The sequence below is a fragment of the Pinus tabuliformis genome, chromosome Q (genome assembly GCF_031772625.1).
Source record: "Pinus tabuliformis cultivar Carrire ecotype Pingquan chromosome Q, CPIR1, whole genome shotgun sequence".
Taxonomy (NCBI): domain Eukaryota; kingdom Viridiplantae; phylum Streptophyta; class Pinopsida; order Pinales; family Pinaceae; genus Pinus; species Pinus tabuliformis.
Window position 1 is genome coordinate 1,183,081,833 of NC_142296.1, and position 72,089 is coordinate 1,183,153,921.

Genomic DNA, 72,089 nt, shown 5'->3' on the forward strand with positions numbered 1-72,089 from the left:
ATATTGTATTTTCATCTCTTCATCTTTAGAAATGGCACATATTCCAATAGTGTAATTAACTTATTAGCATAGTTGTCCAAGGTGAGATATCCCATTCATAGTCCATGGAGTTCATTGATCTTTTCATTATGATACCCCTCTTTATCTCTAGTAGTTGGTCCATGTTGCCACAACCCTTGCATGTATGATGAGTTTTATAGCAATATCGTGTTTAGCTTTCTCTGCTCTAATTTTTTTCTATTGACTCTTTCATTATCTACTTTTCAACTCCAAAGGTATTCGTGTTTATCTTTCTATATTAAACTCAAGTCAGTCTTCAAGTAACAATTGTGTATTCATATATACAACAAAATAATTCACATAATTACACATGCATGCATACATATTAATTTAAGTAATTTAAAACTTAAATTAATTCCTATATTTGAGCCCATCCAACTTCAATGTTGAACCTTAGCTTTGATATCACTTATAACATAGCATTATAGATCCCATTTCATTTGTTCTTGAGCCCATCTAGGTACATTGTTGAACCATGGTCTGATACCACTTTGTAACATATTTGACGCCTTAATGCTCAATTAAGGATATGGGGTATCTAATTGTTTTATTTTTCGCGAGCTTAACAATAATCTCTGATACCACTTTGTAACATAACCAACCCCTCTAATCCTTCATTAGGGCCATGGGGCATCACATTTTGTCTAAATAATTTTATCAAATAGTTCCACACTATTAATCCTCAAACCACATTTTGTTGGGGCATTTCATCAAATAGTTTTTGTGCACCATTTATTTCTCTCAAACCCTAATATTCCACAAAGAATATATCAAAAATTATAGAGGACCAAAATATGAGATTTATACTATAGTTACCTTTAGATATTTTATCCATCTCCTCCAACTTTTGTAGTCTAAAACCTCTGAAAAATAAATTTATAGCAAGAAAAGAAAGTTGACCTATTTTGAAGTCTAATTTTAGGAGCATTCAAATATCCCAACTTCCTCGGGGCATATCTCTAAAAATATAGTGAAACCGAATTTGAAATCTCTATCAGACTTTCCTCATGATGTCCCCTAAGTATGGTCCCCATTTAAGCCTTTGAAACTACTCAGAAGAAAAGTTATAGCAAAAATTCCAAATTGATCTTCTTTCAGGAGATTTCAAGAGTCTCAACTTTCTTAGAGCATAACTCTACAAAATATAGTGAATCAAAAAATGAAAATTGAACGAGATGATACACAAGATTTCCCCTCACTATGGTCCAATTTTTATCCCCTGGAACCTCCCAAAAGAAAAGTTATAGTGAAATTTTCAAGATGACATGTTTGGAGAAGCATTCAAGAAACCCAACTTCCTCAAATGATATATCCAAAACTATAGTGAACTAAGCTTTGAAAATTGAACCAAATGATTAATGGGATATCCCCTCATTATGGTCCAAGTTTCATTCTATAGAACACCCCAAAAGCAAATTTATAGAGAAAATTTTAATATGACATGTTTATGCCATAAATCAAATTTTGGGCTTCCACCATTAAACTCCATGAAATCACTTATAGCATGTATTGGAAATTAAAGGAAATGCAACATCCAGTTAATAGGGAAAGCATGCAATTAATAGGGAAGGCATGTGACACAACCTTTAACTATAATGTAAAAGTGACGATGAGTTATAAGTGGATGGAGCGTCAATCTGAAACCCTGAAGGAACATGGTTAGGGTTTTCCCATCAGCCCTTCTACAGACACCGCTATTGCACAATGTATCTGCTACTGTGTTGGCAACTACACTGTCATGGTTTGCTGGCCTACCATCCTGATTTCGCTCTCAACTGGCTCCACGATCCATTCTTGCTATCTCCAGGATTGATTGTAGCATGTCAGCTATGGATTTGGATGTGGTTGATTATTCGGTAGATCCTAACCCCTACAAGTCCATCTAGTCAAGCCCTAGCACATTACTAGAGGTGTCAGTTACTAGCTCCCTCAGAACGCCCTTTCCATTATAGTCAGGATTTCTGCCCATCCATTCCAATCGCGGACCTTCCGTGCCCAGCCTTCCATTCTCTACCCTCTCTAGTGCTTCTCCCTCCCCTCTCACCTACCACACTACACCTCTTCGTATGCATTCCTTCATCCCCATCATTTGATTCATTTCTTCTAGAATCTCCACATTGACCTCCCTCCTCTGCTCTCCCTTCATCTGTAGGGTTTGCATCTGCAATCTAATACATTCCACTCCAGCTAGATTCTCCCCCTTTCCCACATTCCTCCATTGATCCTGAACTTTCTACCTCCCCATCCGACTATTTTGACATCCCGGCTATGAACCCTCATACCTGTAACACACAATTTCAAAAGAATACCCCAGTTACACAGAATCCCCTTCAGGACCACCCCACAACTCTGCACTCCGGAAAAGACAAGAAATTGAAGTGTTTTAAATCCTCATGAAAAGATATGTCTCTTTGTTTTGGTGAAGGGGTGAAAATGGGTGATGTTGTGGATACAAAAAATAAGGTCTTGGTGGGCATAGTCAGAGGAAGATCATACACTGCTACCCGATTGCGCCTTTGGGTCATGGAAATTTGGGGGAATATTCTCAAGATCTTTCGATTATCACCTAGTGGCTTAGGGATGGTTTGCACTGAGCTTTCAGAGGGAGGACTACACTGTATGGGTCCTATCGTAGTACTATCACATTGAGATGGCCCCTGTATTGCTCAAGAGATGGAGTCTGTTATTTGACCCTAAGCAAGAACAAATGGGTGTTGGACCACTTTAGGTCAGGCTACCTAGTATCCCCCTTCACTTATGGTTTGAGGATATCTTCACCCACATTGGGAATGCACCTGGCACATTCCTAAACTATGACAAGTCATATGGAACATCTGGAAACAAATCCATGGCTCATACCTTGGTGTGCTTGGACACCAGAGAGGGATTGGAGGAGCATATTGCATTACATTGGAGAAGATTCACTCGTATCCAAATCCTAGACTATGAGGGGGTTCCATTTAGGTGCAAAAGGTGCCACAACATCGGTCATCTTTATAAAGAATGTCCATTGGTTACCTCCATTGCATCTCCTCCAAAGCCACGGTTGATGTGACCCCTATTGCACCTTCATCTGCTATAGGTCAGACTCCTCAGTCACAAGTTTTGAAGATTATGGATTGCGGAATAGCTCAGATGCTGAATTCAATCTCTCCCCAGCCTCCATCCCCACCTATAACGAGATCTAAGGCTTCTGCTACAACTGCTCACTCATCGGGTACTCCACCTCCCCTCTGCATTGTTTCTACTCGTTCTTTATCTAGTTCTGCACAGCACTTGCATGTTGCATATGCATCCACTCCATGCATTTCATCATCCCCTATTACCTACCCACTGTAACTTCACTCCCCATCTATCTCGACCACTCCGCCCTTGATACCTGGTTTGGATACAACTTTCCCCTCTCCTAAGCTCTCAGCTACCTTTGGACACTAACACTCCTACAATATTCACTCCCGGGTGTCTCATCCTCCTGAGCATGTTGGGATTGGATTGATCTCCCCTCCCAAAACGACCAAGATCTCCAGAGCTAGGTATTCCTTTATCTCCAAAGCTATCATCCAGGCTGGAGTGGAAGTGGCACATGGCCGGAAATCTACATTTGACAGGGTTCTTAGAGCATCGAACACCCTCCCCCGTCTCTCCCATGAAGTGGATCTCCTTCAATTGTAGAGGGCTAGCTAGGCCTGCTAAAAAACTAGCCCTCAGAATACTATTGGATTTTGAGCCTATTGACATTATATTCCTCCAAGAAACCCTTGGAAAGGCTGATCAAATTATCTCAGTTTTGCAATCTCTGAAATCAAGCTGGACTTTCCACGCACATGATGCCAATGGAATATTTGGGGGAATTTCTCTAGCCACCAATCCCGACTCTATTAATATTTGTTCTACTTTGGGGGGGCGCCGCTAGTTTTATTGTCATGGACATTTATTCCTCAGAGCTAGGCATGTAATTTATAATCACCAATGTATATGCTCCTTGTCTCAACAGAATTGAGTTCTGGAATCATCTTCTAAATTTATCCCTGATTAACATAGACAATATCATCATGGGTGGGGACTTGAATTTTCTATTGGATATGGGGAATCTTGGGGATGAAATGCACAGCTAGATCTCCTATCAGACACCATGGCACAACTTCTGGAGCATCACCATTTGATTGACATTCCCATGAAAAAGATAAAACCTACTTGGCGCAACATAAGAACCGGTGGAGAAACTCTGGCAAAGTGATTGGATTGATTTCTAATCAAGGAACATTTGGTAAGATATTTTCCTAATTATCATTAGTGGGTGGGATCTGATGGCATCTCTGATCAATCTCCCATATTCCTTGAACTATCTAGTCCCTTCCTGAAGCCTGAGGCCCCTTTTAAATTCAACTCTACTTGGTTGATGGGCCCTGATTACATCAAATTTGTAAACGACTTCTGGCGAGCACATCCACCTTCTCAGGGGAGATCCATAACAGAAGGCTCTTCCATAATCTCCTCAAGATAAAGAGTATATCTATCAAATGGGAAAAGGATAAGAGAGATCAGGAAGAAGAGACTCTCAGGAACATTTAGAACACGTTCGCTGATCTTTTGGATGAGTAGGGACGAGGATTTACATCTGAAGAAGCAAAAAACAATCTTACTAAGCTGGACACTTAGAGATATAAGATCCTTAAATATCGTGAGGAAACTTAGTGCCTTAGGAGTCGAGAAATTTGGCTACAGGCTGGAGATGATAATACCAATTTTTTTCATAATTATGCGAAGGGGAGAAAGGCCAACAACACTATTTGGAAAATTCCCATTGATGACAGACAATTCACCCACTCCTTCCACCAACTAGCCCATCTTGGAAATTCACACTTCCAACATCTATTCAAGCCCCCTCTTGGTGCCACAATTGCTGAAATAGTACAAGTTGCTGGCCTTTTCCCTTGCTTTGTAGACCAAGAGGAGTCTGATAGTCTTATAAAACTTGTCTCTATGGGGGAACTGGAAAGCACACTAAAATGGTTCAAAAAGGATAAGAGCTTGGGTCTGGATGGTTTATCTGTTGAATTATATACAGCCTTTTTTGACACCATTGGATAGGATCTCCTCAAGATTGTGGAGGATTACAGGTGATCTGGTTGCATGTATGAGGCTATCAACTCCACTTTCATTGCCCTCATTCCTGAAGTGGACTCCCCACTTTCATTCAATGATTTTAGACCTATTTCCATCTGCAACTGCCTCTACAAGATTATTGCTAATCATCTTAAGCCCATTTTATCTAACCACATCTCACCTGAGCAATTTGCACTCTTGCATAATCAAAATATACTTGAGGTTGTAGGTACTTCCCAAGAGGCCCTCCACTCCATTAAGATGAAGCAACTTAAAGGAGCCATTCCCAAGATCGATCTCTCCGAGGCTTTTGATCGGGTTAGCTAGCTATACATAATAATGATCCTCACCCATTTAGGCTTCCCCCTCTCCTTCATTAACTGGATCATGTGCTACATTACCACTGTGTCCTTTAGTGTCCTCATTAATGGTTCTTCCTCCAACTTTTTTCATGCTGAGCACAACCTCAGACAAGGTTTCCCTCTCTCCCCACTGCTCTTTCTCCTGGTTATAGAGGGACTCAATAGAATAATATTACAGGATAGAAGGGAGAGACGCTTATAGGGTCTCAAGAGCATTGTACTATAACCAACCTCCTTTTTGTTGACGATGTGCTCATTTTTCTTAATGGTAGTATTCGAGATTCCTATGTATTCCATGATATTATGTTTCTCTTCTCAGCTGATACAAGAATGGAATCGAACATGATGAAATCCACTATTACATCATCATCTTGCACTCCATAGGAAATGTGGATTGCTATACAGAAATTTCCATTTCTGAGATTACAATTGGAATATGGGCTAAAATATCTTGGGTTTCTAATCAAACCTCACAGTTACAAAATTGGGGACTGGATATGGCTTGTGGCCAAGGTTTAAAAGAGGTTACACAATTGGAACCATAGGTTCTTATCCAGATCAGGGTGCTTAGTCCTCATAAAATTAGTCCTGGAGGAAACGTCGGTGTATTGGATGTCTTTGGCTTGGATCCCCAAAGGAATTCTTTCATGGATACAAAAAATATGTTGCAGATTCCTTTGGAATGGACAAAAGGAAGGGAAACCCTTTGCTTGGGTGGGATGGAGCCACATTGCACTGCCCAAGAAGTGGGGTGGCTGGGGTTTGAAAGACCTTCCTTCTTTTGCTCATGCATTTGCTACAAATATGGGATGGCTTATTCTTTCCTCACACAACCTATGGACTGAAGTGGTACATTACAAATATATTTGGCCCTTATAGAATATGGATTGGATCCGCCTTCCTTCATGGCAAAGAACCAGTATATCTTTGATTTGGCAAGTTGTATTACATTCCTTGCCCATTATCAGAAATGGTCTTGCATGGTGCATTAGAGATGGAACATTTGTGCGTATTGACATGGATCCCTGGACTGGCTATGGCAACATGTACTGACTTCCTCTTAAACTTATTCATTTCCTTAAAAAGAGAGATATTCATATGATTGCCAGTAGTATTGATTTGGAGAACACTACCATATTCGTAATAGCATGGAAATCGGTTGATCTATTGGGCATCCCTATACAATGGCACTAGGCATGGGCAAGATACATATCTGCTCTGATAGAATCCCATGTTCCCATCAAGGAGGGTGAAGACGAACTCATTTGGGCTCCAATGGGGCATGGAGATTACACACCCAAAGAAGGTTATCATATCATTTATGCTATTCACATGCCACATGTGCTCATAGACTAGTGGCGGGCACTTTGGAACCTCAAAGCCCCACCCTGCACAAGACTATTTATGTGGAATGTCTTAAGGAACAAGATGCCTACCGGGGGTAATATGATGAAAATATCCTTTCATGAACCCTCCTGGTGTGTACTATGTCAATAGGCTGAGAAAACAAATGACCATCTCTTTCTCCATTGTCCCACAGTGATCAATATCTGGACGCAAGTACTTTATTCAATATCCATTACTAACAAATGGCACAGAAACACTACAATGGAGGCTTGGAATCATTGGAGGGAGGGTACCAAGAACCAAAAAAAATCATTGTCTCCCTCTCATTATTTGTTAGACTATCTGACTAATTAGGAACTGTATCATCTTCGGAGATAGAGCTGCTCATTGGCCTTTATCCATCGGCCAGATCATCAATGCCTATCACAAAATTCCTAACAATGACCCCACACCATCTACACATGTTGTGACACCTAAAGTCATTAACCGTAATCACTCTTGGGCATACTTTGATGGTGCTGCACAAGAACAAGGTTGTGGTGGGGGTATACTACAACACCAATTTGAAAATCATGTTTTCTGAATAGAGATGGGCTGGGGATTGGCACTAATAACTTTGCCAAACTTATGAGCCTTAGACATTTGCTCCATTTTTCACTAGCACATGATTGTAGACATATTTAGATATTTGGGGACTCAAAAATCATCATAAACTGGTTCAATAATACATCTGCATGTCATGTGCACTCCCTAAGGAATATTTTGGATGAAGTTACGCTTTTAAAGTCATAATTTGAATATATTTCTTGTCAACATATTTACAGGGAGAGAAATCAAGGCTATCAATCAGTTATCCAAGGCAGCCATAGTCTAGCCCAGGGGAATTTGGTTGATTCAAGAGCAGCAATATGCCAATCACTTTCAATACTATCATTGGCCTTATATTGATTAGTTTTACCAGAGAGATGATAGGCCATAATTTTGCAGTATATATCAATGATTTCTATCAGTACTAGTTTTATATATTTTGTATATATCTTCTACATGAATAGTCATAGTATACCCTGTGTGGGTAATTTTGTATAGACACTTTTTTTGATGGCTGTGACCCAAATTACTGCACATGTCGTTCAGGCATCTACAACATGTAATTTTCTTAACTAATAGAAAATTGTGATTTTTGCCCGGGGAAAAAAATAGGGAAGCCATGTAATTAACAAGAAATGCATGCAATTACCAAAAAATATATATCATGCATTTTCCATGCATCCCATTTCATTTAAATTCCATAACCAAGTGAATTCAAACCCACTCCTCTAGAATTTAGTATCATAACTAGCACAATAATCATAAATAAAAAATATAAGAAAAATAATTATTCCTATATATCACTACATCATTCATGCAATAAATATCAATAACACAAAAATAAACATATATCTATTGTAACCTAGAAATATTGGAACTGAAGGAGGGTAAGCCATGTTCCACCCCACCTAGGGTCAATTTTGTTTCAATTTTTCTCATGACTAGCAACACTTGTGCCAAATCTTGATGCCTTGATGGAAAAATAAACTCAGGGGTTTAGCACACATCTTTCTAGATTTAAAACAAAAAATGAAGGTCAATCTCCTTCACACATAGGAGAAACTTATTATCTGTCAAATAGGTCATCATTCAAAGCTCTTAATCAGTCACGAGTCTGAACCTCTCAGGTTATTCCACCATTTCTCTTTCCAAATTGAATTTTTGAGTGAGAGAGTATGAGAGAAAAACTACTTAAGGAGAAAATAAGAACCGAGTACCCCCTTGATGGTTTCTCGTTATTTTTATAATCATACATTGACCCTTCATTGTCTCATTCTATTACTAGAAGCTTATTATGAATACCTACGATCACATTAAGAGAAAAAAATATTTATTCAAGAAAGGGTAGGATTTCTCCCACCCCCCATCACATATTTTTCTCCTGTTGTAGCGGCCATAATCACCCTCCAAAATTTTTGCTCACATGCAAATTTCGGAGCCTACCGTGGATCCTATGATTGATTGTTCCTTGGTCACTTATTGGTAAGCTGATGATCTCAAGCCCTTTCCTGGATCTTAAGAGTTATTCTCGTTCTCATATTTATGTAGCATGTCTCATCTTTGGGGATCAGGATTATCGTTTATCATGTAAAGGGAATTTTGGCCTGCTTCAAGAGGAAATCTTTGTGTGTATGAGTTGTTCTCGTTACATAGACATGATTCACACTCACTTCACACATTCTTGTCATGAAGGTTGTTGCATCAAGAAGAGTATGTTTTATATGTTCTAGATGGTCTATGTTGTACCACTAAGTGTTCAAGTGTGTGGTCATAGTTAAAGTTCTATCACTCTTCACATCAGTTCCACTGATCCCACACTTATCTAGATTCTGGAGTTTCCCAAGCAACCCAGCCTCATCAAGCTTTCAAGAACTACACACTTCACTTCTGCAACCCTCAAGCTTTCCCCCTTTCCTACTGGAACTACACAATGTGTAGATACCCCAACCTCCCTTTGCATCCAAAACTGTGTAGTGGTTTCCTCTAGTGTCATTCCCTTAGCAGGAACCCACTATCTTTAGAAATTGTGCAAAGGTGTCCGCAACTTCCTAGTTTGTCTTGCAACCTGAAACTATGCAGAGGTGTCCTCTTAGGATCCCATCATGTAGCAGTGGCTTGCATTTCAAAACTACACAGTGTTGTCCTAGTTGTCCAGCCTGCCTTGCATCTAGAAACTGCGCAAAGGTGTCCTCCTAGGACATCATCCCGACAATAGTCACTGCCCGTTGAAACTGCACAGATGTATTTCTCAGTGACCATAAGGAAAGATGACATGCCAGATGACTAGCATGGAGTTGAGGACAAATACCAAGGAGCCAAGTTATGACAAGAAATTAGGACCGCATGCAAACTCCTTCGGATGCATAACCACCTGGAGGGTAATTATGGTAAGTAAAATACATATTTTTGAAGTACATCTCTTAGTGTAGCTTGAAGTACTATTGATCAGTGTCATATCATTCTATATTCAATAACATGCATGTTTTAAAGCACTAAAAGTCATTCCATGTCTTTCCTATACATGTATTTCTTCTTTTTTCCTTGTCAGACCAGCGATGGTCTTTTGGCATGTTGATTGCTTTATCATGCTTGCAATCTTCTTCTGGCTATTTTGGAGGTTGGTCTTTGTGTGCATGAGTTGTCTTCACTCTATGAACATTGGTTGTACACACACACAAAGTTTTAAGCGTTGTCACGCAAGTGTTGTCACAGTCATTCGAAGGTCTATCTCAAGTGTCGCACTTGCCACTCTTAACCTTAAGATAGTCTCAATGAGCACATGTTTGTCTTGTTGGTTTGTGTTGTCCTATTATCGAGTCATGCTAAGCGTCTAATCACATTGTCACATTTATACAAGTTAACTTTCTCTCGTACTTAGCCATTTTTACTGAAAATTTGTTGACCAGACAAACCCCTTAAATCAGACCTCGACTAAGTTGCATTGCGCAATATCAGCTCTCAGTGACCTTGATATGCTACCCAAAATTGCACACTACTTGAGGTTGTCCTCCGGATTATCTCCACTACACAATCCTCAAAGTGAGGAGGTTGCCTGCTTCCCAGAATTTTGCATAAGTTGTCTCCAAGCCCAATCCAATCCGTGCTTCCTGTAGCATCATTTATCAAGCCTCCCTCTGGTAAACTGGAAATCTACATTGAACTGTGAACCAAGGCCATACTCCTCTCTAGAATTGCATAGAAATACCTAGTTTTCTTCCCCACACTATCTACATAAATTATGCAGTCATGTTGAGTCAAACCTCTTGTTGGCTTGCTATGCACTATCCCTGAAAATTACACAAATCTAGCTGGTACAACTATTCTTGCCCCGCTCTATACTATTTTTGGAAACTGCGTAGCAACTACCTATCCTACATTATCTCTCAGAAATGCATAGTTATGAGAAGTCGCTCACTGCAGCCCGACATGCCTTGCCTTGGAAAATTGCGCAGAATTTCCTGCCAGTGTCCCTTGTTGCCCAACTCTATCTCCCTCCTGAAATTTGTGCAGATTCTCAGTCAAACACCGAGTGACCCACTCATTCCTCATCCTGAGAATTGCTCAGAACTATTCACAAATTCCTCTGGACACCCTGCCTTGTCTTCCTCTTAGGAATTGCATAGTTTTTCCCAATTGGATTCCACCTTGCAGCTTTCACTGCTGTCCCTAATTGCTCAATTTTGCCTCCCAGTGACCTTTGCACAGTTTTTCCTATTAGCACTCTAGAGCCTCTCATCCTAGCTTGAGTTGTGCTCTGTGCAGTTTCAGTCTCTTGTCCTCCCTCCTGGTCACCTGGACCCGCAACCAAAAACAATGTATCAAGCGATACTAGGAGATTTTTTGATTTTATGTCGTCTCGTCACGAGTGAATTGTAGGAACAGGCTCACTAATGGAACATGGCACGACGATGAATGGGATGAAGAAGGAGCACATGCTATAAGACTTTCTCACAGCTGAATGAACATACCAAGAACATTGAGAAACAAGAGAAAGGGATACACAAGAAAAGAACAAGACAATCGAAGACCCCGTAACACTTTTCCATGCACAGGTCAAGGCACAACACACCAAGAGCAAACCCATCACTCAATAGGATAGCAGCTCGACATGGAAACCACAGTCAGCCACTACATGTGAGTAGTGTCATGTCGATTTGTGTCTTGAGTTGTCTCGTCCACATCACTACTATGGGCCATACTTGTTGTAATTAAATGTAAGGTAATGTGAAAGTCCAAGAGACACACATATGAAGTTGAAGAATCACGTCAGTTGAAAAGTCATAGGAAAGTTGAATGGACATGAGGGAAGTCCAAGATTCACAAGGGTCAAGCATCACCCTTGGCTATATATACCCCCTCATTATATGAGCTAAGGACTTTTCACCTTGGCTCCTCCCATATAGCCTTGAGAGTCTATAGTATGTTCTTTGAGGAGCAATGAGTGGCTCTAATGTCCCACTACCGGGGCTAGTGATGTATGGTGTACAGATGTGTCTTGGAACTTTGGCCTAATTCAAAAGCCTGTCTCAAGCCATCACATTTTCACACATTTTTTGTATTCATTTTTAATACTATTATTTAAACATTTGTAAATCATGTTTTCTTAACCTATACTATGGTACTTTAACTACTTTGGTTATTTTAGTACTTACATTATTGAAGATGTGTTGTATTGTTTATCAATGTTGTCTTGTCAATGTGGACTACTCCACCGGACATTAGACAAACCATTCTTGTTTTCCTTGGTTATAACGACTGTCACCCCCTTATGGACTACTCCACTAGATGGTGTATGTGTTTTCCCTTTCACTTTGGTTTACACGACTTTCACATTCGTTGTGGACTATTCCGCTCGATGCTGGATAGACCCTTGTTGTTTTCACGTGTGTTTCTCCTTGGGTGGTAATACTACCTCTTATCTAGAGGCTCACTTTTACCCTCTCCCTTACAGTATAGTAAGAGAACCTGAACACAAACTTACATTACATGCTCACTGGGCATACGCGCCTCGCTTTCTTAAAGTTACAAGCATAACACTCTCATGTGCTGAACAACAAGAGCTAAGGAAACTCTCTAAGGTAATGGAAATCGGGACATCGTACCGGATGGGACTCCTACACCAAATAGTGTGAGGTCTAGTTGGGACTTCATACTAGTGAGATTCCCTAAATGTTGGCGGGTCCAGCACCATCAACATTTCTGGCACTAGAAGTAGGGCCAGATGACAAGTTGAGTCCTCAAAGTCTGTTTTGAATCTTTGCACATATATCATGACTAACTATACAATTTATCCTCTGAGATGTATGTCTTATGGAAATGAGTTTGAAATCCTGGAGGATATCTAGAATGACTTGTCACAAAACACATATGAAGGTGAAGGCGGAACAACCTGGCATAGACACAAAGTTGTCTTTGCAAGTCTCTATTACATGTATGGAATCTATGAGGATTACATGACCTGCTCGCTGTTCGCATTCACGCTTCAAGGGCACCCATTGCAATGGTGTGTCACATTGCTCGATAAATATATTCACTCTCTTAATCATTTGGTTGTAGGGTTGGACCGTGTTTTCCATCATTTTGACCATAAAGTACTCAATAAAGAAATTCTAAAATTACGGAAAGCACTTGATGAATTCGTTGACCAATTTCACACATGTTTTCGTAATCTTTCATTTCGATTTCCTGAAGATGAAATTGATTGGGAATTTCTTGATGGAATATTTAAGTATCTTCTTCACATATCTGAAAATCAACATATCTTAGTGATCCAAAATGGATCTAAGATAGACTTCTAAGTCTAAGGTGTTCCTCACAGAGGAAAATGAAAGTCCAAGGATGCTCTTGGAAATAGTCCCATTGCATAAATCTTTTCATTCTGAATCTACTACAACTTGAATGGGCTAAAATGGACATTGGATGAAGAAGTTATCACAGAAAGAAGATTGCCTTTGTCCTTTGGAAAAGGAGGCATTTCTTCTAAAAATGGCCTAAAAAGGCTCCTTAAGGAAATCACATCACAAATGTGTAAAGGGATGGACTTAATGCAAACATGAGAGGACCCACGATCAACGATCTCTGATATATTGGATCGAGGTAGGCCTTTTCCCGATATTAGGACCCCAGGCATAGCGACATGCGACTGGGCGATATGTGACAATGCGATTGCGATATCGACGATTGGGGTGATCGACGATCAGAGGAGTGGAAGGCATAGACCCCTGCCGATGCGATACGCAAGGTGCGATATTGGCGATCGGCGATCGGAGGATCGGCAGTCAGCATACCCAAAGGACAGACCCCCGGGCCATTGCAATTGTGCTTAGCGACAGAACCTAGAACCAATAGGATTATGGACCCGATTGCATAAAATTTGAAGTCCGAGAACTTCAGAAGCTCAATGTATTTCCCATGTATTTTGGTTTTGGCCATTATGCCATGTGATAGTGATTTGCGATAGAATGGCGGACCCAAAAGGTTTATAAATTCAGCCCTATAAATTTTGAAATCCATGGTAAGCGGGATTTCAGGCAGGCCTCAGGCGGTAAGTGGTTTTGAAAGGGTGCAGCCTGAACCCATACACTAGCCGACACGTGGCATGGCTGAGGAGAGATAAAACTTCCTTTTCGGGCAGGTAACCTCCGTGCACATAAGCCACCCAAAATGGACTTTCAGCCGTTGGATCGGTGATCACACAAATCAATGGTGGGCTCGTGATAGCCATAAAAGGTAGACTTGAAAGGGTTTTTAGGGGCGATTCAATAATATTTGAAGTCCAATTAAATGCCCCATGAGGCGTTTTCCTGTGTATGTTTGGTATATCTCGATGTATTGGGAAATATGGTTTTTTTTTGGGTTTTCACCTGAAGAGAGGCCCCCGATTCCTTGTAATCGTCCCTGATCATTGTGCCACACTGCAAGCAGGCATTTTATAGGCAATGATGAATTTGTAACACCGAGAGAACCACAGAGCCACAGAGCCAGATGGCCAGTCGAAAAGACAAGTAGCAGAAGAAGCCGCAGAGCCGTAGAGGAGTGAATACATGCAGAGAAACGGTTGGGGAAGCTGTAGAGCCAGAAGAGGCCTCAAAAAAGCCAAAGAGCATGATTTCTGAGGTAGTGCGGAGAGTTTTGGGAGTCACTTGGAGGTAGAGTGAACCAGAGAGCTCAATTGACAGCAGCAAGTTGTTGTTGAAGAATCGCTTGGAGGTCAAGTGAGTTATAGAGGCATGCAGAGGCCGAGAGAGAGAGAGCTCAGGGAAGCCAGAGCCATAGCTAGAGCCAGAACCAGAGCCATGAGACAGATCCAAGAGCTAGATCCAGAGCCAGAGCCAGATCTAGAGCTGAGAGCCAGAGTAACAGCCAGAGCCAGAAATCCTGAGAGCTTCAGAGACAGGGATAAGATGGTGTTCTAAGCCCACTGTGTTCTGTGTAAACAAGTGGATTTGGGCATGGAGCTTGTAAAAGGACTTTTCCATAATCCTAGAGAGCCTAGTCGAGTTGACTAGAGCTCAAGGAGGCATAGCCCAAGAGTTTTGGGTGAACTCCATATTAAATTGTTGCTCTGTGTGTTGTTTTATTACTACATCTTGATGATATGCGTGTGTTGCTTATTAGCTACTTTACATACTGTCATATGTATTTTATACCAGCGTAAGCAAGTGAACTTACAACACATAACAATTTTTAAAACAAATATAAGCATACACCTATGTTCAAGCACATTATTAATTCCACATTGGTTAATCAATAAATCTTGGGAATATTTAAGATTTGGATGTGGAAGAGGTTCTTGTAAGCTCACAAGAAGCCTTTAGTGCCCATTTTCATATCAAATGGTATCGAAGCCTGAGATTGACTAACCCAACCTTCAAAGAAGGTTATATCAGAATGGTTGATTGACAGAGCAAAGATTGCTTGTCTGAAAGGTGTTTAAATAGTTAGAGGTTGATTGTATGCTTGTTGCAGACTAACTATTGTTTGAGTTTGCAGAGGTGAAGGGAAAGCTATTGATAGCTCAGTCCAGGAAGGACAAGAAGGAAGAAAGGTTGAAGACGTTCTTCTTATCCCAAAGGACCTCAAGGCAATCCTTGAAGCATAAGAGGTTTGTTGCAAAAGGTTGTTGAATAAGCTCTTTATTAATCTTGTTTGAAGTTTTTGTTCATTGGTGTTACACAGTAATTTGTCACCATCCCTGTTACTCCTCTTGTCATACCTTGGAGGACTCATCCCGGGAGTTATAAGAAGTGACAAAGTCTAAAAACACTTGCATTATGTTCCCCTGAGTATGTACTTCATGTTCCCTGAAGACACCTCCCACAGATTATCCCTGAAAAGTGCTCTTTTTCCATTGGCGCAAGTCCACAGTATCTTACCCGTGCCAATGATGGAGATCCTCAAAAGAGGGCACGACCATTGGCGCTCTGTCTTAGAGCAGTAGTCGCGCCAACTAAATTTGGTCATGCTTTTTGCCTTAACGCACGTCCGACTGTTGTTTCCTTCATTACATGGAGCTTTTCTGAGGATAAAAAATCAGTCTTTTGTCGAGCTTTATCCTATATCCATCTTTAATGGCTTTTGAGGATAATGTTAATCCACAAAAGGTGTCCCGGTTCATCGTATCCTCCTCCCTTCTTCATCTATATAAGCTTGTCATTATGCATTGGACAAGCTAGTGATTAGAGTGATTAGAGTGATTAGAGTGATCAGAGTGATTAGAGTGATAATGATTAGTCATGGAGTGTTAGATGTTGAGTTCTTGAGTTCTTGGAGGAATGCTAGTGAGTGCTAGAGAGGTTATGCTACCGGAGAGGAGATGCATTGCAAGACACATATAGTTACTCGCCCAGCCAGGAGAGGGTCAGCGTCAGAATAATGGTTGTTACTCTTCCTGTTTGTTATTAATTGATGAGCGACTGCTATTATAGTTCCAATCTCATTGTCTATTATGGTGATGTGTTGATTTATTTCCTTTCTGACTGAAATATAGTTGTGCCTTGGTAGCTGTTATGTTGGTATCTGTCTCTTCCTTTGCATGTGCAGGTGTTCGTTTATAATCTACTGGAGCGAGGGAGCGGGGATATCAACTCTACTTCAATCATAGCGTTGGACTCCAGGTTGGTCTTCTTGATTCACCTTTGATGCATAACTAGGAACTTGCGTAGCAGCGTGGTTTGATTGTGGCTAGTTCTGTTATAGGCTAGTGGGATCGCCTCTGTCCGCAGAGGGGATTTACCTAACCAACAATTTGGCGACTCCGCTGGGGAGGAGCTATTTGATTTTTGTCTTGCATGTTAATTTTCTTCTGCTTGCTTGAGTGAATGAGCTTCCTGAGTCAGTTTTGAGTTTATTCTTTACTGTTTGACCCATCTGAGCACTGTCAACCCAACCTGAGGTCGTATTATCTATTTTTCTAGCCGGCAAGCTCGATTGGCGTGGTTATTATTCTGACAGTCGCGCCAGTTAGCGCATGTTGCTCTAAAGCAACTCGCGCCAAGCCTGTGGTAGTGCAAGTTGCAGGCTGACAGTCGCGCCAGCCCTGTAAATTTTGCCTGTGTGTGGGTGGAAAGCTCTTTCAGTCTCTTTTTATATGTCTTACAGCCTCTGGAAGCGTGTCGAACCTCTGCTTGACTGGTTTTAGCCTTTATCCTTCAGCTGTTGGCCTATTTCTATTGCTTTTCATCTCAGCCCTAGGACATCTAGTGACTTTGCATGTCTAGCCTTCTATGGGAAGTTTCGGTCTCTTGATTATCCAGTCAGCTTGTTGGTTGTGTTCTGCACCTATCTAGTGATTTGTTAAAGCTTGATCTTCTATACTCTGAGTACTTCACTTCTAGCCTCTTTGGATTTCACTTGACTTCATTCGAACTTAGATTACATGGTTCAGTGAATGTCTTTGTGTTTTTCCTTGCTTGCATGGTTCATTTTGGTGTTTTAGAATTGGTTCTATTTCATAGACTGAACTTGGATTGTGCATATCTCTTAAAATTTGTTTACATGCATCATGCCATCTTAAAGGAAAGAAAAACAAAAAATAGTTTTGCATCATAGTAGTTAGCATTTATTGTTATTTGTTGCTATTAAAAAGAAAAAGAAAAATTTCGTTTCTTGTTATTAGCTGCATTAGGATCTTTGTTGTTTGTTGAGTGATCATTTCATTTGTGAAAAGATCTCAACCCTCCTATAGATAGAATTCATCGAATCAAATGATATAATTTTGGCATATAGTTTGCATTTAAGAAATTTTTTGAGATATCACATACGGTAGGACCAAAAAACTGAAACATAATCAAAGATAAATTTTAAAATAAACTCAATGAACATAACAACGCATTGGAACATAACGCAAATACTCTAGAGGTCTAGGTTAGAGACGTGTTCCGGCGTCTTTAAACCTGGTAGTTTATCGTCGAGTGGTTGGGTGATTCCTCCACGGTGAAACGATAGGTGCCAATACGGACTGTGCTCCCACGTACCGTCGAGTATATATTGGGAGACCCCTATAGGAATAAAGCCTTTATCCATAGGAAGCCGTGTCATCTGCCCTACGATTCGCAATGCAGTGAACACAACATTCACGAAGATCGACCACCCGTACCCTAAAAAGTATTCTGTGGTTTTGCGAAAAGTTTGGCACACCCTCTGCCTAGAATTCCAGAGCAGTCACTTTTGATCCTTTTCGGACTCCCTAAACGAAAAGGTGCCTGTGAGCGTCTTGTCACTTCGTGCTCATTAAATATTCGAAGGAGACTAGAGTCATCTTTTATCCTTTTCTCGACTCTTAAAAAATGAAAAGGTTAAGTTCAGTGTCTTAAAATTTATTGGCCACGATAACATATACCCAATTAGATTTTGTTTGCGTTAGCTGGAGTAGGGTTATTTCTCGTTCAATGGCAGCCTTCCCGGCGCCCACCGGCCAAGGTGTTCCTCCTGATGGGAACCCTCGTCCATTTCCTTCTGTTGGAAATGTCGGTGTTCAGTATATCGCAACATTATCTTTGCCTGGGTTGACCATTGGTTTACCCGTATGGTTGTTTTCAAACTCGGTGGTCTCAAGTGTGATGACTCCTGTTCCGCCACCACCTCCTCCACCCGAACAACATCATGTGGATTCTAAGGTGGACCCCTTCCCTTCTTCGCCTATTGCTGCATCCTCATCTTCTACTTCGCCTGGTGAAACTCTGGATTTCAGTAACCAGGTGGCTAAGAAGAAGAAGAAGAAGACCAAAAAGAAGAAGTCTCCTAAGGGAAAGGTCGTATCTACCACGATACTATCAGAAGTGGAACCACCTTCTGCTCCTCCGCGGAAGCTTCGGTCTCCTTGTCGATTATGCAAGGAGGACCATTTTCTTTCTGATTGTCCTGGTATTCCTAGGATCCTAGATATATGGTCCCGTGATCCGACTCGCTCCTTGTTGTCGCAAATCGACGATACCTTACTAGTTGGTAATAGAAAAGGGAAGGTTCGTTTCCCTTGTCGACTTTGTGAAGGTAATCATCTCCTTCGCCTTTGTCCACTTATGGATGAAGCTTCCCGTATTTTGACAAGTCTGTCGGCTCCCTTACCCCAACTACCCGCTGGATATCAGCGTCTTTTTCCAACGGCAGATCATCTCTCCACTAACCAAGTGATCAAACATGATTCCTCTTTAGTCCAGCTTTCTCTTCCTGAACCTACCTATGCTCCGCCTGCTCCAGACCAGTCCCTGGTCGGAACAAGGGTAGATTTATATTCATCATCTACGCACCACTCTATCATCAAGGATGAACCACCTGAGTCCAAACCAAACGAAAGTCCACAGTTCCAGATTACAAGTGACCCGGTCTTTCAAAAGGTCCAGCTTACAAGTGACCCGGTTTTGCCTACAGAAGTTCCATCCTTAGATGATCCTACACCTGAATCCAAACCAGATGAAAGTCAAAAGGTCCGGCTTACAAGTGACCCGGTTTTGTTTTCAGAACTTCCAGCCTTAGATGATCTTACATCTGAATCCAAACCAGACAAAAGTCACAAGGTCCGGATTACAAGTGACCCGGTTTTGCCTTCAGAAGTTACCTCTTCAAATGATGTCATCACTGCCAAGAATGAAGATCCCACCATCCAAATTCTATTCATCAACATAGACGTTAATGATCAAGTGAGCATCCCTCTCATTCCTTCGCAACAGGAAGAAAGTCCATCAGAATCATATCCGGCTGTTTATCCAGTCCCACCTCCAAGCAACCTAGTTGTTTCCTTCAATTGGGATCAACTAGTCAATCCTCGGTTACCAGCCTCCATACCGTTTCAAATTATAGTCCAAGTCTATCGCATGGTTATGGCTGGTACAATTATTGATGAGGGATCTCCTGTGAGTATCCTTTCTTCAACAGCTTGGGAAGCACTTGGTTCCCCACTGCTTCTGCCTGAGATGAGGAACCTTACAGGTTTCCATCGAGAAATCACTCGACCTTTAGGAATTCTTCCCAATGTACCTATCACGTTAGAAGGGAAGACTATCCAAATGGGTGTCATGGTAGTCCAAGGTCTGTTAGATTACAATTTACTCCTTGGACGAGACTATATTTATCGCATACGTGCTATTGTGTCCTCACTCTTCAGAGTGATGTGTTTTCCGCATGAGGGAAGGACGATCAAAGTCATAGACCAACTTTCATTCCCCAGTTCACACTTCACATATAGTCATCTACCATTCCTAAATGGTTTTATTTCCACAGGAAATACCCCAGCCTCCACTCCGTCATTCTGATGACGGCGGCTGGCCCCTGGAGGCATGCATCCTCCTTCAAAATCGAGTTTTTCCAACTAAACCTTCATTCCATCCACTCCGTGAATGCCATGAAGCTTGGGGGGCATGTATCTCGATTACAGCATTACCATGCTGGGGGCATTATCATGCTGGGGGCATGCAACAAAAAAAAAAATTTAACAAGCAAAGTTCTCCATGGTTCAAGCTTGTGTAAAAATGAACCCATATTTGATTTACATCCCATGATTGCCTTTTATCTGCTAAATTCTGCTAGATGAGCCTTGGTTATTTCATTCCGTCGCCACCATCTCTTTGGCCGATCATATGCTTTCACTTGGTTGTTTCTCCTTTCCTGAGGAACCGCAGCGATGAGTGGTTTTATTAGCCAGCCTCTTAGCCTTTACATGTTTCGAGTAAGTTCCACCATTACCGGAACCAGTTGCTATCCTTTATACCACTCGTTCCTTCAGGACAAGTCGCGTTTACGCTCTTTTCTGACTCGTAAAATATGAAAAGATTGCCGAGTATTTTTCCCTTTTTGACTCGTTAAAGAAAAGAAAAATGGAGGTCTGCTTTCAGCTCTTTTCTGACCATTTAAAGAGGAAAAGATTGCCGAGTCGCTCCTCTTGACTTGTTAAATGGTAATAAGGGGCGGTTGTTTTAAGTTCTTTTTGTCGACCGTTAAAACATAAAAATATTACAGGGTTTTTGTCGTTCCAAACTCGTTAATGGTTACGAAACGACGTGGTTTTGACTGCTTTTTTACTTTTTCAGGTCGAAATCACTAATTATGAAAAGTACTCCTCGATCATAATGATCGGGCGGTTCTTTCGGGTATTATTTTATACTTTTTCGGGCCCGAGAGACACAACTTTACGAAAAAGGACACCCGTGGAGTTTCCTTTTCTGTTGTCTTTTCAAACTCTCTAAACATGAAAAGACGCCGAGTTCTTCCTTTGTCAGACTCGTTAAAACTTAATGACATCGGATTTTGTCACAACGCAAGCATATGCTATCCCCATCAAGCTTGTTAAAAATAACTGGGGCACTCGCCAGAAATGGCGGGGAGAAAATAAAATTTTGGAATCATAATTATTACCGTGACGGCAGTGTGTCGCTCTTGAACATGGCACTTTTCTGCTTTCGTGTCCAGGGTGGGAATATCTCATCTCATATCTTTCACTTGCTTCCATGGACTTGGGTACCTTATTTGACCTCTCATCCACTCATTGCCTCGTCATCATGACCTTTGATACCTTGATGTCGAATACTGCCAATTCCGTTAATGTGCCGCCGATATGTTCAAGAGAAGTTGACCCCTGCAAAGAAACAACCTCCCTCTCATAGTTCGTACAATCTTGATTCACAACATTATCTCTCTGTCTCGTGTCGATGATGTGGGAAACATTATGGCCCACCTTCGATCAAGGTCACTCCCTGTCGACTTCAACTCATTATCCAGGAAGTTGACCTAGAGACTCCCTTCCGGTGCCTTGGAGCCTACATGCCTCAATGGCAGGTTCTTCGTGTTCGACGCGAGGTTTTCATCATTGGCCTCCGATCGGATGATTCTATGGGCGTTCGACTTCAGATCATTAATTCACGCACCGTAGATTGTACCTATAGTACCTTGAGGACCATTGTCATTATTGGTGGTACCTCTCGCGTCTGTTAATAGTTTCCACTATTGACTGGTAATCAGACGATGTTCATGCATGTTCGACTTCAGCTAATATATTCACATGCTTGAACTTGTACTCTTGTTCGGGTCGAGATGGAGCACAAGACCCTGGATTGCGTCTATTGTAATCCAGGCATGATTCTTGATACTTGACTCATTCACTGGATGGCTGCGACCATACCTGAGTCAATTCATTGATCCTAACCAGATGGTTGCGTCCATACTATGGATCTAGATTATTTATGTACTCTCTTATGGATGGCTGCGACCATACCACGTACGTCCTATAATTGAACTATCAGTCATGTCTCTTAATACAGATCCTCGGTGGCAGTAACTATATGTGTTCTTATGTGTGTTCTTGTAAAGCATTTCACCCCTCTCCACCTCTCGGACTTCATGCTTTAGGGGGCATCTGTTACACAGTAATTTGTCACCATCCCTGTTACTCCTCTTGTCATACCCTGGAGGACTCATCCCGGGAGTTATAAGAAGTGACAAAGTCTAAAAACACTTGCATTATGTTCCCCTGAGTATGTACTTCATGTTCCCTGAAGACACCTCCCACAGATTATCCCTGAAAAGTGCTCTTTTTCCATTGGCGCAAGTCCACAGTATCTAACCCGCACCAATGATGGAGATCCTCAAAAGAGGGCGCGACCATTGGCGCTCTGTCTTAGAGCAGCAGTCGCGCCAACTAAATTTGGTCATGCTTTTTGCCTTAACGCACGTCCGACTGTTGTTTCCTTCATTACATGGAGCTTTTCTGAGGATAAAGAATCAGTCTTTTGTCGAGCTTTATCCTATATCCATCTTTAATGGCTTTTGAGGATAATGTTAATCCACAAAAGGTGTCCCAGTTCATCGTATCCTCCTCCCTTCTTCATCTATATAAGCTTGTCATTATGCATTGGACAAGCTAGTGATTAGAGTGATTAGAGTGATCAGAGTGATCAGAGTGATTAGAGTGATAATGATTAGTCATGGAGTGTTAGATGTTGAGTTCTTGAGTTCTTGGAGGAATGCTAGTGAGTGCTAGAGAGGTTATGCTACCGGAGAGGAGATGCATTGCAAGACACATATAGTTACTCGCCCAGCCAGGAGAGGGTCAGCGTCAGAATAATGGTTGTAACTCTTCCTGTTTGTTATTAATTGATGAGCGACTGCTATTATAGTTCCAATCTCATTGTCTATTATGGTGATGTGTTGATTTATTTCCTTTCTGACTGAAATATAGTTGTGCCTTGGTAGCTGTTATGTTGGTATCTGTCTCTTCCTTTGCATGTGCAGGTGTTCGTTTATAATCTGCTGGAGCGAGGGAGCGGGGATATCAACTCTACTTCAATCATAGCGTTGGACTCCAGGTTGGTCTTCTTGATTCACCTTTGATGCATAACTAGGAACTTGCGTAGCAGTGTGGTTTGATTGTGGCTAGTTCTGTTATAGGCTAGTGGGATCGCCTCTGTCCGCAGAGGGGATTTACCTAACCAACAATTGGCATAATGACAACTTCTACAAGTGAGTCCTCAAATTCTTCTTTCGTCACAAGATTCTTTGGTGGAGACATGAAGCAATACTTGTTCATCATGATGGATATGGTGAGAGAAATGTATAAGGATGGAAGGAAGAGAAGCATACTCAGAGAGCAGTTGAATTCCATGGAGGAAGAGAAGCAGATGCTTTCTGACAGGTTGCAGGAAATGGAGAGGCAACTTCATATTGCTAATATGAACTTGAAAAGGATGAATGAGTTAGAGTCACAACTCTTTGTTGCCACAGAAGCCTTAGTCAAGTGTCAGCTTGAAGAAGAGGGAAATAGTTTCTGTTTGTCTTCAAATTCTTCTGAGAATGCTTATATTGGTTCTTTTGAGAAACATACCTGAGGCATAGGTTCTGTTAGAGTCGGTTTGGTAATCCCTCTGTCAGAGATCAAAACTCTTTTTGAATTTCATTTTTAAGTGTCTCGCTCATTTCACTCAGTTGCATTCCGCTAGGGGCATGCCATAAACTCTGTCGAAAGGGATTTTGTCATTCATCCCCCTCATGTTTTGCACTACTGGCTCAGGTCTGTTCATCAAAATCAAGTTTTCGTGTCTTTTGAACAACAAAAGTTATTTTCAGTCATTAGGTCTAGGGTTAGTCAATTTGGTCTTCAAAAAGGTCTAATAAAGCTAGTAGGATAGAGGGAGGTTCTTAATAGGTTTTTATTTCAAATATATTTGTCATCATATGGATGGATTATGACTTTTCTTCAAAACTCTGTTTTGAAGACAAGTTGACATTTCGTTTTTTGTAATAATTTTCCAAAATTTTCAGTTCTTGAATTTTTCAAGCATAGCCCTGGTCTCCTTTGCCAAATCCCATGTCAGCTATTCCTGTAAAAAAATTGACAAGAATTTCATCATTTCAACCAAAAAATCAAGGAGGAAACAAAAAGACAGAGTTGTATTAATTGTGAAAAAGTGCCAATTTCAAAACATTATAAAAATGGGTTTTGAAGAACCAAAAATCAAATCAATGTCTTTATAAAGGTTTTTCCATGAAGATCAATGTCATTCTGCATGCCAAGGTCAAAGAGAAGAATTTCAAAGTGAATTGGATGAGAAAGTGCGTGCTTTGGGGTGAAATTGCTTGCAACTAGCCGGTGCGGCGCACAGAACAGGTGGCGCGGCGCACTGGAAGCGTGCGGCGTACTGGGAGAAATTGTCCAGTGTTATTCTGAATGGGTGCAGCGCACTGTGAGCACACGGCACATTGGGTATGTGGCACGACACATACACCTGAAAGCGTGAAATTGTTTCAAATTTCACCAATTTGCTCATAACTTGCGTGGATTTGCCAGGTAGTGTTGCTATTTTGATATTTCATCCAGTTTTGTGATTAGTGATGGTGGTTTACGGATGAAAATGGATGAACACATATATAAAGCCCTCCTTCTATAAACATTAGCAAACTTGCTGTCAAGGTTTCAGAACTCACTATTTTGCCACCAAAATCATCTCTCCTTCCCATTGTTCCCTTGTCTTCACCAGTCCCTAATTCCCTATCACCTAAGTTCCTTATTCCCTTCTCCTACATGCTCTATCCCAAATCCTCCAACCTCAAACCTCAAACCCTATACAACAATTCCAAACCCTAAACCCTATTCCCATACATAAATAACTCAAACCCTCTCCCATATTTCCCTATCAAATTTCTCCCAATAATTCCCATTCCTCACTATTATTTCCCCTTCCTAACAGTCCCTGTCTCATTTGTTTTTTTCCCTTTGCTGGCAGAATTTGCACTCTAAAGAGCAGTTAAACAGTTTTCATACATTAGCATCTTCATCTTCAAGGCAGTTTGAAAAAACAGTAGTCATGGCATCTGAGCATTCATCGGACTATGAAGTGGAAACCCAAATTGACTCACCCTTGGAAGAACAAGCACCTCGAAGGCCTCATAAAGGTGGCAGACATGTTAGGGAAGCACCAACCACCCTTACAGAATTGCAGGCCTGCCCTCTTGCCATGTTTTGTTTTCAGCATCAGTCATGCTATGAGTTTTGTCAAAAGGTGGCTAGTGTCCAATTTCATCATGAGTTGGCTCGTCTTTTTGTGCTGCACTTGCATGGAGATCAAGCTATGTTGGCTGCTGTCACCTTCACACTTACACTAGAATCTGTCTCATTAGCAACCGGTATACCGAACATTGGTGAAACATGGCACAAGAAACAAAACATTGACCGGAAGCATTATGAGCCATACATTAAAACCAGTTTCTTGAGGCAGCTCAAGAGAGTGTTCCCATTCCGATATCTGAAAGATGAATATGCTCCACTAATGAAGTTGATCATGAAATATTTCAGCTGTGAGGGGCAGTTCTCTCGTCTCTATGCTTATCAAATCAGGTTGCTCATGCATTTCACCAGGGTACGAATGATGAACATTCCATATTTCATTTGCCGGAACATAGAGAGGATGACCACCTTTATGCAGCACAAAACCCCTCAGCAGCAACTTAATAGTGTCTATCATTTTGCTCTTATTAAGGTTTTGGTTGTTCATCAGCTTGGAGTACAAGGCATCACTTGGGATGATTTCATCTCTTGTGACTTCTTTAGAGCTTCACGAGGATTATCAGAGGTTAAGCATGAAGGTGGACCTTCTCATTAGTATGAGCACCATGAGACCGCTAGTGTGTCGGTATTCATCACATATCAGAGAGGCACCAGACATTTGTTTGCAGCGGCAAAGCGAGTGTTATCTCCACCCGGGTGGAAGGGGCCTTGCTTCCTCCATCAGCATCACAAGTACAGGACAAAGGCAAGAGGCCAATGCAGGATGAGGGGCGTTCAGGTGAGCCTTCAGGTGAAAGAGAGACTAACTTCATTCTCATTCATGGTGATGATACAGATACGGACCCACAAAGTGCCAAGCTTACGGAGATCATCCAAGAGCAGCAAACAAAGATCCAAGCCTTATCCCTTGACTTGGAGAGAGCTAAGTGGACCATGGAGTACTTGGAGCAGAGGAACAAACATCTTGAGGATCAGCAAGCAAGCATGGAGCTACAAAACATTCGCGAGAATCACCAGGCTACACAAAAGAGAAGAATTGAGCTCACGTCATTGGAGCAAGAGATTAATGAGGATCGGGAGGCCAATCTCGAGAGAGTTAACATGCACTTAGAGAGGCTGTTAGACAAGGTTGACAAAGACCATGCATTACTGAGACACATGGCTTTCCACTACATGGCACGGAACAAGGTCTGCAAGGCCCGAATAAGGAATTTAAAGGCAAAATTGAGAAAGGCAATAAAGAAGCAAAAGAGGAAAAGGGAGCTCGATCATCTTCAGATATTGGCCGAAGCCTCTTTAGCCCAGAATAACACTTAATGAAGAATCTCTGACCCAAATTTCAAGAAATTTGGGGCATTTTTTGGTATTTTTGCAAATTTTTGTACAAAAAACAGGGTTTTTCTCCCTGTGCGTCGCGCCACGTGGCGCACGCTTATGATAGGAGGCTCCAAATGCAAAAAAATTTATATTTTTGGATTTTTCATGAAAAATCATGACTTCTAGTGCATGTCCAAGAAGTTTGGGCAAGTTTTGAGTCCTCAGGAGGTCAAAAACACCATAAAAATTACCTCTCTGCCCCTAATTTCACACACAGGAAGCAGTCTTGGGAGATTGAGGTTTTGGAGGGGAAAATTGGCACCAAATTCAGAAATTCCACTTAGTTTGGAAGGTAGACAGGTAGGGCTTTCCAACAAGCACACTTGGGTTCAATTTGGACTTTAGGAAGTGCCTCGAACTCAGCCTCAAAGTGGCGCGACGCATAGAGAAATTGGCATGGCGCACAGAGGATTTTTGCTCAATTTTTCACCTTCCAGCTCAGAAATTCAGCCAATTTGACTAGTTTTGCTTTGTGATGTAATTTTTTATCTATCTTGATGTAATTGGATGAACATGATGTAATTTTGGCACTTATTTACTTGTTCTAGAAGATTCATTCACTAAAAAGTGAAAATTTAATGAATGAATCAATTTCCTACCTTATAGAGGCAAGTTGTTTTGATTGCCTAGATTTTAGTGCTTTGTTTAGAATTGGTTTAAACAGCTCCTAGAATGATGAGCTCGACCCCTAGAGGCAAGGGAATGGGTTGGGCTAGTCTATATCATGTAATTCCTAAGTCATTTTCAGGGTTGGACACTTGGGATTGCTTTGGCATATCATTGTACATTCTATCTCTGCATTTTTTGCTAAGGAAAGACCAGGGTTTTGCAGCATTGTTTGGGATCCATGAGGCTTTATGTTTTGATGGTGTGCTTCTCTGAGTAATTGTAAGTTAATTAGTGTTATGTGTATCATTTCCCTCTCTTTTCTTCCGGATTTAACAAATGAGTGATTAAGGTGGAATCCATTAACGGTTATGCTTTGCCTTTGAATTTGTTTAAATTTCCATGTTTTCATCTGTTTAAGGAGAATTCTTGAGACTCTCTTGCTCTCCTTAGCTCCTCACCAATCCGATCTATTAATTCACTCAATTTAAAAGCATCAAAACGATTTCCTTCCTTGCCCCAATCAGAACTCTGCAGAAACTGTGCCCCATCCCCGAGCCCAATTTGCCTTTCCCTGTTTCCAACACAAAACCACCAAAAACTCACAACAAACCCTTGTACTTAATACCTAGCCTAATATTAGCTTTTATTATAGTCATCTCGAGCCCCATCGATTATATTTTGCCGAGATCGACCTGGAGAGATCCCTCTCCTGTCCTCGTAGGGCTAACTACGAGGCTGAGCGTGGTTTGATGTGGACCTAGAACCTTGTCTTTTCAGCTTGAGGAAAATCTAGGCTCTAACATAGTGGCGATCATACTGGGGAAGAAAATGGTTTGCTTGTTGATGTCATTGGTTTGCTAAGCTACAGACGGAGCCTGAAGTTATGCCAGGTAGCCTTCAAAACACTTTTTCTTTGCATTAGCGCAAGTAGATAAATGCTGCCGGTCTAGCTTGTAATCGTGACACTTGACTTGTAAATCGCCCCAGTATATTTGAGAATTCTAAGCTTTTAGATGATAAGTTTAGAATTTGAAAGGTTGAACAAGTTGTTTATGTCCTTTCGATTTCTTGAAAATAACACACTGGCTTCAAAGAGATATACAAGAGCTAATCCAGATCCAAATCCTCCCCCTTTCTACGAAAATCCTAATTTGATTTCAAGAATTGTTCACCAAGAGAGCTCTGTCACTCCCGTGTTTAAATCTCGTTCATGTCCTGTAATTTTTAAGTATCTTGAAGAGCTTGATTTTGATGAAAAATTTGAATTGTCATTATTTGAAACCAAATCCAAAAGTGTTCTTGGTTCTATAGTTCCAAATCCTGACTTTGTTGTAGCTCTTGAAGTTGAAAGAAATAATAAATCAATTGAGAATTTTATCTTAAAGCACCTCCAAAGTGAAATTCACGCTTCAAATATCACTGATTTCCTAGAAGCCGCATCTGCATCCCTCGGATCTTCCATAATGGCATCCGCTTCAAAAATCCCTACCGAACCTCCCTTCATTCCCACCCTTCCCCTGCAGCCTAATATTGCTGATCAAAATTCTGCTGTAATTTGACCTCCATCTACTGCTTCTACATCCAAAATTGCTTCACCTCCGCATACACCTCCTCATACACCTCACACATCAGTTGCACCTTCTCCTCCAACATCTCCCAGGCCGATTGCAAATCCACCAAGAGCAATGGCTGCTCGGTTTGCACCTCTCACCCTGCCTCAAGTTTTGGGTGACATGCCAGTAGATTATCAAATTAAAATTCCTTTGTTTGATGGCACTCCTCAAAGTACCATGGCTCAGCAACATGTGGACAAGATGACGAATTTCTTTGAACTTCATGAGATTGATGCTGAAAACGTGACCATGAGATTATTTGTGCAGACTTTCGCAGGTGAGGTAAGAAAATGGTTTATAGCTTTGACAACTAGAAGTATTCCCAAATTAGAAGAGCTTCAAAAACAATTCTTGGATCGCTAGGAAGTCAAGAAAGATCCTCTTCAGATCACTTCTGAATATACCAAGATCAAGCGAAACGCTGGTGAATCCATGCAAGACTATTGTACTAGATTCAATGCGGTTTATAATGCAATTCCTGATGATTTAAAGCCAACTAGAAGGTCAGCTTTGCTTAAGTTCCTGGATGGTTTTGATCCGGCCATGGCTTATCAATTAAGAGAGAGAGTTCCAGCTACCTTAGAAGAAATGCAGAAAATTTCCGTTAGTGTTGAGGCAAATTTGAATGACAAGAGAGCTAGAATGAAAGCTGAAAAGAAAGTCTCAATAAAGGAAGAGGCTTCTACCTCAGATCAGGTGCTCCGCAAGGTAGAAAAGATGATTGAAAGGTTGACCCTTGATAAGCCTAAACCACAGATCCAGAATCCTAATTTCCGCGAACAGCAGCAACCTCAATTCAGGATCAAACAGCGTGATCAATGAGCACAAGAAACGACATCACAACAGCAGCCAGTAAAGACACCTCTTCAGTGGAATTTTGTTGGTCCCGAATCTGATGATGAAGACCATGTAATAGGGGAAGAAAATGACTTCTTTACTCCTGATGAGATGCCCACTTTCATCACTGAAGATGATGAGTATGCAGAAAGTTCAGCTGTACAGCAGGATGCAGATTTTATCTTGGCAAATGACATAGCTCTTGAAGAGGAGTCAGATGAGTATCAGAGAGGGTATATGCATGCCTTGTCCGCCTAGCAGCGTCAGTATTCATTAAGAAACAGAAATGTCCCCATCAATCTAATCCAGAAGAGAAAGGAAGGTCCAGCATCTAAGAATGAGCCACTGGTTGCGCCAAATAAAGGAAAAGAAGTTGTTGATCCTATGCCTAACAAATCTCCCTCAACAAATGAAAAATTCGATCAGCCCATTGTACCGAAAGATAAAGCTGAGAAGAAAGAGGTTCCAGCCAAAGAGGTAGAGAAAAATTCCACTTTTAGTTTAGAAAATGAAATTTCTAAATTGAAGGTATCCATTCCCTTGATAGAGCTGATGAGGAATAGTAGTTATAGAGGTCAGGTCACCAAAATTCTGAATTTTGATCCAATGTCTAATATGGTGAGTGTGGAAGATGATCAACCTGAACTGATTTTTCGACCAGCATTGAATGGTGAGTCTCAAGATAGTGATGTGCCTCCTTTTTATATCAGTTTGAGAGTGCATGAGTTTGTGTTGCATAATGCTATGTTCGATTCCGACGCCTCCCACAATCTTATGCCGAAGGCTATCATGGAGAAGTTGGGTTTAGACATCACCAGGAAGTACCATGATCTCTATTCGTTTGATTCCAGCAGGGTTAGATGTATTGGGCTTATTAAAGACTTGGTGGTCAACTTGGATCAGATTCTAGCAAAGAACGTTTTTATGGATGTGTTGGTGGCGGATATACCTCCTTGGTTTGGAATGCTTCTTTCCAAATTTTGGGGAGCAAAGATCAAAGGAACTATGCATCTTGATTTCTCCTATGCGATGATTCATGTGTTTGGCCAGATGAGAAAAATTTATTGGGAGTAGAAAATGAAATACATGATTACCAGCAAGGAGAAACCAATTAATCATCCAATTAATTATGTACATACAGATTTAGAGTCTTTTGTTTTGTATTTAGATAGTTTCAATGAGATTGATAGTCAGTTAGTTGCAGCAGATGATATTCCAGAAATAGCAGAGAATTTTAGAGAAGTTTTGAAGAAATAAAGTCAAGAACAGGGCAATACCATTCAACGATCAGAAAAGGATAATAGACAGCAAGCAGAAAAAATACAGCAAATAGAATTTCAGCACTTAGAAGAAGAGGAAGATGGCCTATGGACTATGGATTTTGATGGCATGGTGGGAAATGATGGTGGTGGAATTGGAATTTGGGTACACAGTCCTTTTTCTACTCCAAACAAAGTGCCGAGTAATGTGTAGGTATGTTCTTACAAACTTGCTTTTGATTGCTCAAACAATGAAGCTGAGTATGAGGCTTTGATTACTGGCCTAAAGATCCTAAGAAAGCTGAATGCTAAGAGGATTTTTGTGTATGGCGACTCTGAATTAGTGATTAAGTAAGTTAAAGGCGAATATCAAGCAAAGCATCCTCAGATGTGGGCATACCAGAATGTTGTTCTAGACATTTTGAAGCTGTTTTCAGATTACACGTTGACGTGTGTGCCTCGTATTCAAAATAGTATTGCTGATGCACTTGCTAAGGCAGCGAGTAATTTGAAGATTCCTATGAATTCAAGTAATAAATTCGAAATCCATGTGAAACACCATCCGACTATCCCGAACAATCAAAGATATTGGCAAGTTTTTCAAGATGATGAGGAGATTGATGATTTTTTGCAAAACAAAGGTAAGTTCAAAGATACCTCAATTGATGTACAACATGATGACGGAAAAGATGATGTGCAGATCAATCAAATGGAAGTGTTGCAGCTCAAGGATAATGTGATTCCTAAAGGCTTGATACCTTTAGAAGAACTCTTTGATCATGATGACGTAGCTCGTAAACCAACATTGCAGCCAACAGAGAAGGGAGTCGAAGAGGTGAACATTGGAACAACCGAACATCCGAAGATGGTAAAGCTGTCCAAAAAATTGCCACCAAAGGTAAAGGCCAAATATATCAGTTTGTTGTCATCTTTTGCCGATGTGTTTTCTTGGGACTATTTTGATTTGAAAACATATGACACCAATATAATTCAGTACACAATTCCTATTAAGCCTAATCAAAAACCTTTCAAAAAGAAGTTAAGAAGGCTTAATCCAAAATTACTGCCATTAATTGAGAAGGAGATCAATCGGTTGTACAAATCAAGAATCATTGTTCCCATCCCTTTTTCTGATTGGATATCTAATCTGGTTCCGGTGTGAAAGATTGGTGAGATTCGTTTGTGCAATGATTTTCGGAATCTCAACAAAGTTTCATTGAAGGATAATTATCCGCTGCCAAAAATGGATCACATACTTCAGCGAGTATTTGGAGAATCTCACATGTCACTACTCGATGGTTATTCCGGATATAACCAAATTTTAGTCCATGAAGATGACCGAGACAAAACAATGTTCAACACTTCGTAGGGGACATTTCATTACGCAAAAATGCCTTTCGGTTTGAAGAACGTGGGTGCCACTTTTCAGCGGGCAATGGACTTGGCTTTCGCAAATGAGAAGGATGTCTTCTTGGTTGTGTATCTTGATGATTTGACCGTGTTTTCCAAATCAGATGAAGAACACTTGTATCATTTGAAAATTTTCTTTTAAAAGTGCAAAAAATATGGTGTGTCGTTGAATCCGAAGAAGAGCTTGTTTGCCATGGATGAAGGCAAACTACTTGGGCACATTATCTCAAAGGATGGCATCCGTATTGATCCAGCACGAGTGGAAGTGATTCAGGAAATTGACCTGCCCGAGAATAAGAAGCAGATTCAATCGTTTAATGGTAAGATGAATTTTCTGCGCCGCTTTGTTCCTAATCTTGTTGAATATCTAAGGGAGATTACAAACATGCTTAAGAAGGACAACCAAGTGTCGTGGACGGAAGAGGTTGTAAAATCTTTCAATTTAGTAAAATTGGCTATTTCTTCAGCTTCGGTTCTAATCAGCTTGGATTATACTCAGGATTTTATATTGTTTTCATTTTCTTCAGAGCATACTATTGCAGTTGTATTAATGTAGAAAAAAGATGAGCATGAAAGACCCATTGCTTTCTTCAGCCGAACTATAAGAGATGCTGCTTTGAAATACAACATTATTGAGAAGCAAGCCCTTGCACTTGTAAAAGCACTGAAAGATTTCTGTGTGTACATTTTGCATTCCCATATTTTAGCTTATGTTCCTAACGCTGCTGTCAAAGATGTTTTGGTCCAGACAGATCCTGAAGGAAGACGTGGCAAGTGGATAGCAACTTTGCTGGAGTATGATGTGGAGATAAGGCCCACAAAGCTTGTTAAAGGTCAGGGATTGGCAAAGTTAATGGCTGAATCAAATCTGCATGTCTTAGACATAAATTTGATTGTTGCTATGTCCGATGAAAATGAGGAAAGTTCGTCACTTCAGGTATCCGAAATGTTTATTCTTTCTCCATGGTATTTAGATATCATATATGTACTTTAGAATTTTTCTGCGCCACCTGGTATGGCTAGAAACAAAGCTAGAACTCTTAAGTTAAAGGCTGCTAAGTTTTGTATTTTGAATTTTGCACTTTATTGGAAAGATCCCGATGGCATTTTGTTAAATTGTTTGGTGGAGGAAGAAGCGAAGCAGGTCATGGAGGATTTCCATAAAGGAGATTGTGGCGGTCACCTTTTTTGGAAAACAACGGCAAATAAAATTCTGAGGGCTGGATACTATTGGCCGACATTGTTTACTGATGTGTTCAAGACCGTCAAGAGTTGTCATAACTGCCAGATTTTTGAAGGAAAACAGAAATTACAGCCTTTTCCACTTAAGCCTATTGAGGTGAATGCCCCTTTTCATCAGTGGGGGTTGGATTTCATTGGTGAAATTCATCCCGCTTCTTCAGGTCAGCATCGATGGATCCTCACGGCAACAGATTATTTCACGAAGTGGATCGAAGCAATTCCCACTAGGCAAGCTACAGATGCGGTAATAATTTCATTTCTTGAGAATAATATTTTTTTTTCATTTTGGTTGCCCGAGTAAGTTAATCACTGATAATGCAGTAGCTTTCAAGTCAAAAAGGATGGTTGAGTTTTGTAATAAATATCACATTACTTTGGGTCACTCAACCTCCTATCATCCACAAGACAATGGATTGGCGGAGTCTTCCAACAAATCTTTGGTTAATATCATTAAGAAGATGCTGGAAATCAACAAGAAGAGTTGGCATAAGAAGTTGGTCCATGCACTTTGGGCAGACCATGTGAGTCAGAAGAAATCCATTGGTATGTCCCCCTTTGAGTTAGTTTATGGAGTTGATATAGTGTTCCCTACCTCTCTTGCAGCTCCGGTAGTCAAACTTCTTCAAGAGGCTGGTAGTGAAGAGGATCCAATGCAGAGAAGACTAAATCAAATGATCCACTTGCAGCAGACACGGGAAGATGTTTTTCAAAACACATTCAAGTTGCAGGAGAGAATTAAAAAGATTTATGACAAAAAATCAAAGGCGGACACATTTCAGTTGGATGATGTGGTTTTAAAGTGGGATGCAAGGAATGAGGAAAAGGGCAAGCACGGTAAGTTTGAAAATCTCTGGAAAGGTCCTTTTAAGATTGCAGCATACCAGGGTCAGAATGCCTTTCTTTTAAAGGAAATGAATGGGGAAGATTGTCCAGGAGGGCCGGTCAATGGTCGGCTACTCAAACAGTACCATTTCTGAGTTATTTCTGCTATTTTCATTGTCATTGTAAATACCATTTTATTTCAGTTTCGCTAAAAGTGTGTGTTGTGATCTTTTCTTTAGTCTGGGGCCCGAAGTGAAAGCTATAATTTTGAAAAAAGATTTCAGTTTTGAGTTCAGTTAGTTGAGTCAGTTTTTCAGTCATTACAGGTTCATCATCGAGTCGTTTTGAGTTAAGTTTCAGTCAAATAAATTGAGTCAGAGTCTTGTGTTGTTTGTCGAAATAAGGACTCCATAGCCCAATGGACGAAGGCACTGTCTAGCTCTTCAAGATATATGTCGTTCTTGGCACCTCCAAGGAGCTACCATTCCCATTGGAGCCAATGTTAGAGTCGATCTGGTCATCCCTCCGTCAGAGATCAAAACTCTTTTTGCATTTCATTTTTAGGTGTCTCGCTCGTTACACTCAATTGCATTCCGCTAGGGGCATGCCATAAACTCTATCGGAAGGGCTTTTGTCATTCATCCCCCTCATGCTCTGCACTGCTAGCTCAGGTCTATTCATCAAAATCATGTTTTCATGTCTTTTGAACAGCAAGAGTTATTTTCAGTCATTAGGTCTAGGGTTAGTCAATTTGGTCTTCAAAAAGGTCTAATAAAGCCAGCAGGCCAGAGGGAGGTTCTTAATAAGTTGTTATTTCAAATATTTTTGTCATCATATGGATGGATTATGACTTTTCTTCAAAACTCTGTTTTGAAGACAAGTCGACATTTCGTTTTTTGTAATAATTTTCCAAAATTTTCAGTTCTTGAATTTTTCAGGCGCAACCTTGGTCTCCTTTGACAAATCCCATGTCAGTTATTCCTGCAAAAAAATTGACAAGAATTTCATCATTTCAACCAAAAAATCAAGGAGGAAACAAAAAGACAGAGTTGTATTAATTGTGAAAAAGTGCCAATTTCAAAACATTAGAAAAATGGGTTTTGAAGAACCAAAAATCAAATCAATGTCTTTATAAAGTTTTTGCCATGAAGATCAATGTCATTCTGCATGCCAAGGTCAAAGAGAAGCATTTCAAAGTGAATTGGGTGAGAAAGTGCGTGTTTTCGGGTGAAATTGCTTGCAACGAGCCGGCGCGGTGCACAGAACAGGTGGCGCGGCGCACTGGAAGCACGCAGCGCACTGGGAGAAATTGTCCAATGTTATTCTGAATGGGCGTGGTGCACTGAGAGCACACGGCACACTAGGTATGTGGTGCGGCACATACACCTGAAAGCCTGAAATTGTTTCAAATTTCACCAATTTTCTCATAACTTGTGTGGATTTGCCAGATAGTGTTGCTATTTTGATATTTCATCTAGTTTTGTGATTAGTGATGGTGGTTTATGGATGACAATGGGTGAACACATATATCAAACACTCCTTCTATAAACATTAGCAAACTTTCTGTCAAGGTTTCAGAACTCACTATTTTGCCACCAAAATCATCTCTCCTTCCCATTGTTCCCTTGTCTTCACCAATCCCTAATTCCCTATCACCTAAGTTCCTTATTCCCTTCTCCTACATGCTCTGTCCCAAATCCTCCAACCTCACACCTCAAACCCTATACAACAATTCCAAACCCTAAACCCTATTCCCATACATAAATCCCTCAAACCCTCTCCCATATTTCCCTATCAAATTTCTCCCAATAATTCCCATTCTTCACAATTATTTCCCCTTCCTAACAGTCCCTGTTTCATTTGTTTTTTTCCCTTTGTTGGCAGACTTTGCACTCTAAAGAGCAGTTAAATAGTTTTCATACATTAGCATCTTCATCTTCAAGGCAGTTTGAAAAAACAGTAGTCATGGCATCTGAGCATTCATCGGACTATGAAGTGGAAACCCAAATTGACTCACCCTTGGAAGAACAGGCACCCCGGAGGACTCATAAATGTGGCAGACATGTTAGGGAAGAACCGACCACCCTTACAGAATTGCAGGCATGCCCTCTTGCCATGTTTTGTTTTCAGCATCAGTCATGCTATGGGTTTTGTCAAAAGGTGGCTAGTGTCCAATTTCATCATGAGTTGGCTCGTCTTTTTGTGCTGCACTTGCATGGAGATCAAGCTATCTTGGCTAGTGTCACCTTCACACTTACACCAAAATCTGTCTCATTAGCAACCAGTATACCGAACATTGGTGAACCATGGCACAAGAAATAGAAGATTGACCGGCAGCATTATAAGCCATACATTAAAACTAGTTTTTTGAGGCAGCTCAAGGGAGTGTTCCCATTCTGATATCTGAAAGATGAATATGCTCCACTAATGAAGTTGATCATGAAATATTTCAACTGTGAGGGGTGGTTCTCTCGTCTCTATGCTTATCACATCAGGTTTCTCATGCATTTCACCAGGGTACGGATGATGAACATTCCATATTTCATTTTCCGGAACATAGAGAGGATGACCACCTTTATGCAGCACAAAACCCCTCAGCAGCAACTTAACAGTGTCTATCATTTTTCTCTTATTAAGATTTTGGTGGTTCATCAGCTTGGAGTACAGGGCATCACTTGGGATGATTTCATCTCTCGTGACTTCTTCAGAGCTTCATGGGGATTATCAGAGGTTAAGCATGAAGGTGGACCTTCTCATCAGTATGAGTGCCATGAGACCGCTAGTGTGCCGTATTCATCACATATCAGAGAGGCACCAGACATTTGTTTGCAGCGGCAAAGCGAGTGTTATCTCCACCTGGGGTGGAAGGGGCCTCGCTTCCTCCATCAGCATCACACGTACAGGACAAAGGAAAGAGGCAAATGCAGGATGAGGGGCCTTCAGGTGAGCCTTTAGGTGAAGGAGAGACTGACTTCATTCTCATTCATGATGATGATACAGATATGGACCCACAAAGTGCCAAGCTTAGGGAGATCATCCAGGAGCAGCAAATAGAGATCCAAGCCTTATCCCTTGACTTGGAGAGAGCTAAGTGGACCATGAAGTACTTTGAGTAGAGGAACAAACAGCTTGAGGATCAGCAAGCAATCATGGAGCTACAAAACATTCACGAGAATCGCCAGGCTGCACAAAGGGGAAGAATTGAGCTCACGTCATTGGAGCAAGAGATTAATGAGGATCAGGAGGCCAATCTCGAGAGAGTTAACATGCACTTAGAGAGGCTGTTGGACAAGGCTGAAAAATACCATGCATTGTTGAGACACATGGCTTTCCACTACATGGCACGGAACAAGGTCTGCAAGGCCCGAATAAGGAATTTAAAGGCAAAATTGAGAAAGGAAATAAAGAAGAAAAAGAGGTAAAGGGAGCTTGATCGTCTTTAGATATTGGCCGAAGCCTCTTTAGCCTAGCATAACACTTAATGAGGAAGCTCTAGCCCAAATTTCAAGAAATTTGGGGAATTTTTGGTATTTTTGCAAATTTTTGTACAAAAAACAGGGTTTTTCTCCCTGTGCGCAGCGCCACGTGGCGCACACTTATGATAGGAGGCTCCAAATGCAAAAATTTTTATATTTTTGGATTTTTCATCAAAAATCATGACTTCTGGTGCACGACCAAGAAGTTTGGGTAAGTTTTGAGTCCTCGGGAGGTCAAAAACACCCTAAAAATGACCTCTCTGCCCCTAATTTCACACACAGGAAGTAGTCTTGGGAGATTGAGGTTTTGGAGGGGAAAATGGGCACCAAATTCAGAAATTCCACTTGGGTTGGAATGTAGACAAGAAGGGATTTCCAACAAGCACACTTGGGCTCAATTTGGACTTCAAGAAGCGACTCAAACTCAACCTCAAAGTGGCGCGACGCACAGAGAAATTGGCGCGGCACACAGAGGATTTTTGCTCAATTTTTCACCTTCCAGCTCAGAAATTCGGCCAGTTTGACTAGTTTTGCTTTGTGATGTAATTTTTGATCTATCTTGATGTAATTGGATGAACATGATGTCATTTTGGCACTTATTTACTTGTTCTAGAGGATTCATTCACTAAAAAGTGAAAATTTAATGAATGAATCAGTTTCCTACCTTATAGAGGCAACTTGTTTCGATTGCCTAGATTTTAGTGCTTTGTTCAGAATTGGTTGAAACAGCTCCTAGAATGATGAGCTCGACCCCTAGAGGCAAGGGAATGGGATGGGCTAGTCTATATCATGTAATTCCTAAGTCATTTTTAGGATGGACACTTGGGATTGCTTTGCAATATCATTGTACATTCTATCTCTGCATTTTTGGCTAAGGAAAGACCAGGGTTTTGCAGCACTGTTTGGATCCATGAGGCTTTATGTTTTGATGGTGTGCTTCTCTAAGTAATTTTAAGTTCATTACTGTTATGTGTATCATTTTCCTCTCTTTTCTTCTGAATTTGAACAAATGAGTGATTAAGGTGGAATCCATTAACTGTTATGCTCTGCCTTTGAAGTTGTTTAAATTTCCATGTTTTCATCTATTTAAGGAGAATTCTTGAGACTCTCTTGCTCTCCTTAGCTCCTCACCAGTCTGATCTATTCATTCACTCAATTTAAAAGCATCAAAATGATTGCCTTCCTTGTCCCAATCAGAACTCTGCAGAAACTATGCCTCATCCCCGAGCCCAATTTGCCTTTCCCTGTTTCCAACACAAAACTCCCAAAAACTCACAAAAAACCCTTGTACTTAATACCTAGCCTAAGATTAGCTTTTATTACAGTCATCTCGAGCCCCATCGATTATCTTTTGCCGAGATCGACCCGGAGGGAGCCCTCTCCTGTCCTCGTAGGGCTAGCTACGATGTTGAGCGTGGTTTGATGTGGACCTAGAACCTTGTCTTTTCAACCTGAGGAAAATATAGGCTCTAACAGGTTCCAAGCTAATGTCCAAGATAGCATATGAAGTAAAGGGCTTGGGAAAACATCCACAAGGTATTGTTCAGCCAATAATAGTTGAGAAAGGCCTAAGTATTTGGGTCTTGGCTATGGATAGTCTTATGGAGAAAATTCCAAAGTTGCCATGAAGGCCATTGAAACATCTCCAAGAAGGAGTTGCATTGTAGGTCTTCTACCTCAAGAGTGTGAAGATTGTATTCGGGAAGAATGCAATATCTTGAAACATCATTTACGGGATGCAAGTGTTCAAAAGCACACACTTGAACCAGAGAGTTGTGGAAACTCTGAAAGCCTTGAAGAGATTGATGGTGTTCCAAGGGGAGTCACATCTTCATTTGATTCACCTCCTCATGAAGGCAATAAAGGTGAAAGAGAAAGGTATAAATCTGGTTCTAAACATCTTCCTTTTGATTTTGCAAAGCATGATAAATTTCCACATAGATATGGGAAAATAATTGCATGTTCCTTTTGTGGTTTGGATAACCATAATGTTTCTAGATGTTGGAAGAGAATGGCCACATACAGGAAAATTTTGAAGGAAAGGAAGCAGGAAGCCAAAGGTCCATTGGACAAGGCAAGTCATGGTGTCAAGAGGACGCACATGAATTGCACTTACTGCCATAAGCAAGGACATATTGCTACAAAATGTTGGACTCTAAATCCAATAATGCTTCCACGAAACTTTAAGAAGGTGGAAAGAGATTATGGCAGAAATGGAAAGGAATTTTCCATGACTGATGTGTTTCAAGATGATTCACATGTTGATGTTGATGTGCAGACAAAGGAAGGACCTTTGAAAAGGATTGGCAAGAAATGGTTAGAGTTCTTATCCAATTAAGATTGCATGTCTATTGTTGCATCTGTTTGTATTTCTTTGTTAATGGAATGCAAGTTGCAGGGTTTTACCAAGAAGGTGAATGGAAAAATTTGAGTAGGAGACTCACTTTGTTGCTGCAACATTATTTTCATTTCATCTTTGAAAGTACAATGTGCTTAAGTTAAAGTTTAAGGATGAAATGCATGCTTAAGCTTGATGTGCATGAACACAGGGATGTTGATGATTTCCTTGTATTGAACATGTATGTGTAATTAACTCGAAGGGTTGATTGCTTTGTTGTAAGCATGCATGTAATGTTGACTTGGGAGAAGTTAACTTGGTCTCCAAGATGGAGATAATGATGAAGTGTTTCATCTAGAGGTCTTTTTCTACATGCTTGACATGAAGGGTCATTTGTTTTCAAGACATGTTTTGTGGGCTTGTTATCTACTCCATCATTTTTATGCAGATGTAAGACATGGAGGTGCTCACAAGATGTGAAATCTGTTTCTTTTGTTGAAGCAGGAGTTTAGACCATCCAGTTGTTGTATGTATTTCTGTTGTTGTTAACAGTTATTGTTGATAGCTTTTCAAACAGGTGCAAATGAGAATTTTGTGAAGCAAATGTACTTCACATTTGTTTGAGCCACCTTGGATCAATGATCAAGGAAGAGAAGTTCAAACTAGCTTCTATGACCATCTCAATAGGATTTCTACATGAAGTCAAGGAGGAAACCGACCAATACATCCAGGAAGGAGATTGGTCAAAGGCTTTGGTTCAAAGGCACTATGCAAGGAAAGTGTATGGAGCTGAAAGAAGAGGGTGTTGTTAATCTCATTTACTATTCAGATCAGTATGTCAGTCTTTTGGAGACCAAAAGTTCTTTTAGTGGGAATGTGTGATCCAAAATGGATCTAAGATAGACTTCTAAGTCTAAGGTGTTCCTCAAAGAGGAAAATGAAAGTCCAAGTATTCTCTTGGAAATAGTCCCATTGCATAGATCTTTTCATTCTGAATCTACTGCAACTTGAATGGGCTAAAATGGACTTTTGATGAAGAAGTTATCGCAGAAAGAATATTACCTTTGTCCTTTGGAAAAGGAGGCATTTATTCTAAAAATGGCCTAAAAAGGCTCCTTAAGGAAATCACATTGCAAATGTGAAAAGGGATGGACTTAACATAAAGGCAGAAGGACCCCTGATCAGCGATCTCCGATATATCGGATCAGAGGTAGGCCTTCGCCCAATATCAGGACCCTAGGCATAGCGACATGCGACTGGGCGATATGAGACAATGCGATTGCAATATCGATGATCAGGGTGATCAGCGATCGGAGCATCAGTGGTCGACATGCCCAAAGGACAGACCCCTGGGGCATTGCGATTGCGATTAGCGATCAGGACCCGAACCCGATAGGGATTATGGACTTGATTGCATAAAATTTGAAGTTTGGGAACTTCGGAATATCCATCTATTTCCCATGTATTTTGGTTTTGGCCATTACGCCATGCGATAGCGATTTGTGATAGAATGGTGGACCCGAAAGGTTTATAAATGTAGCCCTATAAATTTTGAAATCCGTGGTAAGTGGGCTTTTGGGCAGGCCTCAGGCGGTAAGTGGTTTTGAATGGGCACAGCCCGAACCCATACACTAGCCAACATGTGGCATGGCTGAGGAGAGAGAATACCGCCTTTTCGAGCGGGTAACCTCCGTGCACATAAGCCACCTTAAACGGACTGTCAACCGTTGGATCGGCGATCATGCAGATCAATATTGGGCTCGTGATAGCCATAAAAGGTGGACTTGAAAGGGTTTTTAGGGGTGATTCAATAATATTTGAAGTCCGATTAAACAATCCATGAGGTGTTTTCCTGTGCATTTTCGGTATATCTCTATGCAGTGGGAAATATGATTTTTTTTTCTGGTTTTCACCTTAAGAAAGGCCACTGATTCCTTGTAACTAGCCCCGATCATTGTGCCACGCTGCAAGTGAGCATTTTATAGGAAATGATGCATTTATAACGCCGAGAGAGCCATAGAGCCATAGAGCCATAGAGCCAGATGGCCAGTCAAAGAGACAAGGAGCAGAAGAAGCTGTAGAGCTACAGAGGAGTGATTACACGCAGAGAAACGGCTGGGGAAGCCATAGAGCCAGAAGAGGCCTCACAAAAGCCAGAGACCACGATTACTGAGGTAGTGTAGAGAGTTTTGGGAGTCACTTGGAGGTCGAGTGAACCAGAGAGATCAATTGACAGCAGCGAGTTATTGCTGAAGAATCGCTTGGAGGTCAAGCGAGTTACAGAAGCATGTAGAGGCTGAGAGAAAGAGCTCAAGGAAGCTAGAGCCAAAGAGCCAGAGCCAGAGCCAGAGCCAGAGCCAGAACTAGAGCCAGAGAAATGAGCCAGAGCCAAGAGCCAGAGCCAGAGCCAGAGCCAGAGCCAGAGCTAGAGCCAGAGCCAGAGCCAAAAAGCCTAAGAGCTTAAGAGCCAGGGATAAGATGGTATTCTAAGCCCACTGTGTTCTGTGTAAACTAGTGGAGTTGAGCGTGGAGCTTGTAAAAGGACTTTGCCATAATCCCAAGGAGCCTAGTCGAGTTGACTAGAGCTCAAGGAGATGTAGCCCAAGAGTTTTGGGTGAACTCCATATTAAATTGCCATTCTTTGTGTTATTTTATTACTGCATCTTGCTGCTATGCGTGTGTTGCTTATTAGCTACTTTACTTACTATCATATGTATTTTATACCAGCGTAAGTAAGTGAACTTACAACACATAATGGTTTTTAAAACAAATATAAGCATACACCTATGTTCAATCACATTATTAATTCCGCATTGGTTAATCAATAAATCTTGGGAATATTTAAGCTTTGGAAGTGGGAGAGGTTCTTGTAAGCTCACAAGAAGCCTTTAGTGCCCATTTTCAGATCACTTAGAATCATTCAAACCCCTCCTAGCATACCTTGGTGTTAGAACTGTAAAATATAAGATGGACAAGGTTGTTGTCACAAGTGACCCTCTGTCTGCTTCTCATCAAACAACCCTAGCTCCTTAGTGTGAGGTGGGAGAAGGGACACGCACATCCATTGAATTGTCACATCCTCCCACCCCACTTTCTCTAGATATATATGTAGATTTGGCTTGCAAGCCAGATGGTTTTCATTTGAAATCATTCTCTCAGCCTCTGTCTTCTGGTTCCATTGATCCTCTAGATTGTACTCTATTTTTTTCTCCCATTCTGGACTCCACATTGTGTTCATGAGGATCAAGTTAACGATGGAGTTGATGTTGTGGAACCAACCTACATTTTCATTCATGATGATTGTGTGTGGGAATCTGAAGAAGAACCCATGGTGAAGGATGAATTCCTTCCATCCACACCTCATCCGCTCTATCTTGACATCTCTTGTGATTCTGCCACTTTTGATTTTCCTTGTGAGAACTCATCACTGGATATTTCTACTTCTGATCATTCATAGGACACACTAGATGTAATTATGTCATTTCATTGCAAAGAGGACACATCTTTCTTTGCAAATCCATTCAATCTTTCATCTATCATTTCCAGAAATGTGGAGGGTAAACATTCTTGTTTCTCATCAACCCATCTGCATGATTTGTCATATCATGAGGATGCTGATGAACACCTCGAATTTTCTGGTCATGGTTGTCATGATCTCTTTACTCCTTCATTAAATCAGGATGTTGATTCAATCGTTGTTGATCTTCCTAAGCCACTGGTCTTTGATGATATACCTGTTGATGAAGTGTAAACCCCTCAAGTTTTCGAGGAACTTCAGCCTACGTTGATGGTTATGTGAGGTCCTCTCTGTCCTGAGGTCATCTCCACTTCCAATAAAAAATCTGATGAAACACCCCAGACTCCTCATAACTCTCTTGTTTCCATTGACGATCAATCTAGTTCACAGATTTCACTCCCTCCACCAGCATCACACAATACTACCGCCCATGCACTTGAGGAGTCTTACACAACAAGCACTCTCATGAAATGTAGGTTGTCTCTATTTTTCATGTTTTCTCATTTGTCACGATTGAAAGAGTGTATATGTTTCTCATCTATGCATAGTGTGTAACAACACCATGGTACATGCACAAAATTTTTGTCTTACGCATTTACTCTTTTCTTTATTGTGGACGCATTTAAACTCGGAGCGTGTTGGACTTCACTGTCTTATATTTTTTATTTGCTGGTTTACATGCTTACCTTTCTTGTTTACCATGCCTTCACCAACATGGGCCAACCAATGCACCAGTGGCTGCATTGGAAATATCATTTCATGTGAGTAAGCTCATGCAATGTTTAGCATAGGAGTAGGAGTAGTGTTTTCTTTCTTCCTTTTCTTTGCTTTCTTTCTTGCTTTTTTTTTCTTGCATGTTTTTCTTTTCATTCTTTTTTACTTCACTTTCTTGTTCGTTTGCTTCTTTGCACCCATATGTTAGCTTCACTTGAAACCGTGTTTGGCTCTTGAGACAAGCCGAAAAATATAAGAGGACATGTATAGTGATCAACATTTGGTTATCTGTCTATTCCCTCTCTTTATGAAGAGATTTTTGTCTTTAGTAGATGATATCCTGATGGAAAATATGTTCTGTTCAGAGTGAGTCTTGGTGAAAACGCAACACTTTCACTCTTAACTAGCACCACCTACTCTAATCGGTTTTTTTATTAACCCTTTTCAACTCATTCAAGTAGAGTAAGGTGAGGGGTAAAACCTTAACAAGTATGTTAGAGGTATATATAACATACGTCTCTGAAGGGACAACCTCTTCTTCTATCTTTTAGGTTTATGCGATCTTCATAATTGTGTATATCATCTTCCAGATTCATCGCATTAGGTTTCTTTTGATCAACATTTCAAACAAGCAACGGTGGTTCATCCTGAAGATGAACCACCGTTGTTGGTTCGAAACATCGATCAAAAGAAACCTAATGCAATGAATCTGGAAGATGATCTACACAACCTCTTCTTCTCTCAATAAGTCAGGATCCCTCTTTTGCCTCTGAAATAAATAAGTGTCTATGCACATTTCTTTGAAAAATGAAAAAATGAAAATGAAAGATAAAATAAAGGCAAAAGAAGATAAATGATTCCACCACAAAGAGGTGAGGCAAGTAAATCCACTGGGGTACTGACCAGGCTCGCTGCCAGCGGACCGATGCTTGTGTTCCTGCAAGACTCCATCGAGGTACTGTTCAGGCCTACTGGCAGTGGAGAAACACCAAAGATGAAGCTAAAACTCTAACAGACATATTACTTGTGCATCAATATACCCCTCATCCCCAATCGAAACAACTCAGTTTACTTGGCTTGGTAAGTGTGTTGACCGATCAAGAGAATGGTGGGGAAAACATATTTTACTCAAGCTAGTGAGGAAGCCATGACGATAAAATAATAAAACAATACTTCCAGAAGAGTTAGATTCGATTTCATGAGACAAGGTCCATACAAAGAGATGGACTTCTACCAGTGTGTCGCCAATGTTGTAGTGGCTACAACCACCCTCCAAAATTTTGTCTCACATGCAAATTTCAAAGCCTAATGTGGATCCTGTGATCGATCATTCCTTGGTCACTTATTGGTAAGATGATGATCTCAATTCCCATCCTTGATCTTAAGAGTTGTTCACATTCTCATCTTTATGTAGCATGTGTCATTTTTGGGCATCAAGATTACTATTTTTCATGTAAAGGGAATTTTGTTCTGCTTCAAGAGGAAATATTTGTGAGTATGAGTTGTTCTCATTACATAGACATGTTTCACACTCACTTCACACACTCTTGTCATGAAGGTTGTTACATCAAGTTGAGTATGTTTTATATGTTTTGGATGGTCTATGTTGTATCATTAAGTGTTCAAGTGTGTGATCATAGTTAAATTTATATCACTATTCACATCAGTTCCATTAATCCCATACTTTGCCAGATTCCGAAGTTTCTCGAGCAAACTAGCCTAATCCAGCTTTTCAAAACTTCACACTTCACTTCTGCAAACCTCAAGCTTTTCCCCTTTCCTATTGGAACTGTGTAATTCATAGGTACCACAGCCTCCCTTGGCATCCAAAACTACATAGTGGTTTCCTCTAGTGTCATTCCCTCAGCCATAATCCACTGCCTCCAAAAACTATGCAGAGGTTTCCTCAGCTGCATAGTCTATCTTGCAACCTGAAACTATGCAAAGGTGTCTTCCTAAGACCCCATCCCGCAACAATGTCTTTCATCTCAAAACTGCATAGTTGTCTAGCTTGCTTTGTATCTAGAAACTGTGCAGAGGTGTCCTCCTAGGACATCATCTCGGGAGTAGTCACTACCTACTGAAACTATTCAAATGTATTTCTCTGTGACCACAAGGAAAGATGACATGTTATATGACTCTCAAGGAGTTGAGGAGAAAGACCAAGGGACCAAGTTATGACAAGAAATTGAGACCGCATGCAAACTCTGTCAGATGCATAACCACCTAGATGGTAAGCATGGTAAGTAAAGTACATCATTTTGAGGTACATCTCTTAGTGTAGCTTGAGGTATTGTTGATTAGCATCATATCATTTTTTCTTCAATAACATGCATGTTTGCAAGCACTAAAATTCATCCCATTTGTTTCCTCTACATGTCTTGCTTCGTTTTAGCTTGTCAGACCAGCGGTCATTTTTTGGCATGTTGATTGCTTTGTCATGCTTGTGATCTTCTTCTAGAAATTTTGAAGCTTGGTCTTTGTGTGCATGAGTCGTCTTCGCTCTATGAACATCAGTCATACTCACACACAAATTTTTAAGAACTGTCACGCAAGTTTCATCACAGTCATTCAAAGTTCTATCTCAAGTGTTGCACTTGCCACTCTTAACCTTAAGACAATCTCACTGAGCACATGTTTGACTTGTTGGTTTGTGGTTTCCTGTTTTTGAGTCATGCTAAGTGTCTGATCACATTGTCATGTTTATACAAGTTCACTTGCTCTCTCACTTAACCATTTTTCCTAAAAATTTGTCGACAGAACAAACCCCTTCAACTGAACCCTAACTGAGCTACATTGCACAGTCTCAACTCTCAGTGACCCTGCTTTACTACCCATAATTACGCAGTGCTTGAGGTTGTTCTCCGGGCCAGCTGCACTAGACAATCCTGGGAGTGAGCAGGCTGTTTGTCTCCCATAATTGTGCAGAAGTTGTCTCCAAGCCCAATCCAGTCCTCACTTCCCTTAGCATCAGTTTTCAAGCATCCCTCTGGTCAACAGGAAATATGCATTGCATCGTGACTCGGGGCTACACTCCTCTCCAAAATTATGCATACATACCCAGTTGCCTGCCCCGCACTGCTTGCAGAAATTGCGTAGTCATGTTGAATCAGACCTCCTGCTGGCTTGCTCTGCACTGTCCCTGAAAATTGCACAGATCTGGATAGTACACTTGTTGTTGCCCGACTGTACACTATTTCTGAAAACTGCACAGCAACTGCCTGTCTTGCACTGTCTCTTAGAAATCTAGATTTATGACCAACAACTCCTCATAGCTCGACATGCCATGCCCTGGAAAATTGTGCAGAATTTTCTGTTAGTGCCCCTTGCTACACAACTCTGTCTCCCTCCTGAAATTTGCACAGATTCTCTGTCAAACCTCGAGTGACCCACTCATTCGTCATCGTGAGAATTGCATAGAACTGTCCATTAGTTCCTCCGGACACCCTGCCTTGTCTTCCTCTTAGGAATTGCGTAGTTTTGCCTAGCTGGGTTCCACCTTGATGTTGTCACTGTTGTCCCTTATTGGGAAATTTTTCCTCCCAGTGACCTATGTGTAGTTTTTCCCACCAATACTACAGAGCCTCTCATCCCGACCTGAGCTCTGATTTGTGTAGTTTCAATATCTTGTCCTCCCTCCTAGTCACCTGGACCTAAAACCGAAAACAATGCATTATGATAGAATAGGATATTTTTGGATTTGATGTCGTCCCATCATGAGTAAATTACAGGATCAGGCACATTAATGGAACATGGCACAACGAACATGCCAAGAAAATTGAGCAACAAGCGAAAGGGACACATGCTTCTGAACTATCAAGCAAGTACCGGGACCATCGAAGACCCCGCAATGCTTTTCCATGCAGAGGTGAAGTCACAACACACCGAGAGCACACCCATCACTCAAAAGCATAGCAGCTCGACATGGACACCATAGTCAGCCACTACATGTCAGCAGTGTCATGTCAAGTTGTGTCATGATTTGTTTCGACCACATCACTACTATGGGCCATACTTGTTGTAATCAAATGTAATGTAATGTGAAAGTCCAAGAGATGCACTAATGAAGTTGAAGAGTCACGTCAGTTGAAAATTCATAGGAACTAAATGGTCATGAGGGACATCCAATAGTCACAAGGGTCAAGCATCACCCTTAGCTATATATACCCCCTCATTGCACAAGCAAAGGAATTTTCACCTTGGCTCCTCCCACATAGCCTTGAGAGTCTGTAGTATGTTCTTTGAGGAGTGAGGAGTGGAACCAATGTCCCACTACTAGGGCTAGTGATTTATGGTGTACATATGTGTCTTGGAACTTTTTCTTAATTTAAAATCCTATCTCATGCCATCATGTTTTCACGCATGTTTGTATCAATTTGTAATATTATTCTTTAAACATTTGTAATGCATGTTTTCTTGACCTATACTAAGATAGTTGAACTACTTCTTTCATTTTATTACTTACATTGTTGAATATGTGTTGTATTTTTTATGACTGTTGTATCGTTCGTGTGGACTACTCTGCCAGACATTATATAGACCATTCTTGTTTTCCTTGGTTATAACGACCGTCACCCCCTTGTGGAATACTCCATTGGACGGTGTACGTGTTTCCCTTGCACTTTGGTTTTAACGACTACCACATCCATTGTGGACTATTCCGTTAGATGCTAGAAAGACCCTTGTTGTTTTCGCAATTGTCTCTCCTTGGGTGGTACTACTATCTCTCATCTAGAGGCTCACTTTTACCCTCTCCCTTATAGTAAGAGAACCCAGAAACAAAGTTACATTACGCACTCACTAAGCATACCAGCCTTGCTTTCTTGAAGTTACAATAATAACACTCTCATGTGTTGAATAGCAATAGCTAAGGAAAATCTCTAAGATAATGGCAATCAAGCCATCATACCAGATATGACTCCTACACCAAATAATGTGAGGTCTAGTTGCCAACTTCATACTAGTGAGATCCCCTGAATGTTGGCGGGTCCAACATTGTCAACACCTCCCTAGTAAATTTTTCCCCCTTCTCAAGGCATCATGATCTATTGGTTGCTCCCTTCCTTTAACTCTATAATTTTTATTAATAAAATATACTAGTACATCACATAATAAAGTTTAGTACATAATATAAATGTTGGTAACCCAACATTACAAGTATTTAATTACATCATAATTTTGGGAAAATGAAATGGGGTTATCTCTTTCCCAATAATTTATGTTACCAAAATGTTTGCACAGAGGTATTAAAATACCAATATTTGTTGGTTGTCATTTCCATGAGTAAGAACTTTAATGTGAAAATTGGAAAATCACCAAGAGTGAGAAATTTTCATTTTAATCATATACTAAATAAAAAAAATGGAAATAATTTATTTGAAAACTTGAAAAATTAATTTATAATTTTAAGTGAATAAGATTGAAGATATTTTTCTAAAACACTACAAAACTTCATCTACATGTTTTTATTAACTTAAATTTATGGAGAAATTACAATAGTATTCTACTTATATATTAATGTGGATATATAAGTAGTCAAGAAAAACCCTCTAACTCAATATGATAGCCCAAAAACCATGCTGGCGAAGCAAAGTTATCCAAGATATTTAAATGCAAGGTTATCCAAAATATTTAAACGTGATCTTCTGATAGGATATACATAAAAACATAGGAACTCTTTTTAGTAAATATTAAAGTGTTAGATATCACAACATGAAGCTTCTCACTTGGTGTCGTTCTTTTTGTGGAAACATATATTAGAGGAATTCTTGCATGCTCACCCATAAAAGTTGGTGCCTTCTAAACCCCTATTTGGTAATGTTATGCATGTTTGTTGTAGATTTTATTAGGAAATACAAAAATGTTTCTAAACTTGAGGTATTTTCCAAGAGACATGAATTCTAACAAAACGCTACAGTAGACTAGGAGAGAGCCTATTTGCTTTATGACCCTTTAGGAATATGAAAATCTAACATGATTACATCCATCATTGATTATTTAGGCTAAGTTGTTTTTGATTTGGTGTTTAGTGAGATACATATAAACCAGAGCTAAAGGAAATTGTAAATCAAGGCCACAAAGTCTATTAAACTATTATTAAGAATATTTATTGTTCTCTTTATCTCTTAAAACTTGCAAAATGTCTCTTGGAGTGGATGCTAGAGTGTAGATCTAATCATAAAAGAATTCTATTACTTTCTCCATAACTTACTCGAGAATCTCACACAAGCATCAAAATTATTACTACAAGTATTCAAAAATGTAAGTGATAACTCTCGTGAATCTTGGAATTGGGATGAGGCACATTAAAAGAGAGATTGGAATCCATTCTAAAAAAATTGACAAGGATAAGTATCATGATAGAAATGTAAATATTGAAAAACATGTAACAATTTGATAATACATAAAAAATGAAAATAATCACAATTCTCACCATTATGATGGAAAATTTTAAGTTTCATTAGGTTAGCAAAGTCCGTTTTGTATAGTTCATATATAAACTTCATAAAAAAAAGCATATTTGAAAAATTCACTTAACTTAATATAGTTTTTAATCCCAAACATGATCTCTAATATGCTTGTGTTTCAACAAAGAAAAACTACTTTGATGACAACATGTCGTTGTTAAATACATAAGAACTACATGTGAAAATGTCAAACTAAAAGTATCAACAATACTCACAATACATAATTTCAATTGGGGTGGAAGAAAATAATGCCACATCCAATATTTTATTAATTGGCACTTAAAATGACATACACTATAATAGGATTATATTACATCAAATCAATAAATGTCTTAATGCCAACAAAAATAAGATGATTTTAATTTAAATCTTAAATCAACAAGAGCCCACCTAAAATTTAAATGTTAAAAGAAAATAGAGTATATTAATTTTTTAATATTTATCATAATTTACATTTATATATCTATTTTTTAACTATTATATCTTATTTATGATAACGCTAAATAAATTTTTTAGTTTGATTTGGTCATTATAGATAGGGTTTTATTGTTTAGGTTCATGTGACACCTGTTATAGGGTCCATTCATGTTTAGTAAGGTCATTATAAAAAAAAAGGTCACCACTCCATCTATTTTTGAAATCATCATTTCATATTTTTGAGGTCTGAGACTTTTACAAACTTTCGCAACAAACGCAGCTATGCAAACCCAAAATTTGCTACAAAAGCCCCCAACACTTCCGTAGCAAAACAATCCTCTCCGACACTTGTCTCGTTATGAGAGTTTGTTATTGTATAACGGTTTTGTTGAAAATGATTGTCAATGATGTTGTGTGTACTGAGTTGTTATGCCTCTTGATCCCCATGTCCTCCACTCCTTTTTAAATCACTTTTACCTCTCCTTTCCCTTTATATCATCTCTCTTATCAAAAGTGCACAAGTGTTGTCATATATCAAGTTTTGTACTATCAAAACAGGTTTAGTCCTGGTCTAGGTGACATCTAGGTGTTCTAAACTTGGTTTGCAGGTGAAAAGGAAGCAACTTACAAGCAGATCTCAACATGTTACCAAGCATGGCCACTAGAAAACACTACAAAGGAGGGGTTGTGGTACGTTATGAGCCCACATACATGAAACTGCTTGAGGAATACCCTGCTTTTACACAGTCATTTTCCAGCATGGGGTGTCTTTGATTTTCTAAAAAATTGCAGGGTTTTCATGCATAAATCACTAAGGACTTTTCTCTCAATTTCACATGGGTTAGGATGAAGGTGGGCATCTTGAGCTTGAATGTATCTCCAGACACCATTTCTCATGCTAATGAAATCCCAAGGTCAAGGGAAACATGGTTTAAAGTTCAGAAGTTCCAGCTGCAGAATTGTGATGAATTCTTGAAGGAAGAACATCAAGGGATTGATATGACAGTGGGCCTCCCCAAAACTTGTCTCAAAGAACATTATTCCAAGTTGTTGATGGTTATTCAGAAGTATTTCACATGTGAGGGAAGGTTCCATATGTTCTACCAATACCACTTTAGGTTGTTTCTTCACTTCACAGGTAAACAACCCTTAGATATTCCTTTTTATCTCTTTAGAAGTTTAGGAAAGATGGTTGGCAAGGTGCAAGCTAAACCAGAGGCAAGTAGTACCTCTATTTTTCATCATGATCTTATAAAATTGTTAGTAGTTCAAGAGTTGAATAAATTGAATAGGGACTAGATTACATTTTTATTCCTAAGAGGATATGAACTTGATGCTGCTACCACCACTAGAGAAACTCCAAAATCCAAATATGCAACACCTAGAATAGAGCAACATCCTAGAGTAGAACAACAGTTAGTGACAGAACAAGAAACCTATAATTAAAGCTTCTACAAGTGCTAAGAGGAGAATGACCAGAGGACAGAAGAAAGGACAGGAACAGAGTGAAAAGAAGGGAATATTGATTGATATTCTAGAAGCTATAGACATTGAAGAAAGCCCAGTTGAGCAACTTGTAGAAGTGACCCCAACTAAAACAAAGAAGAAAATAAAGAGAGAAAAGAAATTATATTTTACTTAAGAAGAGAAGGGTTTCATTTTAGACCAAGGAAACCTATGACAAGATCAATGTAGCAAGTTGAGAAGGTACCTGAAGCACCATTGAGAAAAACAGAGTTATCCAAGAAACCATCAAAGAAAAATAAGAGCAAGGAGATTGTTCAAGAAAAGAATGAAATAGAAGTCCTACAAGAATAGTTAAGAGAGGCTAGACAAGAAGTGATCAAGTCCAAGCTAGAGTTTACTAAATACCAAAATGAAGTGTTAAAGAAAATAAATTTTTATGACGAAATTGCAGACAAGTCTAAGAAGATGATAAAAAGAACTTTGCCTTTACATAGAATGCTAGAACACATGCATAGGAGAAATAACTGGTTGCAGGTGTTAGCCTCCTGTTGCAACAGGGTATCATCTTTCATGATTGACATTTTTACATGCCAAATATGTCATACTTTGCAAGCTGCAGTGTTCCATATTTCCAGAAGAGACCAAAGAAGAAGCCATGAAGTGTGCTGATCCAAATGCCACTGCTGCATTCCATTTTGATGAGTTGTTCCAATTTTGAAGAATCTCTTAAAGGGAGGTCCAAACAGTCTAATCCTGGTCTCCCTAGGTTTCAATTTCCTGTTGTAGAATATAGAGAATGATATCTGTCCAAACAGTCTAAGCTTGGCAGATTTGTAGATAGGTAGAGAAACTAAGGGACCCAACTGTTTAATCTGGGCCCTGGTAGAAATAAGTGTAGATTTAGATAAAAAAAAAAAAGAAAAAAAAAAAAAATTGCAAACATGGGTCTGCAAGTCTAAGTGCACCCAAAACAAAAAGAAGAAAAATGTTAGGACAGTAGGATGGGTAGGTATCTGTTTGGTGGCAGAATGATAATTGATGATCAATTTTGTATCTCACAATGTCTTATCCTTTCATATCATAGTTATCAGGCAGTTTTGCATTCAAAGGAGGTACTCAAGCTAGAACTCACTAACCTCCCCTTCTTCTCATTTCCCCCAAGTCACTTACTAACATCCCCCAAGGGGTCAAGGTCTGCTTGAGCCTCTCAATTTCATCATTTCCATGACATTCGCCTTGGTGAGGATCTGCTTCACTCAAGGACTGCTCACTCATCATCTGTGAGCCTTATTTTCCCCAACAAAGGCTAAGGTCTCATACCTTAGCACCCTCTTTTCATCTCCATATTAACTATTAACTTTATTATATAACTCCCTAACAATTTTCCCCTTCCCCTATTAAAATCATGTATATAAAACTCCCCTATGTAAATACCCCTCCCTGGCAATATAGCCATATTTCCTATAAGTTCGGGAAATCACAGTCCATCTGGGGCTGTCTTTAGCCCATCTGAGTCATTAAGGAGCTAGTCCGACATTAGGTCAGCTAGTAACTGCTTCCCTAGCCCTAAAACCCCTCTAAAACCCTAAAAACTCCCTATTTCGTCCCCAAACCAAAGTTTTGTGCATAAAATCCTAAACCCGCGCACTTTTAACCCATATTTTACTCCTTACCCTAAGTCCCAACTGTAAATATTGATCGCGCCCGTTTTAAAAAAAACCCCAAACCCGCTTTCCCTAAGTCATAACCCACCGCGCGCATTATTAAAAAAGGAATATTCTTGGAATATTCCCCTGCCGTATTTCCTTTACCGCCAGCCGTCCGATCCACAGCCCCGCAGATCTACGACTGGCGGGCCGTCCCATCTCCAAAGCGCCCGAGCTTTAGCGTCCGGGAGATGGGCGGTATTCCCGCCGTACTCCCGCCACGCGTCAAGCGTTGGGCTGTGGCGGAGCCCCCTCCCCCGAGACCGCCTTTGCCCATAAGCGGTGCGCCACAAAACCGCTTACCACCCGTGACGTCACATCCCACGTCACCCCCTGCACAGTCCCTGCTTACGTCACCCCTTTGTCCAATCACCCGATGAGTCACCTGCCTGCATGGCCTCCTGCCACGTCACTGCCACGTGTCCCTGCCACCGTACCTGCCACGTCATCGTCCGTACGTGATGACGTCATGCTGATGTCATCCCGCCACGTTGCCCTGCTGACGTCATGCTGACGTCACCCGTCGTACAATGTCACATCATGCTGACGTCATCAGCACTTTTTGGGCGCAAAGGCGCGAAAGTCGCACTTCGGAGCCCCGAAATCCAATTCTGAGGTAGTTTTTGATGCAAATCACTCATCGCAGGATTTTTTAGGCCGAAATGGAGAATCTTCAAGGAATCTTTAGGGAATATTCTCATCATGCGGTCCCAGGAAGCCCGAAAAGGCGCAAAAATGAGCTGTTTTCTTCACAGAGCATACCAAAAGGAGTAGAAGACAATTCCAGATGATACAGAGGCCGAACAACGGCCATTTACTGGTGATTAGACCCGCAGCACATCAAATCAGCAGTCCAGATTTTGTCGAAGAGTATCAGTGGAAGAAAAGACGCCAAAGAGTATCAGCAAAGATTTGTTTAGGGGCTCGAAGCACCTGAACATTGATGAAGCCCCCAGAAAGTCAAATCAATAAGCATCAGCCCATCCTTGCCTTCAAATCACCATTAAGGCATTCAAAGCACCAGGACATCAAGGAAGCAAAAACCCATGCATATTTATTTCAGAAGACATTGCACCAAGGCACCCAGGACTACATCATTTATTCATTTTTTTTTTACTGCCGCCCCCAGCACAGCCTGAGAATTTTCATGCATTTATTTCAGATAGGAGTAGGTCAATAAATTATTTTTTATGACCTGATTAGGTCAAGATGTAATAAAAGCAGTAGATAGAAAGTTTTGCCCTATATATACCACCCTCTGTATAGTTTTAAGGGTTGGTAAATTGAGAATTCTTCACTAGAGACTCGCTGTGTATACCTGAATTTTTCTGTAATCAAAGATTGCCGAAAGCTTGGAGAGTGAACTGTCTGTTTTTGATAAATGCTTTGGAGACTGAAGATGGAATTCTTGTGCTGCGGCCTGAAGCAATAAGTGCCTCTTATCTCTGTTTATGTGTTTGCCATTATCTAAATAGCAGGAAAAAAGAATAGCCTAGAATTAGTTTAAATACTCTCTATGCTCAATTTCTACTGTTTCTTGATGTTTTCCTCTGAATGAATTGCTTATGAATATTGAATTCCTTCTGGCTCATGTTTACCCCAATTCACCTGTGTTGGCCAATTATCTAGGGATTCTTAACTACCCCTAGGTAGCGCCCTGTTACTTTCTCTGCTAATCTGTTAGAGAGATTCTTAACTGCCTCTCTTTCTTTAGCATTCATTTCATCCTTTAAACCTGAAAATTGCTTCAAGCTCAGCTATCTTGCTCCATGTTCCCTCATTGTTATTAAGGAAACGCACCAGCAGTTCCCCTCCTCGACTCCACGCCCAATGGTTTGAAACATTCAGACTATACTCTGCCTCTCTACCTGAAAGTGTCAATTTTCCCACCAAAACAAAACAAAAAACCCTCTGGACCCAAGACCTAGCCTAAAATCCTTTCAAACAAAGCTAAATCTAAAAGAGAGAGCCCTCTCTGATTGCAGGTTGGCTAAAACCTGTAGTCCAAAGTTGGTTTGTGGTTACCTCGGCCGTATCCATTTCTTAACTTTCAGGGACAACCCGAGTGATAACATAATGGCGACTCCACTGGGGAATTTCCTCAGTTAATTTTACAAAGTTTCACGAAGAAGGTTAAAAATCCCCTGTAGAAATCGATTTTCTAATTGCTGTATATTTCCTAAAACTACAGATGAAGCCTAAATGTCAGCCAGGAAGCCTTTGAAACTGTTTTTGTTTTTACATTAACAGGTTTAGATAAAAGCTGCTTCAGTTAATCTTCATTCTAGTTTTAATATATACACAGCCATTCCAAAATCTTATCTGGCCCTTGTGAATACAAAAAATATTCCAAAATATATATATATATATATATATACCAAAAAAAAAAAAAAACAAGTGCAGAAGTTGGCTCCCAAGAAAAGTTCACGATAGACAAGGTCAAACCCATTCCCAGATCCTCCAGCTGTTTTTGAAAACCCTAACATAATCCCTAAAATCCTTAGGAAGCAACAAAGACAGGAAAATTTTGCTGATAAAACCCCTGAAACAGCTTACCCTAGCTCTGTTCCAACCCTTGTCAAGGTTTTATTCCGGTCTACCCCGGCTTCCCCTTGTTCGTCATCCACATCTCATAGCACTCCTTCCACACCTTCATTCACTGCACATATTCCCATTACCACTACTGTTATCCCTGTTATCCCCGTTGTTCCACTTATACCGGCCAATATGGCTAATAGATATGCACCCCTGCAATTACCTGCTAACGCTGCGGCTTTACCCCAAGATTACCAATCGAAAATTTCATATTTTGATTCCCCTGGTCCTTTCACAGCCATTCAGCATGCCAAAAAGATGCAAGACTATTTTGAGAACTAAGAAATAGATGATGACAGTGTGAGAATGAGAATTTTTGTTTAGAGTCTAACAGGTGATGTGAGAACTTGGTTCAGATCACTCGCTGCAAATTCCATAACCACTCCTGATGAGATTTACCTATCCTTTACCAACAGATGGGAGAAAAAGAAAGATCCCTTGCACATACTAGCTGAATATGATACAATTAAACGAGGTCCTCAAGAGACCGTTTTAGAATATTGTGCAAGATTCAACAATGTATATAATGCGATACCACAGAATTTAAGGCCTCCACCCGACCTTGCCTTGTACAAATTTCCTGATGGTTTTGACCTTGATATGTCATATCAGTTGAAATAAAGAGCTCCTGAAACCCTTGAAGACGCGCAAAAGGTTGCTGTCACGGTCGAAGCCAACTTAATTGCCAAAAGAAATAGAGCCCGAATGGAAAGGAGAACCACCTTTAAGGAAGAACCCTCAGCCTTCGACCAGAAGCTTGATGCTATCATCAATGGCCTGCAAAGACTAGGAGAGAGGGTAGAAAATGTGGAGAGAAAGGCATCATGGTAAGGACAGCAGTCTAATCCCATAAAAAATCCCAATTTTAGGAGAATGCGGAACATAAATGCTAGTAGGTCTAACCAAGACCATGATATAAGACCCCCTTTTCAAGATAACTATGTAGAAGGATCTACTTCTAGACAACCCATAGAAGACAATCATATGAATTTAATGGATCTAAAGGGTGAGCATCAAAATTTCTTGACACAAGAAGACCAAAATGAGCATGACTGCAATCAATTTCAGACTAAATCTGGTGAGTCTTTTGATTTTAAACAAGGTTATGATACTGCTGTGTATGAAGTACACAAACAGTATAAGCTCGGAACTAGGACCATTGACATCTCTGAGCCTAGCAAGACAAAGGAAAGTAAACAACCCAACAAGAGTAAAAACAAAGTTGTTGTAACAGAACCAGCTGATATGACTGTCCCAAACCCACATCAAGTGACTGTAGAAGATATAACAGAAATACAGCCTTCCAAAGATCAGCCTTTGCCTCCTCCTTTCTCAAAAGAAAATTCAAACAGCATCCCAAAAAGTACTCCTGAAGTTGCCAAACCGCAAGCAAATACTTCCCATAGCATTGATAAACAAGAGCAAGTCGCTGAAAATTCAAATGAAAAGGAAAAAACTGCCAATGCCAATACTAAGACTCCATTAGAGAAGCCTTTTAGTTTAGAAACAAAGATTGGAAAACTCAATGTAGCCATTCCTCTTTCAGAATTGTCTAAACACGATGTATATAGGCAACAAATTCAAAGGTCACTTCAACTCCCAGAAAACAAAGATGATGTAAATGTTTTGGATGATTCCCCTGAACTATTGTTTGGACCAGAAGTTAATGGAAAGTCAACACAAGGACCTGTCCCACCCTTTTATGTCAGTCTGCATATACATGACAAATTTTTACACAACGCTATGTTTGACTCAGGGGCATCGCACAATCTTATGCCCAAAGCAGTTATGGAAAAATTGAATCTCGACATCACAAGACCTTACAAAGATTTATACTCATTTGACTCAAGTCAAGTGAAATGTTTAGGCATCATTAAAGATCTATGTGTCTCCTTAGTCCAATATCCCAACAAGACCATCCTCATGGATGTAGTAGTGGCTGACATCCCACCAAAGTATGGTATGCTCCTCTTGAGATCATGGGGAGCAAAGCTCCAAGGATCCCTTCAATTAGACCTTTCCTATGCTACCATTTCAGTCTTTGGGCAACCAAAGAGACTGTACAGAGAAACGCTGATGAAATATGTAGTAAGTAGTGAAAGCAAGCCTGAAAATTTTCCCATTTATTCAATTCATTCTGATATGGATTCTTTCATTTTATTCAATGATGATTCAAATCTTCCCACTAATAAGGAGCCTTTGGCTCTAGAACAACAAGTGCACATCAATGAAGAAACGGTTGCCCACAATAGAGAAATTGTCAAAACAGTAAATGCAACCAGCATGTTACAAGAACCTCCCCAAACAGAAATTTTAAATCTGCCCAACCCTGATTCGGATGACACTCCTAGCATTGTCAACAAGCAAGAAATCACATGGTTCTTAGAGTTTGATCGTTCTGTCAACAAGTTAGGAGCAGGGGCAGGTGTCTGGATTCACAATACACATGATAATCATGCAGAAGGACATGCCTATAGACTGAATTTCAAATGCACAAATAACATGGCAGAGTATGAGGCTCTGTTGTTAGGCCTTAAACCGCTGAAAACTCTAGGTGTTGTAAAAGTGTCTATCTTAGGTGACTCTGATCTAGTTATACAACAGATGAAAGGTAATTTTGTTACCAATGACAACAGAATGAGAGCCTACAGAACTGATGCTACTAACATACTCCAGGCATTCACTGAATTCAAGCTTGACAAGATTTCCAGAAATCACAACATTCATGCACACAGCCTAGCCACCTTCGCGAGTACATGCAAGCTCGCTTTTGACCCGAATTATCACTTCACAGCCGAAATAAAACATAGGCCCACCATCCCAAATAATGTCAGAGATTGGCAAGTATTCGAGAATGATGCCCATATTAATAATTTCCTTACCCTCGAGCGTGAATTTTCAAATATTCACATTGACATGGATGCCATGACAGATTCTGAACAACAGAGAAATGAAAGTCAGCAAGTTCTAACTGCTGCAACAGCCAAACAGATTCTGAAGCCAACCATTTTTGACAATGAAAACATTGAACAGCTGAAACAAACACAGGTAGAAGAAGTAAACAGAACAGAGGCAGAGGTCATTGACTTGAAAGATAATTTTTTGCCTGCTGGACTAACTCCGCTAGAAGACATGTTTGACTCTAATGACGTTCCCAGAAAACCAAAACTACAACCAATAAACACGGAAATTGAAGAACACAACATTGGGACACCAGAGAACCCAAAAATGATCAAACTGTCCAAAAATTTTCCACCTGATCAAAAGCCCAAGTACATTGACTTATTCAAAGAATTTCAAGATGTATTTGCTTGGAGCTATGAGGATTTGAAATCCTATGATACATCAGTGATTCAGCACACGATCCCATTGAAGCCCAATTAGAAGCCCTTCAAACAGAAATTGAGAAGAATCAACCCTGTGTTGCTTCCCTCGATTGAAAAAGAAGTAAAAAGGATGTGGGAAGCAGGCATTATAGCCCCTATCAGATTCTCTGAGTGGGTGTCCAACCTAGTGCCTACAAGGAAAAAGACAGGCGAAATCAGACTTTGTGTAGATCTTAGAAATTTAAATCAAGTCTCCTTAAAAGACCACTATCCCCTGCCCAAAATGGAACACATATTGCAGAGAGTAGTGGGAGCATCTAGAATTTCCCTACTAGATGGTTTTTCAGGTTTTAACCAGATACTTGTTCACCCAGACGACCAAGACAAAACTGCCTTTACCACACCCTGGGGAACATTTAAATATGTAAATATGCCATTTGGACTTAAAAACGCTGGTGCTACCTTTCAACGAGCAATGGACATTGCATTCGCCAAAGAATTACATGACTTCCTAGTTGTGTACCTTGATGATTTAACCCCATTTTCCAAATCTGATGAAGAACATCTCAAGCATCTCAGACAAATTTTCATGACATGCAGGAAATATGGCATTTCCTTGAATCCAAAGAAGTCCTTATTTGGCCTGGAAGAAGGAAAATTACTTGGCCACATTATATCAAAGGATGGGATCAGAATTGATCCTGAAAGAATACAGGCCATCCTCCAAATCCCACATCCGAGAAACATAAAAGAGCTACAAGCATTCCTTGGTAAAATTAACTTTTTGAGAAGATTTATTCCAAATTTAGCTGAGGTAATAAGACTGTTAAGCAACATGCTAAAGAAGGATGCCAAGGTAAGATGGTCCCTTGAGGCCAAGCAGGCGTTCGAGAGTATGGAAACTGCATTAACCTAAACTCCTGTTCTAACCAGTCCACAGTTTGACAAGGATTTTATCATATTTTCGTTCGCATCAGACCACACAATCACTGTTGTCCTGTTGCAAAAGGATGAGCAGGGAGCTGAAAAGCCAATTGTTTTTTTCAGCCGAGCCTTAAGAGACACCCCTCTGAAGTAACCAATAATGGAAAAGCAGGCCTACGCACTTGTTAAGGCCATCAAGGATTTCAGAGTGTACATTTTATATTCACACGTGACTGCCTATGTCCCACACGCTGCTGTTAAAGATATATTGACTCAAGACGGATTAGAAGGCAAAAGAGGTAAGTGGATTGCAAGTATCCTCAAGTATGACATTGAAATAAAACCAACCAAGTTGATAAAGGGAAAAGGTTTAGCCAAGCTGATGTCTGAAACAAACTTTCAGGCCTTAGACATTAACCAGCTAGACAATGAACCGGAGCTGGTGACTCCACAGATCAGTGAAATATTTCTGCAATTCCCCTAGTACACTGATATTTGCTTTGTATTGTTAAACCTGTGTGCTCCCCCAGGATTGTCCAGAACAAAGAAAAGATTTTTAAAAATGAAGGCTTTGAGATTTTGTGTTATAGATGGTGCATTATTTTGGAGAAATCATGAAGGTATATTGTTAAATTGTTTAACCATGAATGAAACTAACAATGTCATGAAAGAATTCCATGCAGGTGATTGTGGAGGACATCTCTACTGGAAGTCCACAGCAGACAAAATCCTGAGGGCTGGTTTCTACTAGCCCACTCTTTTTGCAGATGTAAAAAAATTTTCCACGACATGTCACAAGTGCCAAATTTTTGAAGGCAAGAGAAAATTGTTGTCCCTGCCCCTTAAACCCATCTACACCGAAAAACCTTTTCAACAATGGGGTCTTGACTTCATTGGAGAAATTCATCCCTCTTCCTCAGGCTAGCACAAATGGATCCTAACAACCACTGATTATTTCACCAAGTGGGTTGAAGCCATTCCCTGTAGACAAGCCAATGATACCATAATTATCCAATTCCTTGAATGCAACATCCTTTCCAGATTTGGCTGCCCTGAGAAAATCATCACTGACAATGCCGCTGCCTTTAAGTCTAAAAGGATGATCAGTTTCTGCCATAAGTTTCATATCACCCTGGGCCACTCTACAGCATATTACCCTCAAGTTAATGGATTGGCCGAATCATCTAACAAGAGCCTCATCAACATCATAAAGAAAATGCTAGAAGAAAACAAGAAAAACTGGCACAAAAAGCTGGTGAACGCCCTATGGGCAGACAAAATTTCAAGCAAAAGATCAATTGGAATGAGCCCTTATGAGTTGGTATATGGCATGGAGGCTAGATTTCCTTCATCCCTGGGCATTCCTACTATCAAGCTGTTACAGGAAATTCAGGCTGAACCAAATGACATTCAAAGAAGAATTAATCAGACAATTCACCTTCAGCAAACCAGAGAACAAGTCTATGACAGAGCACAAATCTTACAAGAAAAGCTCAAAAAGATGTTTGATAAGAGAGCTAAAGCTGAAGATTTCAGTGTTGGTGACAAAGTTTTGAAGTGGGACTCAAGAAGAGAAGATAGGGGCAAACATGCCAAGTTTGACTTTCTATGGAAAGGTCCATTTGTAATTTCTGCTGTTCAAGGAAACAACACCTATTTTCTCAGATCTATGGAGAACAGCACTGTTGAAGAAGGCCCTGTGAATGGCAGGATGTTGAAACATTATCACGATCCCTGTTGTTGAAACAATGCAAGTTCTGTAAATATCTTTGTACAATATTATTTGTATATATCATCACTCAGTTTAAATTTTTGTAAACATGCCGATTGTTAAGGAATAACAGTAAATTTGGAAAGGACGGAGCCGATGCAAATTCTTCAATCTCAAAAGCATCAAAACAGAGCAAGAACTTTCAGTTTATATCAGCATAGTTGCTCAAGCATTGTACATAAAGATCAAGAGCGTAGAAGAAGGCAGGCACTGCTGTACATCTCACAGAAAGCTCTGTTGAGGAGGAGTGGTTCATAGTTCAAAGTTTCATATCTAAAACAGCTAGAACAAAGAAGAAATTCACAGTTAACAGCAACAAACAGAAGATCAAGGCAGTCTGACCTGCTGTTCTTGACTTATCACAAGGAAAAGCCATCCCCAAGTGGAGCCACTGTTAGCCTCCTATTGCAACAGGGTATCATCTTTCATGATTGACATTTTTACATGCCAAATATGTCATACTTTGCAAGCTGCAGTGTTCCATATTTCCAGAAGAGACCAAAGAAGAAGCCATGAAGTGTGCTGATCCAAATGCCACTGTTGCATTCCATTTTGATGAGTTGTTCCAATTTTGAAGAATTTCTTAAAGGGAGGTCCAAACAGTCTAATCCTGGTCTCCCTAGGTTTCAATTTCCTGTTGTAGAATATAGAGAATGATATCTATCCAAACAGTCTAAGCTTGGCAGATTTGTAGATAGGTAGAGAAACTAAGGGACCCAACTGTTTAATCTGGGCCCTGGTAGAAATAAGTGTAGATTTAGATAAAAGAAAAAAAAAAAAGTTGCAAACATGGGTCTGCAAGTCTAAGTGCACCTAAAACAAAAAGAAGAAAAAATGTTAGGACAGTAGGCTGGGTAGGTAGCTGTTTGGTGGCAGAATGATAATTGATGATCAATTTTGTATCTCACAATGTCTTATCCTTTCATATCATAGTTATCAGGCAGTTTTGCATTCAAAGGAGGTACTCAAGCTAGAACTCACTAACCTCCCCTTCTTCTCATTTCCCCCAAGTCACTTACTAACATCCCCCAAGGGGGCAAGGTATGCGTGAGCCTCTCAGTTTCATCATTTCCATGACATTCGCCTTGGTGAGGATCTACTTCACTCAAGGACTGCTCACTCATCATCTGTGAGCCTTCTTTTCCCCAACAAAGCCTAAGGTCTCATACCTTAGCGCCCCCTTTTCATCTCCATATTAACTATTAACTTTATTATATAACTCCCTAACAATTTTCCCCTTCCCCTATTAAAATCATGTATATAAAACTCCCCTATGTAAATACCCCTCCCTGGCAATATAGCCATATTTCGTATAAGTCCGGGAAATCACAGTCCATCTGGGGCTGTCTTTAGCCCATCCGAGTCATTAAGAAGCTAGTCTGACATCAGGTCAGCTAGTAACCGCTTCCCTAGCCCTAAAACCCCTCTAAAACCCTCAAAACTCCCTATTTCATCCCCAAACCAAAGTTTTGTGCATAAAATCCTAAACCCGCGCACTTTTAACCCATATTTTACCCCTTACCCTAAGTCCTAATTGTAAATATTGATTGCTCCCATTTTAAAAAAAACCCCAAACCCGCTTTCCCTAAGTCATAACCCACCGCGCGCATTATTGAAAAATGAATATTCTTGGAATATTCCAACGCCGTATCTCCCCACCGTATTTCCTTTACCGCCAGCCGCCCGATCCACAGCCCCGCAGATCTACAACTGCCGGGCCGTCCTATCTCCAAAGCGCCCGAGCTTTAGCGTCCGGGAGATGGGCGATATTCCCACTGTACTCCCGCCACGCGTCAAGCGTTGGGCTGTGGCGGAGCCCCCTCCCCCAAGACCGCCTTTGCCCATAAGCGGTGCGCCACAAAACCGCTTACCACCCGTGACGTCACATCCCACGTCACCCCCTGCACAGTCCCTGCTTACGTCACCCCTTTGTCCAGTCACCTGATGAGTCACCTGCCTGCGTGGCCTCCTGCCACGTCACTGCCACGTGTCCCTGCCACCGTACCTACCACATCATCATCCGTACGTGATGACGTCATGCTGACGTCATCCCGCCACGTCGCCCTGCTGACGTCACCCGCCGTACAATGTCACATCATGCTGACGTCATCAGCACTTTTTGGGCGCAAAGGCGCAAAAGTCGCACTTCGGAGCCCCGGAATCCAATTCTAAGGCAGTTTTTGATGAGCAATTTGCGCCTCATCGCAGGATTTTTTAGGCCGAAATGGAGAATCTTCAGGGAATCTTTAGGGAATATTCTCATCATGCGGCCCCAGGAAGCCCGAAAAGGCGCAAAAATGATCCGTTTTCTTCACAGAGCATACCAAAAGGAGCAGAAGACAATTCCAGATGATACAGAGGCTGAACAGCGGCCATTTACTGGTGATTAGACCTGCAGCACATCAGATCAGCAGTCCAAATTATCTCGAAGAGTATCAGTGGAAGAAAAGACACCAAAGAGTATCAGCAAAGATTTGTTTAGGGGCTCAAAGCACCTGAACATTGATGAAGCCCCCAGAAAGTCAAGTCAGTAAGCATCAGCCCATCCTTGCCTTCAAATCACCATTAAGGCATTCAAAGCACCAGGACAGCAAGGAAGCAAAAACCCATGCATACTTATTTCAGAAGACATTGCACCAAGGCACCCAGGACTACATCATTTATTCATTTTTTTTTACGGCCACCCCCAGCGCAGCCTGAGAATTTTCATGCATTTATTTCAGATAGGAGTAGGTCAATAAATTATTTTTTATGACCTGATTAGGTCAATATGTAATAAAAGCAGTAGATAGAAATTTTTTCCCTATATATACCACCCTCTGTATAGTTTTAAGGGTTGGTAAATTGAGAATTCTTCACTAGAGACTCGCTGTGTATACCTGAATTTTTCTGTAACCAAAGATTGCCGAAAGCTTGGAGAGCGAACTGTTTGTTGTTAATAAATGCTTTGGAGACTGAAGATGGAATTCTTGTGCTGCGGCCTGAAGCAATAAGTGCCTCTTATCTCTGTTTATGTGTTTGCCATTATCTAAATAGCAGGAAAAAAGAATAGCCTAGAATTAGTTTAAATACTCTCTATGCTCAATTTTTGTTGTTTCTTGATGTTTTCCTCTGAATGAATTGCTTATGAATATTGAATTCCTTCTGGCTCATGTTTACCCCAATTCACCTGTGTTGGCCAATTATCTAGGGATTCTTAACTTCCCCTAGGTAGCGCCCTGTTACTTTCTCTGCTAATCTGTTAGAGAGATTCTTAACTGCCTCTCTTTCTTTAGCATTCATTTCATCCTTTAAACCTGAAAATTGCTTCAAGCTCAGCTATCTTGCTCCATGTTCCCTCACTGTTATTAAGGAAACGCACCAGCAGTTCCCCTCCTCGACTCCACGCCCAATGGTTTGAAACATTCAGACTATACTCTACCTCTCTACCTGAAAGTGTCAATTTTCTCACCAAAACAAAACAAAAAACCCTCTGACCCAAGACCTAGCCTAAAATCCTTTCAAACAAAGCTAAATCTAAAAGAGAGAGCCCTCTCTGATTGCAGGTTGGCTAAAACCTGCAGTCCAAAGTTGGTTTGTGGTTACCTCGGCCGTATCCCTTTCTTAACCTTCAGGGACAACCTGAGTGATAACAGCAGGAAGATAGGAAAAACTGGAAAGGACAAGTTACAACACTAGAAAGTCATATTGAAGTGATCCAGGCTGAACTCAAGAAAAGAAACCTCAAGATTGTTACTGACGTAAGTGCCACTCCATGATATGGAAAACTCTCCAATTTTTGTCTATACTTATTTCAATTAACCCGGCCATATGTATAGTCAACATGATATTAGAAGTCATAAGGAGGCATTAAAATCATGGAAACTTGAAAAAATAAAGATTTTTCAACTTTCGTAGCAACTACCCATAATGAAGCCGAGTTTTTTCTACGAAACTATTGTAGCATTCCATAAGGGTTAAGGATGGTCTAGAGTTCAACAAAGGACATTCTGAAGTCTTATGTTTAGCTCATAAACATCAACAAAGACCTCAGAACCAGAAAATGGAGGGAAAAGGTAGCCTAGGAGTGTTTTTCAAAGTCGCTATGAAAGTTTGCTATGAAACTTATGAAAACACTGTTCTCCTATGAAATCATGAAAAAACTTTGTTTTTCTGCCTTTTTGAAGGTTTTTTGTATCAGACATCCAAGCTCCATATTGATTTCAAATGATAAAGGGTGTTCGTGTCATCATGATAAACTCTTATTTTTCAGCTTGTCAGGTCAACAAATAGCCACATCTACAAATTAGCCAGCTCATCAAGACAGTCAACATAAAGGGAAATTAAATTGATGTCTATCAAAAGTTTGAAGATTTAATGGCACTCCAACAAATATAGCATGTAGTTGGCTTTGGTTATCTACATCAACCAAAAGTGGTTATGGTTTTAAAGCTAGTAGAGTCCTAGTTGAGTTCCAACTATTGTAAAACAAAAAATCCCTATGAGGACTCTATTAGTTAGAAGAAAAGTAGGAGTAGGTCTCTAGAATAGTGGATCAAATTTGGCCCAAGTGGCAAGATATGTAAAGAGATATTTTCTCTATAAATAAGTAGGTTTTCGACTTTGAGAAGGGTTGATGAAGAATATGAAGAACTGACCTTTTGTAATATTTTGATCCTTTAATATAAAATTGTAGCTACTATGTTTATGTACCTGAGATTCATTTCATGGCTTTTATGGTTTTTTATCATGTTGTTTCCAATTTCACATAGTATCTTGATTACTTGGAAATCTCATCAAACTGCTCCAACTTCCTTCATATACTATGTATGACTGTAGATGTTCATTTGTGACAGCTTAAAAGTTATAGATGCCTCAACTTCCATTAAACTTTGTTGTTTGCTATGTCTGTAGTTTGACTCCATGCCTAATGGCAACAGTAATCATGTTTTTCTTCACCTACAAAAACACAAAAAGAAATTAGAGTTAGTCATCTGACTATTTCAATTGTTTCAAGAAGATTTGATAATATTTGAGAGAGCCCTCTCAGATTGGAAGGACTAACTTCCAATTCAAGTGGTTTGAAATAGTTACACTAGGTTAAAGGTTGAAGCAACCCAATTCTTTCTAGCCCAGTGATAACATTATAAATATTTATTATTCTCTCACAAACATAAAGATATATATATATATATATATATATATATATATATATATATATATATATATATATATATATATATATATATATATATATATATATATACATATACATATACATATACATATACATATATCCCATGAAAATTCAAAAGGTACACAATATCAAAACCAATCTTCAAATATATATAATTTGTTAATTAATGATATTATTATCATTGTGTATGAACATGACTTGGGATATATTTCTAGCTATTACTATGTCACTATAGGTGACATATAGTAACATGTTGGAGCTATTGTTTCTACCGTACTTTTGATTTTTTTTCATTTTATAATGTAAACTTTGGGTTTTATTTCAGATTTTTGGGTTGGCATCACTATGTTGTCGCATCCCTGCTCCACTAATCGAGGGATGACGACAACAAGGTTTCACAGGGTTTCATATTGAATGAACATGGTTATGGTATAGGATGGGCCAAATGAACAAAGTTATGGTACAGGATGGGCTACCTTGATATTGAATAAGCAAGGTTATTTATTTATTGTTGATTGGATTCAAGAACAAAAAATTGTTATCTGAGAATGCACAGGCTTAAGGTTTTCTTATTGTACAGGAAGGGTCACATTTATAAAGGTTATTTATTGATTTGATTTAGGCGTGAGGCTCGTTGATCTTGAGGCAACAAGATGTATGGCATATGGGTATCTCCTACATTCATTATTGATCCCATTTTCCCAGGGGCAAGATGTATAGGTTCACAATAGTTCTTTTTTCTGTCTCTCACTCTTCTATACAACGTCATTTTTATCTCCATCTTTTCTTCAGTTGGTGTCGAAGAGGAATTCAGGTAGCCAATATTTTCCTTTTTCTCTTGTTTTGAGTTTGTTGGGTTATCATTTTGAAATTTTTGGTTTCTTCATTTTTAGTTGGATTCTATTGCAGGTCCTTGGACATGGTTGCAACATCTGGTGCATGTTTCGTTGGGAAGCGGTGGTGTGGCAATGACAATGTCATTTGGATTGAAAAGGTTAGTTCGTCTAACTAGGTGTAGTCATCTGAATTAGGTAATTTCTCTTCTAATGATAAATGATTGTGAATGTTTTTTACTTCTTTAGATTAGGACCTTCTCTTAGATTATTATAGTGCTCTTGTTCATCAAACAAATACCAATTCATAAACAATAAAGAGACAAGAGACACAAAATGTACGTGATCATCCAGGGCCAAAACCTCTCCAACCTGAGAGGAAAACCCAAACGAATTCTTCTTCTTATAGAAACTTTAATTGATGAATACCAAGACCATGACCAAGACCCTTGACCTATTAACCTTTCCAAGGCCAAGTCACAAGGCTTCCTTTCTTCTTCTTTGAGATAATCAAACTCCTTTCCTCCTCTCATTGCTTCGACTAACCTTCATAATTCAATCCCTAGCTTAGATCTGCACCTTTCTAACCTTCTTTGGAAACCATAGTTTTAGTACTTGAGAGAAATATTGTCTCTCAACTTCCTTCGGTTGAGATGGAGACTATTCCTTCCTTAACTCGGTTAGAGGATCCACTTGATTTCCTCCTAAACTTGTCTTCTCAAGATGACTATAATATCTCAGCCCTTACTACATATGTCAACGCTATATCCTCATACGTGTGGAGGTATCATCCCAAAAATAGATCCAAATGAACTCATATATATTCCTCTTTCCTCGCTTAGTGATAAGACTTTTCATTTTGTGATCTTCGCACCTTTTCTTGTTCATATTACCTTGACCAAAATTTCATTCTCCAAATGAATGTCGTGTTGCATATATATAGTTGTTTTCCCATCAAAGAAGCTGACTTGTGCCATTGGTAAGCCAACTTGTCATCCAAGGAGCATTCTTTTCTTCTTCTGAAGGTCGACATGAGGAGGAGATTGTGACAAGGTCTTGGATGGTTTTTGACATAATCAATTTTTTTTTTACAATGTGTAATATGACTAAAATGGTCTTCAAACTTTGGCATTCACTCTATAAACTTTATGACATGATGACCAAACCTAATTTCTCTCAATGGGAGCTTCTACCAAAAATAAAATTCCTTGAGCATGAAACCCATGACTCAAGCATTAATAAATAATTTTATTTGTCTTCTTTTCATCAATTACATAAAATCATAATAACACATGTTATCATGAATAACAAACCTAGTTACACTTTTCAACACTCCCTTTTAACTAGGGAGGTATTCATAATCCATACAAGGTACTTGGACACTCTCAATTTGAAGAATTGTCATAAGAAGATTCGGATTGGTAACCCATCTGTATAGCATCATATAAACCAACATTGTCACATAGCAAGGCCTTGACTAACAACTCTATCTCTCCATAAGATTGGAGCTCAATGTTGGCAAGACCAATGATGTATAGACACCCTCATCATTATCTCTCTCAAAACATACCCTACACAGGTTCTTAGAGTATGTTCCACTAGGACGATTCTTATCTTGGATTCCCATTCCTCAAAGAATATCAATCCTCTATGACTACTCTTATATTGGATTCCCTAACTCATCCTCAAAGAGTATCAGATGCCATATGTTTACCCAATCCTCCATTATGTCTTCCCAAGTGAAGACAAGAATGATTTTTCTATCTCTCCCTCTCATTTTATGGAGGACACGCCCATTCCACTGAAGGAATGAACCATTCCTATAAACAAGAATGTAACCAAGCTCCCTAGGTACTTTACCAAGCTCCTTCTTGACCAGGGACTTGCTTTCAGTGGAGATCATGGGACCACCAGCTGCTTGTAGAACTCCTTCCTTTGATGTCATGAATTTCTTCTTTGTCATAGAGTTTACATCTTTTGGGACTTATTCTTAGGGAATAGACCATCCATCACTTTCATCCATGAGTTAGTCATGTCACCATTCCTTTCATTGGAAAGTGATCCATTCATCCATATCGGTCCTCCTTCATTCTTTGTTTCCTTCTTCATGCTATATTTTTCTTAAGGATATTTCATCCAGGTACACGGTCATCAATGGTGTAAGACATCCACAACTTTCCCTTGGTAGCCCTGCATAAGCCAATCCAAACATTAAATCAAAATTACCTTTGTGATGGCCTTTCATCATGACATCTTTTAATTTGCATTAGCATCCTGCACACACATTGACATATCTCCAAAAGATGTATATTGTCAAGGGTCTCTTTCTTTTTCAAACTTCATCATAGTCTTCATATCTTTCATGGAGATATCCTAGTCAAATATTTCAGTCCTTGGATGTTAAATGCCTTCTTCATAGTTTCATATTTCACGATCTCTTCCTTTCTTTCTTCGCACATTTTTCTTCCTAGGAACTTTTAATCAAAGTTCCTCCAATTATTGTCCACCACCTCATATTTCATATGAGGACATATTATGTTTATTTCATCTAGTTAATGTGCGACCCATGCCTTCCTGCATCTGTTCAAAGGAGGAGATATGTTCTTTTGATCATGCTGTTGAGATAGAGGATTTATCTATGTTACCTACAACCATATGACATGACTCTAATACAAACATACATACCTAATTTTTCTTTAGGTTATCTAGTCTTCCTTCTGCAGATTCCTTATTGAATTTAA